We start from the raw sequence: 70,914 nt of genomic DNA on the forward strand, positions 1-70,914 counted from the left end.
AGGTGTGCCTCCAATTATAGAAGTGCTGCAGGTCAGCTCCAGCACCCTGACTGACACTGTTACCATGAGACCTCTTGGAACTTGTGACAGCCTGTGCCATGGGATTTCAGGTCAGGAGCCAGCATACCTCCTCTTATCTGATAGAACACACCATATCTTCAATGGAACTTGACACACCTGGCTGAAAAACCTACCTTGACCTCCCAGACTTCCTTGATTGTTCTGATGGTTTCAGGAAAATGGGAGAGGAAGGTATTCTTTTGGCCTGCTATGTGACTGGTGATGTACACGTCATATGGCTGGAGGAGCACCATACGCTGTGATGGCTTTGGCCTGGGACCACAAAGGTTCCTTGGCTGGAAAATGCAAATTTATGTGTTAGGAAAAGGGGTGATGGGTTCAAACTGAAACAGGGGAACTTCAGGTTAGATACAAGGAAGAAGCTCTTTACTGTGAGAATGGTGAGGCACTGGCACAGGCTGCCCAAAGAAGTGGTAAGAGCTCCATCCCTGGCAATGTTCAAGGCCAGGTTGGACAGAGGCTTGGGGTGACATGGTCTGGCGTGAGGTGTCCCTGCCTATGGCAGGGGGTTGGAACTGGATGAACTTAAGGTCCTTTCCAACCCAAACCATTCTGCGATTCCAAGACTCTATTTTACTGGTGGGTAAGTATGCCTGTGGAAGAAGAGCACATTAAGAGCTCACAGCAACAAGCAGTAAAAGGATGACTTCAAGTGGGCCTCAAGCTGCTCCAGGGGAGGTTTAGATTGGATATTAGGAAAAATTTCTTCATCAAAAGGGTTGTCAAGCACTGGAACAGCCTCCCCAGGGAAGTGGTTGAGGCGTCATCCGTGGGGGGATTTAAAAGACGTGCAGTTTAGGCCATTAGAGACATGGTTTAGTGGTGGACTTGGCAGTGCTGGGTTAACAGTTGGACTTTAAGATCATCAAGGTCTGTTCCAACCTAAACAATTCTGATTCTATGTGTTATATTAAACCACTTTCTGGTGTGACTAAGATGAGTTATGCCCTCTATCCATCTTAAAACACAGAAAGCAGAGAAGAACTTCAGAGCTGCCTGACCCCAGCTCCCTTTCCAGTCAACAGCACATGGACACTTTGTCACTGGTGTCTAAAGGCCTTGCTTTCGCTGGGAGCTGAGCATCACTTCCCTTTCTCTTGCAGTTAAGCTGCAATGTGTGCACTGAAGCATGTTGCAGGTGCGGCAGTGACACCTCAGTAAAGTCTTGTGTCTACTTAGCAAATTACTGTCACAGAGACTATAAAAGTAGATTGTCACTGATAAAGATAAAACATGTCTTTAATTACCTGTGAGCACAGGGGCAGCCACACTTGGGCCAGAACAAGAATCCCCTGTGCTTCTCCAAGTTGCCAGTTCAAATTCTCACCAGGGCAATGGAGAATCACTTTTGGATGAAATGCCAGCCCCATAAATTACTCGGGTTAGCCGAAAAATCCCCTCCTTTTTAAACCCTTAAAGATACTGAAAAATCCTTCCTTTGGGGCTTTTTTCCCAACCTTTTGCAGCCCCTCCGTTCTTATTCATCACATCGCAGGTCATCATGACCATTTTAGGCAGGAAACGAAGCTTCTTACTAAACACCCTTATCTAATCACCATGGTCACCGTTTCAAACTCACATGCCCTAAAGACATTTCCCCTAATGCCCATAAAGCTGGGACAGATCAAAGGGTAGTTATCACATGTTGTGTGTGCTCATCCTGACCGAAAGCTTTCCTCCCAGGTGACACAGCTGCACATTTTACCTGCAACCTCATTCAGTCTGTCAGTGGGTGAAGCACTTTAGTGGTCATAGGGTCAACCAGGAACTTCTCCTTAGTCGTAAAAGGACGTTTCATTCTCCTCTTGGTAGCTGCATGAAGGTGCTCAGAATTGATGTGTGCACCAGATTCATATGGATTTAAATACAACAGGCATATGACTTTGAACGAAATGGTTCTGATGATGTTTACTATGGCTGTATTCATTCGCATTCCCATATAAGAACATACTGGTTTTAAGCACACCTATATCCTGGCATGTTCATAACTAGACAGATGGAGAAAAGATGTGTACGTGTGCATGCAAAGACTTAAATGGTATCATGTGCCACATCTTCACTTCTGCAAACATCAGCCTTATGCATTATTAATGCCAAGGCATCCAGATTATCATTTCCAGCAAATGCATGTGCTACACACACATATTTATGCAAACAGTTGGAAGTGCATGAATATAAATGGATAGATGAATGCGAGGTGATGAAGAGTGTTTAGTTGGAAGACCAAAACTAAATATCCTGGTGGATCTAGACGTCAAATTGCTAGGAATCCTAGTGTATTTATAACATATAAAGCAATCAGAACCAGAATCTCTTTTCTCCCCTGCCTTAGCAGGCAAAAGTGTGCCCAGGTTCACTGGGAAGGAAAGCACCTGACAAGCAGCATGAATATGAGTGTGTGCCTTGTGACAAAGAGAAACAAATATTTGGATGCTGAGTGATGGATAAATACTTGCCAGTGTTTATTCCACACCCCAGGGTGGGGCTGGCACTCAGGCTGATCGAGTGAGCCCTCTTTTGTGTTTGTTTTGTCAGAATCTGGGCCTTTTCCCATCCTTCCCCAGCCCACTGGTGGGGTTTGGCTTGGGAGGAAGGTTCAGACAAAGCTACTTGGTGAACAAGGAAAGCTGCAGAGGTGGGGATGGGCTGATCAGGGAGGTTTAAGGAGCAGTGTGGGGAAAGGGGAAGCATCTCTCTAAATACAGAGTGAGTCAAACTCACCTCTGGGGAAGGGAGAAGAAAACCTGGAGCAGAGAAGAGGCGTTGATGAGGCACCAACTGTATGTGCTCTCAGTCACATCCTCTGCTGTTTACTCAAGCTGGAGGGATGTGAGCAGAAGTAAAACCTGATTTAGGTCACATATGCCTTTCTCTTTGCGCAGTGCTGGAGTCAAAACATCCCTTGGGCAAGAGAAGGAGGAGGCAAGGAGCCAGTGTGTTGTCTGGGAGATCAGACAGGACTTGATGCACAGTCCTGGACTAGCAATCGTGCCCTTTCTCCCAGCCCAGGCGCTCCAAGCAGAGGGTGGGTTTTGCATCTCTCTAAACGCTTGTTTGTTTGTTTGTGGACTTCATGACAGGTTAGTTTGGCTGATCTGAGACTTGATTTTCATAATCAAGCAGCTTTACATAACTAATGAACACCAGCATGCTCTAAAGCAAACACTACCTAACAAGGAGTTTGTTAGATCGATGCCCCTAAACAGTGGGTATGGTTTGGTTCCTCATCTCCTCCCCTTCCACCCACACTGTGTCCCAGAGCACAGCCTCTGGGCTCTGCATAAACCCACCTGGATTGTTAATTCAGCATGGCACAGGTCTATCTGCAGCTCCATATCTACGCAAGGCCATGTGCAGTAATGGTTGTGCCTTGGTCAGCCTCTAGGTATTGCCCTCGTGGTTTAATGGGTCTGTAATTTACTGACTTGCGGACTTGAGTTTCCAAAGGCACTGGTGTCTTTGGGAATGCTAGGAATGACAGCCTGTTTGGCACCTCTGAACATCCATCTGCTGAGCAAAGCCAGAAGAAGCTGTACCAGGAGTCCTGTTGCAGGTAACCCAAAGCATCTCATGCAATTTAGATGTGGGGCACTGCTAGGACCAAATGCAGGCTCCCAGACACACAGGGCCAAGGGAGAAGTTCAGCCAGACCATCAGTTTAAGTGAATTAACTGTGAGAAACCTCTCCAGGAGACCACCCATAGAGACAGGTCATAAGATCAGTGCTTCTGGTTGCTTCTGTTTGGGCAATAGCAAAGAAGTAAAAGGAGACTTCAAGCCCTGTGACCAGGCAACGGGTGAACTATCCAACATCTGTCTGGTGGTAAATTAAGCATGAGCTTTGCCTAAGCCATGCAGCATGCACTGGTCACTAGAAATGTCTGTCTGTGATATGTGGTGACATCCTCCCCTTGCCTCCCCTCTTACCCCATGCTCAGTTTGAGCAGCTGTGCTGCTTCTCGCCTCCAAGCCAGGCAAAGATGCAAATCTCAGTCACTTCTTCCACTCACCACATGTACAAGGACTGCATTTTCTGGCAGAAACTAACTACCCACAGCTGTACTCAAAGCCTCTGTCTGGCCCCAGAGTTTCTCCTGCAAGGGAGGAGCCAAACCTGCATGCTTTCTACAGGCTTTAATAGGAAAAACTAGACAAACGTGCACCTGAAATCCAACAGCCTCACTGCTTAGGGCATCAGGCTTCCAACCTGGTGGAGAATGAGGCAATGCAACAATTAAGCTGCAAACTTTTACCAGCTGCAGCACCAGTCAGGCAAGGCACAGGTTGTAAATCATAGCATCAGCACTAATAAATGCAATGTTAAGAAGCTAAAGACAGAGTAAATATCCAGTTTGGAAACCAGTTACAGGTTCTCCTGTGTTTTGTGACTCCACTGATCCATTGACTGCCTCATTAGACATCACCTCTGCTTCAATTCCCCAACCCCAACCAATCCTAAACTAGAAGGTAGTGACCGAAGTGAGGTTGAGAGCATGAGGTTGATGTGCCCTGTAGGAATGCTGTTTGCTCAGGATTGATTAATGCCAGCTCTCAGGATTGCAGGAAATCCATAACTGGGACCATGGGGGGAAAACAGGGATGTTGGCATCAAGTAGGATGGGTTTCCACCTTGGCTTTCTTTTGGCAGATGTTTGAAAAAAAGAATGGGCTTCATAACCTAAACCCTGAGTTTTGATGTCTTCCCCATACAGATTCATTGGTCACCCTGACTACTGGAGATCCAGGCAGGTATGTGACTCTTGCTAACGGCTATAACAGGAATGCATCCCTCCAGGGGACAGTGAAGGGTGCCTGGGGATTGCAGAGAATGAGAAATGAGGTGATTTACCTCTTCTTTTCCCAGACCCCTCCTGGCCAAAGAAACCAAATGCAGGGTTTGGGCTCCAACAGAGCAATACTGAATCCACTGTGCAGGCTGGATCCTTCTCTGACCCAGTATATACAGATGAGCATGCACCATTCCCAGGCATAACAATATTAATAGTAACAAAGACAACAATAATGGTAGTAATGATTCATATAATAATACAACTTTTCCATCCATGAGGGGCAGACCTGCTTTGGGGTGATTTATGCACATACAGGCTCAGAGACAAACACAGCAGCCAACGTCCAGTGGTACAATGCCCTCAGTCGTGCCTTTTGGGGGGCTGCTTTTGGAGAATGGAGATTGCACAGCCATGATGTGCATCACACTCACATGGCCCCCTCCCTGCTTCTCACCCAGCTGCTCCCAGTCTTACCCATTTCATCCGTCATGGAGGTACATTGGCCTCTTGACAAGAGGCTGCTGCCCTCAGCTGTGGTCACAGACCCCATTATGTATAAGCCACATAATCTTGCAGACTGCATCTGCAGTCAAGGTTTTGCTCAGTGTGCCTCAAATAAGGAGCTAATTTGAGCACTCTGATTTATTGTAGAAGAGTCCCTTGGGACAGGAGAATTCTGCCTCCTCAGCTTATGCACGTACCTAAGCTGGGCAGTGAGTATAGTGTAGCTGCATCCAGAGGAGACCAGGAAGATGCTCCAAGGGCTGGAGCAGCTCTGTTCTGAAGCCAGGCTGAGAGAGCTGGGCTGGGTCAGCCTGGAGAAGAGAAGGCTCCTGAAGGGGAGACCTGAGAGCAGCTCCAGTGCCTAAAGGGGCTGCAGGAAAGCTGGGGAGGGGTTTGGACAAGGGCCTGTAGGGAGGACAAGGGGAAATGGCTTTAACCTGCCAGAGGGGAGACTGAGCTGAGCTCTTAGGCAGAAGCTCTTCCCTGTGAGGGTGCTGAGGCCCTGGCACAGGGTGCCCAGAGAAGCTGTGGCTGCCCCATCCCTGGCAGTGTTCAAGGGCAGGTTGGACACAGGGGCTTGGAGCAAGCTGCTCTAGTGGAAGGTGTCCCTGCCCGTGGCAGGGGTTGGAGCTGGGTGACCTTTAAGGTCCCTTCCAACACAAACCAGGCTGGGATTCTATGATTCTATGATAATATATTAATGGTGTCATGTTTTTCTGTGACCCAGGAGCCATCCCTGAGCCATGCTGTCCCCTGCACCCATCAGCCACAGCCCCAGTTAGCCAAGGCCAGCACCACACCAGGGAATACACTAAAATACCACTGACAGTCACAGCCCTTGCCCTGACCCTGTTGGTTTGCAAATACAAACACAGCCTTGCATGTTGCTGCAGAAAGCTTCAATTTCTGACAAACCAATGCTTTCAGCTAGAGATAAAAGCTCACCCATAAGAATCCTGCCTGACTCTGTGTGTTCCCAGCCCTACTTAAACACTGCTGATTTCTCCCAGTAACCACAAGCCCTGCCATGCTCCATGCCTGGTCAAATAAACTCCACAGAGAGCACAGCTATAAATAATCCCAGCCAGCACAGGAAACTACCTCCTTGACAGTTTTACTCCCTTGCTGGCGTGACCAATCCACAATGATTTAATTTGTTCTTCATGCACGTTTGCTTTGGCCCCTTGGTTAATTATTTGAGCGAAGATGCCACTGGATTTCCACCCTGGAATAGATCTGTTTTGCAACTGGATGCTTCAGCATTGTGCTTTGTCTCATGTGCTGCAAGAGGTGAGGATAACCCAAAGTGCCGACGCTGCAGCTAATGGGATCTGTCTAAAACATATCTGGAGAGCAGGCCTGATTCTGCAATAGCTATTAATCACGTTTTCTTCAGTGGGTTTATTCCTAAGTCGTTGCAGCAAACGTTTGCTCATCCAGAGGTATCTTGATCTCTGGCATGCGTGTACTGAAGCATGCAAGGTGGTTGGGAAGCAGCGTGGATCTCCCACGCAGCCTGGCTTTGAACATCCTCCTATGAAACCGGACTCTTCTAGCAACGGGTCCTGCAGCTGCTTATCTCAAATCACTGCTCCGAAACAATAGAGGGATGTGGCAGCTGCTTAGTATTTCATCTGACCTTTGCACAGGAGCAAATGCCTGCCCTTTTGAAGCAGATGGCCAATTTACTTGTGCTGCTTTGCACTCTAAATGCTGACATCCTGGACAGTATTTATCTATTATTATTATTTTTGCAGTGATGATTTAGCTTTAGGTAGTTCAGAGGGGAGCAGAGAGTTGAACTCCATGATCCTTCTGGGTCCCCTTCCAACTTGAGTTATTCTGTGGTTCTATAATTCTATGACTTTGATCCATAACCTACAAGAGATCATAGAATAATTTGGGTTGGAAAGGACCTTAAGATGCACAGACATAAGAACTGTTATCTCACATGGATAGCCCACGTCCCAGTGGATGGGCTGGACATTATGGTTGTGTGGGGTCCTGACTGTTCTTGGCAAACATCATGCTTTGCAACACCCATGTCTGTGCCAAATACAAGCCATGAAGCCCAATCATCACCAGCACAAAACCCCACCAGTGCAACCAGAACGGGAAATGTGCCATGCATGGCACTGACATGTGTGGGATAAATAAACCCATAAAGAAACTCCCAAAGAAGCTGCAAAATTCACATTACAAGATCAGACACACAACCAAGCTATTGCAACAGCAGCCCATGAGCAGAAGCCTGGCTGCCCAACACCATGGTGCCACCCCATGCTAAACTGCTCAGAGCAGCTTAGCAGATAGCAAGGTGATTAATACCTGCATTAAAACCACCGAGGACAGGCAGATGGGCTTTTTGTTTGAGCCTGGCCCTCCAATCCTGATCCCTATCTGAGGCATTGCTGGCCATGCAGCTCCGAGACCACTTCAAGGGATGGCAGCGAGATGCCAGAGACACCACACTGAGTCCTATCTGCACCCCTGAGCCCATAGCTGCTGTCTGCTGGGTCTTCCAGGAGGTGCCTGAAGGTGACCTGTTTTGTGGATGAGGTGGGCATCCAGCCCTGTGCAAGATTAAGCAGTGAAAACCCCATTTCATGAGTGGTGAAGGGCCATCCCCCGGTCTCTCATCAGTGCTGCTTCTTCCTCCAGCATTACTACACATCAGTCTAGTACAGTGTTCTGTAACAAAGGAATGTTTTGTCAAAAAAAGACAACACTTTGCTTAAAAAGCCTTCAGCAAAACAGGAAAAATGACATGTCTATTCATAGGGTCAAAAGGAGCTTTGTAAATTCGGAAAATACCGGTTTTACATCTCATTTGGACAGAAAGATTATTTCATTTTCATTTACATTTAGAAGAAACCATCTCTGGTGAACCAAAAGCCTTGGTTTTCAGCCAGCTTTAACCATGAGTCTTGCAAACACTGTATTACAACTCTTCTGTCTTAAATTCACTTGCTTCCCTGACCCATCTCTCGTAAGGTTTGCTGACTCTTGGAAGTGATTTTATGTATGGGATGCAGATAGACCACTCTCACCTCCTCAACAGACCCAGACATGCTCAAAACTGTGCCAGAAGAAGTCTTTGTGCAATGGCCACACATAAAAATACTCCCTATAAACCTGCACACTGGTTTAGCAAGCCTGAAAAACTACCTCAGTCATTATTACAAATTTATTATGGTGACTATTAGTGCTTTATTATTTTATTATGCCATGTTTATACAGCGCTCAGTCACCACTGAGTAATTTATAGTCAAATAAGAAAATCATTTCCCTGCCCCATGTAGCTTCTAAAAGTGGGCTTATCCATACCATTGGGGCCTGTAATGGTGCAAAAATGTCATGGAGATTGTTCCCAAATGGATTTTATCCTCTTAGGGAAAGCTTGGAGAAAATAGTAAAAAGATAAAGTGGTGGCTGGAAAGGCTTTGGGATTTTATGGCACTGACTCTGACACTCATCTCAGATAGAAAGGGCAACCTCCTCCTCCAGGAACCTGTCCTGAGGATTATTCTCAGGTCTTTTCTCTCACCTTTCTCCAGTAGGTTAAAGCCACCAGTGCAGCCCCAAAACCCCTGACATCATGTACCCATACAGCAGAAACTGTGCATAGGGAGCTGCTGGTGGTGGCTGAGCAATTAGAGTGGGTTAATGAGCAGGGTGTCTGTAGTCTGTCAAGGGATTAAAGATGGCCTTGGGGTACTGCACAAGGAGGAGATGCCTACACATAGCATGGAATATACTGGGCAAAAAGACCTTGTGCATTCGCAAATCCTAGTGAATGCTGGAGGATGAAGCAATTGGGAAGAGTAAGGTGGATGCATGGCAAGAGAGCACGTCTGCCACTTGTCACAGCTGAGTAAAGCTGGGCAGAAGGAAGAGAGAGTAAGGGTGCTTGGTTGGGAGAGTGTTGTCACCCATCCGAGCAGGTGACATTAATAATTTCTGGAAGGGAAAAGAGCAGCCATGGAACAAGGTCATAGTCCTTGCAGCATCACCAGTGGGAAAGGCAGGAAGGAAATCAGACATTAACACTTGTGCCAGCACCTTGAAATCTAGGTCAATGGTGTGATCTGCCTGGAGACACATCTCTGAGGACAGCATGCTTGCAGTACAGAGTGGATGGGGTGACCAGCTATTCATGTGAGAGCTACAGCTTCCTTCCCCTCCTTTCTTACAAGTGTATCAGTGCCCTGGAGTAATGAGTGGGTAGAGGTGGACCAAGAACCAGAGATGCACGGTGACGTTTTTTGCCCCATGCTGCCATATGGTGGGAATCCTGTTCCCAAGAAAGGACATGCCTCATCCCTGGCAGTGTTCAAGGCCAGGTTCAATGGGGCTTGGAGCAAGCTGCTCTAGTGGAAGGTGTCCCTGCCCATGGTAGGGGGTTGGAGCTGGATGAGCTTTAAGGTCCTTTCCAACCCAAACCGTTCTATGATACTATGATGATCAGTATATTTAGGTACCCCCTACCTCTCCTATATCGCCCACTAGCCAGAAAACATTCTTCTCTCTTCATCATGAAAAGGCAGTTCTGCCCACAGGTTGGCATCCAGCTTTGGTGGAGGCATCCAACGTAGGCTAAAGCAAGCCTGGTTTGGATGACATTTCTCAAAATGTTGGGGTTTCTTTCTGCTGATGCTGTGTCAGTTGTCTTTATCCAGCTGGTGGATAAAGACAGCAAAAGTCAAGAGCCAGCTCTGGAAATACTTCCTCATAATGACCAAAATCACAGCTTAATTGTGGGGTTTGAGCTGCAGCTAGAAACCTCTGGGTTTGGAGCTGTGCTCACCCTTGAGCTGCCCTCCACCATGGTAATTATTCGTTAGGTCTTAATTACTGTTTCTCTTCCTAGCTCCAATTCAGCCGTGCTTTTTGGTCACAACCTCTGCTGCTGCCCACTTCTCTGTGCACCAGGCCACCAACTGGTACAAAGTTTTGCCAACACTGATTTCAGTACAAAAAGCACTCAGATGCCTCTTGTAGGAGTAGAGACCAAATAACATTTGCTGGGTGTCTGACTGGAAGTGGATGCAAGTACCATGAGATCCTGTTAGCTCTGAGTCTTCTTTGATCAGCAAGAACTTATGTTCTCACTTTGTCAGCAAGGTGGGTGGACATATGTGTTGGTTGGCTTTTGTCTGGCTTGTCCTGAAGCTCACCAGCCCCAGTAACCTGGTCATGGTCTTATCACATTGCAAATTAGCTTTTCCTTAGGACTGTGGGAGATAATATTCAAGCAGACTTCTCAAGGTATTTAGCCCATCATTAGTTGGGTTGGAGCTGCTGGGACCTCAAGTGGTGGCTCATGAGGGAAGAGCCTACCAGGAGATCTGAGTCCTGGCAACACTCAGTACACCATTAACCGATTCCTTTGTGTTCTGTTGCTCTGTCTAATGTTGACACAGGTTGAGTGGTCCATCAGACCACAGGGAAAGCACGGAGCAAACCTTACAGTGAAGGTTTCCCAGGGCACAGAGCCCAGCCTGGCCCCAGTGGCAGTAAGGACTGGTTTCTCCTATGACCAGGCACAGGTCCTGGGGGTGGACCACAGAGCAGGACAAGAGCATCAACAGGATGCAGTGGGGCACTTTAAGGGGGAACATGAGACGTGAAGCCAACTTTGTGGATGTAGACAGTACATGATTTTCAGGGGAGTGTTAACCATTCTGGTATTGACTCATCACTGTTCTTCCACCCTCATAATATAATTCCTTCTTGCACTGCTGACTAGATTCAGTTTCAATTCACTTTTTCTAACCAGCTCCTTCCCAGAACCACTCCTGTGTGGTCACAGGTCACAGAAGCCAAGCGAGCAAACCTTTGAGGTCTCTCCCGAGTCCTTCCAAGAGGAGCTCTGCAATCAGAGGCCAGATTGTCCACAGAGAACAGGTCATACTCCAGGAGAAAAGATACTAGAAAGGAAAAGCACATGGCTGGGGAAATGACACGATCTGAGTCATCAAGGGACCTGTTGTGTGAAAGAAAAACCCCCATATACAGCCTGGAAGTTGCAAGGGGCTGTCACAAGGTACAAGCCACTGCCCCAGCTATTTCTAAGCTCAAGGGCAGAAGTGTCTCCTCATTGCTGCACAGGGTGGAAGGATGCTCTGCAACATCAAGAGGGTAGCAGTGGGGCTGCAGATGGAGGTTCCTCCAGCAGGACCAACTCACAGGGCTTAGGAGCAGTTCCAGTGCTTAGACTGGATGGCTGTTGCTGATGGCATGGCTACTGCTGTTACCTTCTGGGTGTTCTTTCCTTCTAGATGAACCCTCTTTTATGTGACCTCTTTTAAATTCAGAGAGGTTTTCAAAAGCCACTCTAGGTCTGCGTGGTTTGTGGAAAGAGCAGGACTGCAGCCTGGTAGGTTTTTCCATCTAAGCCAAGTCATGCACGGCCAGGGCTAGAAGAGGCTCTCAATGCCATTATGGGCAGGTGGGAAGAAGGGGAGCCAGCAGCTAGTGGTGACTCCTTTAAAGACAACTCAATATCTCTGATAGTGAACACAGGGCCCAGAACTGAACACAGGATTCGAGGTATGGCCTTGAAGGACGGGACCAGTGTTGGACCTTTGTCTACCTGAAAAGGGAGGCTGGCAGAGATGAGTGGTGCCAGGGCAAGGGGATCCTTCAACGGTAAGGGGTGAGGTGGGAGAAGAAGGGCTTAGACTCTGCAGCAGGAGGGCTTTATTGAAGGAATGAACTTGCTGGGAGCAAGTTTGCATCCCCAAACCCACACTGAGCCTGACCACTTATGAGAACAGGCTGTTTCACACCCTGGAGAGAAGATATGGATGCACACACAAGCAAGGGTCAAATACTCATGTTTGTGCAGCCTTCCCTTAGCCACAAACAAAGATCTGAGCCTACTGTGGGGATGGTAAAGGGATCAGACGCTTTGCAAAGGTTAGGTGTGGAGCAGCGAGATGCTGATTTACACAGGTCTGTGCATAGCTGCGAAACAGATTTTCCATATTTCAGTAGCCATATATGCCTTCTTGGGACGTACTTGTAGGAAAACTGCACAAATGCATTTAGATACATGGAGCTGTTGCAAATCCCAGGCTGGTTTGGGTTGGAAGGAACCTTAAAGCTCCTCCAGCTCCAAACCCTGCCACGGGCAGGGACCCCCGTGTCCAGCCTGGCCTTGAACACTGCCAGGGATGGGGCAGCCACAGCTTCTCTGGGCACCCTGTGCCAGCACCTCAGCACCCTCACAGGGAAGAAATTTATCCTCACAGCAATTCCCATTAGAGCCACAACCAGCAAGCTGCTTCCCCTTGCAAAGCAGCCCCCAAAATGTCCATTTCTTTGGATTGTTTCTCCTAAGTGGAAAACAAAGAAAAACCAAAGAACCCCCCTGCAATCCCATGGCGTGATGGCAGTCCCTCCCTCCCCAGCCGGAGGCAGGTGAGCTGCTCTTCATCCAACATGTTGCATTGGCAAGGTTTGCCCATGCTTTATTTAATCCCCAGCACTTGCACGTATCAGACACATTCCTGAGCCATCAATCAGAGCTGAGTCAGCCAGCGTGACTGGTCTGTCCTTTGCTGGTTTTTAGCAATCACAAGTTCTCAGGTCTGGTTTGCTAGCAGTGAGGTGGGGGATTATTTATCCTTCTAAAATAAGCCTGGGACTTCACTGGGAGCAGGGAAATGTGTCCATTGTCAAGCATAACCTTTAAAGCCACCCTGTCTAGAGGAACGTGTCTCTGTGATGCTATAAATGTGATGCTACAAATGCGATGCGACAAATGTGGTGCTTCACATGGAAGAAAAGAATGCTGCCTGGGATGGAACTGGTCCATGAATGTTTGTATGGATCTCTTCCTTTGCATGGATCTCCTGCATGAATGGCATGGTACAAGCCCCATCATGTCCATACATGCAGGAAGAATCAACTGGGTTGGAAAAGCCCTTTAAGCTCATCCAGTCCAACCGTTCCCAGCACTGCCAAGGCCACCACTGCCCCATGGCACTGAGGCCTCATCTCCACGCTGTGTGAACACTTGCAGGGACGGTGACTGCAGCCCTGCCCTGGGCAGCCTGTTCCAATGCCTGAGCACCCTCTGGGGAAGGAATTGTTCCTCAGCTCCATCTAAACCTGCCCTGGGGCAGCTTGAGGCCGTTTCCTCTTGTCCCATCCCTTGTTCCTTGGGAGCAGAGCCCAGCCCCTCCTGGCTCCATCCTCCTCTCAGGCACTTGGAGGGAGCCATCAGGTCCCCCCTGAGCCTTCTCTTCTCCACACTGAACCCCCCAGGTCCCTCAGCCCTTCCCCATCACACTTGTGCTCCAGGCCCTGCACCAGCTCCAGTGCCCTTCTCTGGCCCCGCTCCAGCACCTCAATGTCTCTCTTGGAGTGAGGGGCTCAGAGCTGAACACAGGATTCAAAGGGAATAAAGGCTTTTTGAAAGGTCTGTTCTCTCACGGAGCAGCCTTGGAAGTGTTGCCTCTGGGAGCAAAGCCTTCCCCTGTGCTTCCTTGACAAGGACAAGGTTATCACAGCCTCAGAACAGCCCAGGGAAGGCAGAGGAGCAGTGCTGCTGTTATGGCTACATGGAATCTCAGCCCACCGTGCCTGGTGGCACTATCAAAGCCTCAGCACCCTTGTGAGATTCTCTGCAAGGCTGTGCTCCATGCCCTACAATAAGGCTTAGGTCAAGGAGACAGACGGGTTGCTGGAGATTGGAAAGAAGAATAATTGAAAAACAGTAATAATCGTGTGGTTTCTGGGGCACAGGCCCTCCCTGCCCTCAGGGTGCTTGCAGGAACGGGCATTGCCCTGCAGCCTCCCCAGTCTGCACGTACACCTAGGGAGAATTTAATGCAGATGCCTCAAGGTTAAAACCAGAGACGCCTCCCCTCTCCCATGAGGGTCCCTGTTGCAAAGAGCAAGCGGGAGACAGAAGGCAGATGGCACCCAAGCACCCTGGCTGCACCACAGCAAGCCCAAAGCAAGGTTCAACCTGCTCAGAAAGCCCAGGGAAGATGAGAGCAAGGGTTGTACATCAGCCAGCAGTGGCTAAGCACAGAGCCGAGCTGCAATGCACAGCAGTCCACACCTCTTTGCCCCTTTTGCTCCCAACAAGCTTTCAGATGCACAACTGCTTGAGGGGGATGAGCATCCTACTGCATGGGGAGCATAGACCCATGATGTGCTATGGGGCATCCCTACAAAGTCACACCTTTCCCTGTTCTTCCCCATCTTTTCTCTCTGAACCCAGGAAAGAAAAAGGGCAACAACCATCTTTGCAGGGAAGTTTAGTGTTGCTTGAGGGAGGCCTCTGTGCTCCTGCCTTCAGGGCAAAGACAGCCGTGATCTCAGAGGACAGGTCTTGTCCAGCCCTTAGGCTTCATTTAGCAGGTATTTGGGTTTAGGAACTGTACTAGATATCTGAATAAATGGCTGGTCTTACCCAACTTGCTGCCTAGATGAAGATCTAGGCAGGACATCACCTGTATACTCAACAGTGCCGTAGCAGAGCTTGAGTATTTAAGTAGGTGTTAATGATTGGTTGGAGGAATGACAACCTTAACTCAACAGATGAGCTCCTCATTCACCATAACACAAACCTTAAAACTGCTGTAACATGGCCAGAAAGAAAGGATCAAGCAATGGAATCCAAATGGGTCCTCAGAAAACCCACTCTGGGTTATGTGGCACAGGAACATACATGTGAGGCAGGACGGGATGGCACAAGCTACACACAAGACGGGCCCAAGAGTGTAATTCCTAACACAAGGAAGAACCAGGCCATGTCTGTATTTCAACAAGATACTTTATTGGTCCAGCAACTGCAAAATATACAAATTTCTGAAAGGCATACCCTGTTTTTAAGGTGGCACAGCTTTATATCAGGCAATTATTCCAGACATATACAGAACTGTTAACATACCACAAATCAACCCCCCCAAGGAACTACCCGCTTCTCTCCAAGCTTTGCAGTATACATTAAATAAATTAAAGAGTGCTTTGCTATCAAAAACCAAAAGTTAAAAAAATAAATTCAAGTATCACAAAGGAAAATAAAACCAAGAAACAAAACAATTAGGTAGCAGGGAAAAGAAATCCTCTGTGTGGTTTGAAGAGTCCCTTTCTCCCCATCCACCATCATTGCCTGGTCCTTGGCTCCATTAACCAAAAGCAATGGGCAGTGAGTTTGTGGGGGCAGTGCGATGGGATGGGGCTGACACCATCCCACCTCCTTCCTACCAACCCCTCCAGTATGAAGGGACCTTTCTGCTGCTCAAACACTAATTTTCCCCTTGCTGGAAAAAAAACACCCGGTTGAAATTTCATCTTTTTGTAGACCTATGGAGACTTCTATTATTCCCAAAGGGAGAAAGTTTAAGGTCAATTTTTTTTTTTTGCTGTTTGATTTCTTTATATATATATATTTATATATATATAAATATACACACAAATACACACCAAAACATCTGCAGAATTACATGTGTACAGGATTGATCACGGGGCAGCCAGATGTCATGTTTGCATTTGCCGGCTTATCTTTTCATAGCAGGAGGAGAAAGATAAGACTCCCCGAGGAAGGAGGCTGACAAAAAGCAATTTGCCTTCCAAAAACACTCATTTTTCTCTCTCTCTCAAAGGCAGAGAAACCAAAAGGGCAGATGTCAACTGCTCACACAGGGAGATGGCTGCTTTTAATGTGATTATTAAACTAAAAAGGGCAAGGGTGGAGGGGAAGTGTTCTTTGTTTCATCTGTACAGGAATATAATACACATATGCACAAGCTCACACGGGCAGGGCACTGGAGACCATCTCCTCCAGTGGGATATAGACTGAGCGTGGTTCTGGTCTCCTCCTGCTGTTGGTGCTGCTTCAAGCATGAGGCTGAAGCTCTAGGCACTGTGGTTCACCTTTTCCCAAAGGAAGAACAGACCAAACCCCCTGCAAACACATATACATGCCAAAAAAAATTATATAATTTCTCCCCAGACCTCTCTGCTCCTGGCTGTAGGGATGTTGTTTCCTACATAAAGGCCTGAGGAAAGCTCAGCCGTGCAGCCGAAAAAGCATGATGAGGGTGAAGATGGTGTATATAGCAGTGAGGAAAGAAACCAAAACAACCCAAAACCCTAAAAAAAAAAAAGTTAATATTCAAAAATCCACTGATTTTGCACAAAGCAATAGTGGTTAATTGCCATATAACTGCTGTCTCACAGCCTGGGACAGGCTGCCAAGAAGGGATCTTGCATATCAAACCCCTGGGAGTTGGCTGATGGAGTCCAAGTCAAGACCTCTCCCCCAAACACACACACACACACACACCTCGAATGCTGCAACTAGTTTTGTAGTCCCAGCTTTCCAGCATGCAAAATAAAGAAGCTGCCTGTATTCAGGCTTCCCCTGTTAAGGGGCACAATTAGATAAAAACTAAAATAGTTATGCTCCTGCCGCAAATAAAGTGCAAAACCCAAGCGGTTTCTAGGTATACACATGTACACACGTGTGCGCATGTATATATGTAAAATTAAGAGAGAACACAGACAAAACTGTCCCCTTCTTGTGGCTTGCTGCAGCCACAGAGGGCTTTCTGCATCCCAGCCAGACCTCTGGCCACCTCCATAAGACCTGTGTGCCTGCAAAATGCATCCAGCTCAGCCTGTCCACCTGCAGTGACACAGGGATTGACCCCTAAACTGCCCCAAATCTCCGCTTTCCTCTAAGGAAGAGCAAAGAGGAGATGAAGTACCAGCACAGCACCTCAACCAGTGCTCAGTTTCCCCTCCCATATCAACACATGCTTTAACTCGGACCATTCCATGGTGCTGCCCAAGATGAAAGCATCATCCAAACCACCACTGGTGTGGCTTCCCCTATGCTACTGACAGCTCACAACCAGTTTTAGAAGCAGATCTACATTCTCTGCAAACCCCTTTAAGGTGTACCGAGTAAAACAAAAGATGTTTTGGGGTCTTCTTTCCTTGTTAAACCCAAAGTTTTCACTGTGAAGGACTTAACACAACTGCCTTCCTAGTGCTCGCAGGCCTGGGTGAGCCAGGCTTGGTGTGCGACAGGCTGCAGCTTGGCTAAACGACTTCGTGAAAAGGAATTAATCATAATTATAATAATAATCATAAAAAACTGCAAAACCCATTTATTCCCCCCCCTTCCCCCCATCTCTCTGCTAACCCCGCACCATCCACATATATACACACCCCACCCCGAGAAGGATGGGTACCAGTCATCTCTACAAAAGAAGATCAAAACTGCTTGCAGAAGGAAATGAAACTCCTGTGCGCTAGGAAGCACTTTACAGCTTGCTAGGATCTAAACAGGAGGCTGGAGAGGAGAGCAAGTGCTGCAGCCTAAAGATCTGGTGGTGACCCCGGGATGCTCAGCTCCTCTCCTCTGCTCTCTTGCATCTCTCCCCTCCTTCAGCAGAGCGGTTTGCAGATGAACGGGCACGGGTAGAAACAGATGAGGGTCGACCTCGCTGCAGATGGAGGAGACTGGTTTATAAGCAAGCTTTGGAAATGGCGGTAGGATGGGAAGCTGGTGGTGTTGCCACTGGCATTGCCACAGCGCCAACGGAGTCACGACAGCTTCTGCGAGGTGTTCATGTTCTGAAATGAGAAGGGAAGAACAGTGGTTGGGGTGGTGCTTGGGTCAGACCCATCTTCTACATAGATATCAACAAGGGGACAAAGGCTAGTAACAGAAAGCCACAGCACGGGTCACTACAAAAGCATCCATCACAGAGGAGAGGACATTGTCCACCCAAGGAGAGATGGGGGGGATGCACTGACTTGCTACCCACACCCCTCAAGCATCATTTGGGTTTAACTACAGGGTGGGAGATTGACAGAGATATACCTAAAAACTGAGTTAAACCCCAGGCAACCCTCCCACCCTGTCTGGTCTGCACTATTGAAGCTGCTCTTTGGACCATGCAAGGCAAGGTGATGGAGACCACCGGTGTTAAGGAGCCCAATTAAACATCTCTCTTGCTCCCATTGAGGGTGGGCAGTGCCAACCCTCTGCCTGCCAAGGTGGAGGTTGTGGAGGTTGCCATTTATCCATCCTTGCCACTGTCAAGAAGAGGCTGCTCCCACCAGTCTTACTGAGCAGTCAGCATGGGGACCAGACACCACTATGGCAGCAGCACTCAATGACACTCAACGAGCTTTCACAGGCCCTAGAGCTGCTTTGGACACAAGCCTGGTGCCGAGTGGTGACAGTGGGCACCCACCAGCATGCGGTGGGGACCACAAAACCAGAGACAAGCAACTAAACACAAGCAGGACCAGCCCCCAGGGCAGCGGCTGGGGGAAAAACCCAAGGGGAGATGGTCACAACAAGGACACTTCCCAGTTCACACAACTACATGAAACAGGGCAGGAAGAAAAGGACTAGGAAGCAGCTAGGAAGGTTTCTCAACTTCTTTTGCTTTTACTACCTAAACTGCCTCTTACAAGCACCAGGAATATAACCAGGCTATGAGGCAGAGCAGGCTGAGCTGTTATCTAAGGAGACAGGAGGAAGGTTGGGAGAAGCCACATGCACCACAGCCATTTACCTTGGAAATATTAGTAAAGAGAAAACTTTGAGAAAGTGACAAACGGGTCTTCTTTAAGCCATGAAAAGTGAAGGGAAGAAGAAGGGAGGGGATCAGCTCGTTGTCAAAAAGTGCACTTCGGATCACAAACCAAGCAAAAGGAACAGAAGTCATCATGCTGAGTAGTCCCATGGCCCCAGATCAGCTCAATCCCCCAGCCAGGAGGACTGGGGCACACAACCATGTCCCCAGCCTTTCCAGTGTTCCCTGGTCCTCCTCGATGGGGGTCAAGACCCCAACAGTGAGGGCTGATACAACAAAGCACCCACTGCCAACCAAGTCCCATGGTACATCATGAGAAGGAGGTACCTTCCACCTCCCCTCACCCCATACATGTTGTGACGGGACACAGTGAGGGATGGTCATGTGTACAAGACAACAGCCTCCAAGAGGTATCAGCAGCGTGAATGCCACCAAGCCCTTAGCTTAGGGTGTCTTCATGAGTCCCTCAGTGGCAACCTGTGAGTCACACACTAGCACAACCATCCCTGCCTGCTCCAGCAGAGCTCTTGGTCTAGCAGACCCTGATGCGATGCAGCCATCTCCCAGAGTCAGCATTGGAGCGTGTTTTCAGTGTCCCAGCCAGCACTGAGGCATGCACTGTTATTCATTACAATATGAATGGGAAAAGGGTGGGTGGAGGGATGGATAAGGAAACAAAAATGCTTTCAAAACAACCCACAACCAGACACTTCATCACTGGCTTTTGTGCTCATGAGCAGCAAGGGAAGGAGCATAGGAATGCAGGCCATGCTGAGCAACACCACCTCTACATTTGCCCAGGATTATGAGCATGATGACCTCCCCCAACCCATCCATCAAGTGTGAGCTTCCTAACATCCTGCTTCTCAAAACTGTTTATTCCGAAAGAGAAAGAAACATGAGGTTCACCAGTCGTTATGTGTAAGCAGGGCTGAGTTCTGGGCTGGCAGTGTTGCAGCAGATCCCTCTATCTTCAGCCCACAAAATGAACCAGGACAGAGACGCCCATAGGCTGATTTGAATTGGCCTATAGAGCTCAAAAAGATCCCTGGGCACTGCCCCAGCCTCAGCTCAGCCTCAAAGTCTCCCTGGTCTTTGAGAAGACACTTGAGCACAGCTCAGTAACTTCTGCTCTCAGCCTGATCACATAGAATGAAGTCTGAAGGCTTCAAATCTGTCCCTATTACACAAAGACCTAACAGCACTAAGTCAAACTGTCAAAGCCTTAATCATTCATAATTAGCACATTAAAAGCTCAAGCCATCTTGCTTTCTTAAGAGCTAGAACACAACAATATCCCTGCATCTACTCTGTTCCCAAACTCACTGTCCCCAGACTCACTGGTCCCAAAATCCAGGCTTGCAGAACTGCAGATGCCAGGACCCAGGATCAGTTCAGCTCCAGAAAACACACTCCTATGCCAGTGATAAAACCCTGTTGGGGGCTGAGGTCAGAACCTTCTCAGACTATTCATAGGCACAACTTAGACTCAGGAGGCCTGTCCTTCCCAACAATTCCATCACCTACAGTACACCATGCTATCACACAGGAGAGAACTTAGGGAAAACCCAACAGCATCTCCCATCCTGTGACTAACCAAGGAGGTAGGGAATTTAGACATTATCAATAAAGGGCAAATGGTAATTTGCTTTATTTCTCAACAAAATTAAGACATTTAATCAAGCAAGAATACCTCGTGGTTGGACAAAGCAGCACCCATCATCTCCCTCTTTATCCTTCCTAAGATGCATACAAATCCCACACAGAGAAATACTAACTTCAAGAAGCCCATGCCTTGGCCAGGTTTCACAGCAACAACAAGCGGTGGGATGGCAAGAGACATGGAAAAAGGGGTAAAAGGGGGAATAAGATGCAAGAAGGTACTTACAGGCATGCCTTCCCTAGTAAAGGCTGCAGAGAGACAGAGAGAACAGGTGTCAGTAATGCTGCACAAGAGACCAGGCAGATGACACCAGGCGGAGCAAGGGCCATACCAACAGCAAAAGCTTCCAAACCCAAAGCTGGCAAAGGGTTTGGTGCAAGACTCAACCAGCCCAAGCAAAGCCTTAAAACCAAGAGAAAGATGGAGCTGCCCCTCTTGGTGCTTGGGGTGGGAAGGCTTATGCAAAGCGGCCACCAAGTAGAACGGTTGGAGGAACTCAGCAACCTTCCTAACCTGCCCCAGATCTAGCCAAGAGGACACCAGGCAACACAGACAATGCAAAGAGGGGCTGGGTGAGACAGTGAGATCCAACAGGCAGCTGGCAGGAAGGGCAGCATGGCAAAGAGGGTCCTATGTGTATGTGTGTGTGTCTATATATATATATATATATATATATATATATATGCTTTTCTGGTACCAACCCAGCTCCTTAATGAGCACAGGGAGGGGGGGTTGTTCCTGGAGAAGTGTGAAGCAAGCAAAGTATCATCTCTTTCTACACCCCTTCATGGGTGGGTGAAAGAGGAAAGGACACACGAGCATCATAGTAGCTAGCCATGGGGTTTCACCCAAGGCTGCAGAAGGCAACCAAGTTCAATATGCCAAGAGGCTCCTATTCATTTCTGGTCCATTTTGCCCGTCATTCCAGAAAGGAAGAGACCTCTTCAGGCAACGATGACTTTTGTCAGCTCCTTCTTGAGAGAAGCACGAGAAGATCTGCTTTATTGCAATGCCCAGGTCTACAGCAAAGCCAAGTGCATCCAGGGGGAAGGCACGAGCCCCACTCTGGAGATACAGCTCCTCAGGAGGTCGACACCACAAATGTCAGATAACAAAGGCACCAAATTAACACAGCCTGGACCTTTAGAGGTGGTTTATGACACTCTCAAAACTCAAGAGAATCAACAGTGACCGAATGCTCCTGCACCAACACAAGGCAGGGAGGGACAGCAGCCATGGGAGAAAGATGCATCAGCACAGGTTGCGACAAGTGCAAGCCGGTCCCCAGCTTCAGGAGCGACAGGAGGACAACAAACAACAAAACAACGAGAATAGCAACAAAACAAAGCAAACCAAAAGAGTTCAACTAACTTGTCCCGGCAGCTGCGAGGGCACTTCCTGAGGAACACAGCCTGGCAGGGCGGAAGAAACAGCCACATGCTCCTCAAAGCTGTTGATGCGAGGTTTTTTGGTGGGCTCTGGGCTTGCTAGAGGGGTAACGCTATTACGTCTCATGAGCGGGTTAGGTCCCTTCTTTCCTTCCTAAATTAAAGTGAGACAAAGAAAATGAAAGTAAATAAAAATAAAATAAAAAGGTAAGAAGGCGACAGTTATAAAGGAAAAAAAAAATAAAATAAAGCAGGTTGGTTTTTGTGTTTGTTTAAAGCAGCCTCTGCTTTTCCCAACAAATCACTGTCAATGTATACAGGATGCAGCGAAAGGCTGTGGACACAAGGTGTTCAAGAACGCAGCATGATTGCCCAAGAAAGGAGGGAAAAATAAATAAGTGAGAGGCCCTGAACTGAGAAATGAGACAGGCTTTCTCCTCAAAAAAAAGTAAATACAGACTGCCAAAAAAGCATGACTTAGCATGACAGAGAGGTGCCCATCTGTCTCCTCCTCAAAGCTCATCCCTCCTACCCAGGGAGAGGTGTGAAAGCAAGAAGAGGCAGGACAAGCCAGCCTGGGCTGATAAGGAAGATTGGAAAGTGAGGGCAGAGCAGGCAGCAATGGTCAGCACCACGCCAAGCTCCAATTCAACAAGCAAGGTGGAATGGAGGTGCAGCCGAGCAGTGGGGGTCAAGCGCTTCACGTGTGTCTCACTCCATCCTACCCACATCCTTCCTGCCATCCCCAACAAGGGTGGTGGAGTACATCAATGGCCCCCATGGCAGGGGAAGGACTGGCTTCCCCACCTATGGTGCCTGCCAAGGTTGGGAAGCGAAGGAAAGGAGATGTGTGCCAAAAGGGGACGGCTCCAACCGCCCAACATCCAGTTGGGCTCCACCATCACTAAGCGCAAGTTGGAAAGGTCCCAGCAGCTGGGACATGGGCATTACCATGGTCCATGGGGTCCCTTTTGGATTATTGCCCTGTCCTAACACTGAGCTTGCATCCCCCTGCTCTGGCCTTCGAGCTCCTGGTGGAGCACATGGCAGATGGACCTGACCTTATAGGAGTTTTGCTACACATAAAGGGTTTCCTCTCTTTATACCATCACCAGCTCAGCAGCACCACCCTGTACTCTACAGAATCCCATAGAGCTGTGGGCATGCCAGTTAAAAAACCATTGAAGGCAGGAAATACTGGGCAAAGTGTTGAGCCCAAGCTCTGCCAGCCATCTGGGAGACCTGGGAGAAGTCACCTTCTCCATCCATGGTTCCATTCCCTGCTCAGGTGAGTGGATGACTGCACAGGTGAAAGTGAAAGACCAGGGAGGAGCTTTCCCTGGGCCAGCTTTAATCTGAGCAAACACACTGGGAAGCAGACACATGCAATAGTCATTTTCCCTTGGAAAACCCTCAACAGGCCACATCTTTGCAAAACAAGAACGCATCTGATGCTCTGGTCCTAGAGCAGCACTCCCGAGTACCCAGCTGAGCAACCTCCCCATGCCCACCCTGGGCATCTTTGTTGCTCACTGTAGGGGAAAGGAGAGGGACATCAAGGGATGGCTCTGAAGAAAAGCCACACTCACCTCTGGCCGATCCCTGTGGGTGTTGACAGCTTCAATGTTGAGTGAGATGGATTCCACTCGGCAGCCTGCAGAAAGGAGCACAAGGAAACAGAGAGGCCATCAGCAAACCCACCAGGCACAGGATGTCTCCATCCCAGACTCCATCTATTCTCCCAGAGGTAGCTTGAATTCAGGAAGAGGGACAAGTCAAACCCCTTGGCATGTTAATAAATCCCCCCTTACCATAGGCCACTGGGGTCAGCTTCAACACTGTGTGAAGGGGACATTTCAGGTAGGGCATTTCATCTGCAGAGAAAGCAAAGCAGGAAGATTATCCCATCCCCTCTCCAAAAGCAGGTTTAGACTTCATCAATAGCTAAGGCCACCCAAAACCAAGAGATGCATACTTCACGCCCTTAGCAGACCTGAACGCATCTCTTATCTCCTAAGAACCCCATCTATCATCCCTCTTCCAGAAGGACCAATCCTCTTCCCAAGGACAGGAACTTCACCTGCACTCTTATCAAGGAAGTATGCCAGGAGACAGCGCATGACAGCCTGGTGACAGATCACAAGGACGTTCTCTTGTCTCTCCAGCTCCATGATGACCGGCTCTAGACGCTGCACCAGATCTTGGTAGGACTGAGGCAGAAGAAAAGAAGGGAGATATGGCATAGAATCAATGGTCCTTGCCTTGGTACACCTATTGACTTCATGCCTCTGACCAAACCAGCACAATTACTGCTAAAAACAAGCAAAGTGACACAAATCCTCTTCCTCAGGCTGCTCTGGAACATGACTACTGCTTTGGGTCGAAGGAGAAAGCCACTCACATCTTACTAAACTCTCTAGGACTGTAACTGAGGTAAGCACAGGGGCTTTGAGCAGTGTCTATCATCTTGAAAACTTGTTTTCTACAGGATTTTTAAGTTCTGAAGTCCAAAGCAACATTAAAAACAAAAAAAAACAGGGGTTTGAGGGACTTCATGAAGAACCTGAAAGGCAGCCAGAAGGGACCACAGACACCTAAACAGTTTCCTTTTAGACAGGCTGTCATGATATCTCCAAAGATCTTTCCCAAATGCCTCTGGGGGCGACCCTTAATAGGGGGATAAAAAGCCCCATTCACAACCTAGTATCATTCAGCCTGCCAATTCCCACCTCATTGTGTCACACCCTGAAAGCAGATTGCCAGGAAAGAGAGGTATCAGCATCAACCCTTAGGGAATGATACTGAGAGCAGAGGTAGAAATTGCTTCTTTGGAAATGAAAAAGGAAACCGGGGCAGTGCAACACTTTGAGTGGATATAATGGAGGAAGTTGGACTTGGAAACCTCCAGTCTCCTTCCACTACTAAACTCATAGGGGTTACTTGTTAAGTGATACATGTCTCAATGAGATGTTCACATACCATGATTTCACAAGAGTCCAATGCAAAAGGTGCCCTGACCTTTCTTGACTCTACTTTCTTGGAACACTTCTTGCTCCCCTGCTCTGAATGTAGAGGACAGCATGAGGATGAGAAGGCCAGGTTTAAAGTAAGATAAGGAGTCATATCTCTGAAGGCCTCCTTGCAGACCTACCTCCCCAGAAGGATAGCGGTAGTAATATTTATCCTGATCACGTAAAGCGAATTCCTCTGGATGCTGCTCCCTGATTTCTTCATACGTCATTTCTTCACACACCCCCTGCCAGAACAGGACATCCATGAGGTTAAAGGACATGCTCAAGTTAAAAAACATCAGCACACCCAACATGCAAAACCTTCTCCAAAGCAACATCTACAGCCCTCTGAGTAGTCAGGTACAGAGCAGTTCCAAGCAAAAACCATTCTAATCTGCTCATTCAAGCTAATCTTGAAGCATCTACACAAAGTAGATGCCAAGATAAGAAGACATGTTTCAAGTACTGCAGCAGAAGTAACACCCTTTCCAACAGAAAGGAAAAATCTCTCCACAAAAAAAGCAAGATTTAGGCTGTGAAAGTGAAAAGGCTGATGCTACCGCTCTCTGCCAAGCAGCAACCAGCATGATCCTAATGCAAAGATACTTACAGCATCAATTTCATTGAGTGCCTTCCACTGCTCATAGGGCAATTGAAGAGCTTCTGCTGTTTGGATTGTCCTCTTTAGCTGGCTGGTCCAGACTTTGAGGTCCTTCAGGTTCTGCTCCTCAACAAACTTGTTCAGTGCCCGGGCAAACTGTGGGACATAAAACAAGAGGTTGATTCCTGATCCACAGCCTCCCAACAGGGCACCTTAGATGCCTGGCTACCCTTTACTACAGCCCTGCTTATTTGTCATTGAGCTAAATTGGTATCTCCCTATACAGTCACACCTCAAAGGACTCCATTTGGGCTTCAAAATGGTCTGGCAAGCCAAGGTAGCTATTAACTACCCTTGAAGCACTTGACCATGCCATTGAAGAATCAAGTAGTGAGCAATCTGAAAGCATCCTCGGAGCTGGCTATCCCTACCCAAAGGGTGGCAGCAGTCCTTCTGCATCCTGCCCTGACTGGGCAAGGTCTGAAGAAGCTCAATTAAGACACTCATACCCTTTTCTCCTAGGGATTTCTGTAGCCTCTGTTAGCCCCTAACTACATGCAACATTGGTGGCTGGAATGTCTTGTTTTGAGGTTGTGCCTGAACCTGAATATAACCAGCTCTATAGATAGATCACTTAACCCAATGCGCAGCATCAACAGCCAAATCACTCCTAGAAGCCACAGAGCAATATTCCCTTCTCTCTCACCTTCTTGCCCCTGTTGGAGAGGCCTGAGTCACCTCCAATCTTCCCCTTGAGGTTGAACTCGCTTTCACCATGCCGACAGAGATAAATGGTGCGAGGCTGGACATGGATGTTCATCAGGTAGTAAACGATCCTGCTCTGGATGTGATCCTGAACTCTGTTAACCAGGAACCGCCGGCCAACATCGATGACTTTGATGAGAGAAAGCTCCCTAGGGAAAGAAAGCAGTGAGGATGAGCAGATGCCAGTAAGGAAAACAGGAAGAAAGAAGCACCGTCTTGGATGAACAGCCTTTTGAGGTACCTCAGTCAACAATCACTCGGCTAAAAGGATTTCCTGCAGCGTATTTTCAACTGGAAGCCAACAAGCAACAGCCATTCATGGAGAGCTAAGTAACACTGGTATAATCACCATTCCTCCCTTGCAGCAGTAAAGAGGATTAAACACGAACAGCAGGAAGCACGTTCCTCCCCAGAGCAGGGCTCAGCAGAACTGGGGTAATCCACTCAGGGCACACAGATGTATTTGTGAGCAGTGGAAAAGTGCCTGCATGGTCATGCAGGACAGCAAAGGTCCTCCCAGGGCACACAACTAGGCGGAAACCACAGGGCTTGCTCAATCCTGTGGTTTGAGCCTGCCCAAGCAGTCCTTCCTTTAAGGTGGACAGTGACAAAAGCACCTCACAAACGCTCAAACCCAAATGTTTTCCCAAAGCCTTTGTATTTAGACTGGTAGAACAAGATTGAAAACAGCACCTTTGAGCCCAGAAGAGCCACAGAAAGTTTCAGCACCCAACGCCCCAGCACAGGGCTGGGAAAAAACAGCATTTTCAATGAAGAATCTTGAATTCATAGTGATATATTGGCCATATATTATTCTGGTGCAGCCATGTATTTGAAGACAGAGTGAAATACATTGAATACAAAGTGAAATACAGCTCCATAATTCATTAGTCCTCTCCTAGGAGAACAAAGGCATTCAAGCCCTTTCAGAATTCAAAATCTCTTACCGGTCATAGTCATCAGGGTCGAGTGGCTGGTAGCTGGCCTGGTAACAGTTGATCCTCTTCATGAAGTCCTCCATGGCATCAGTTGAATTACAGTCACGATAATCAGGGCTGGACAATTTTACTTCCTGCAGTAAGGGAAAAAACATGCCACAAGGAGAGGTTAGGAAACTTTCCAAGTCAGACCATGCTAATCTCCAATTTCAAAGTCCTGCCAAGATCCAGCTATCAGCTGAGCCACTTTACAGTCACTGCTTATCATAAGAGAGAAAAGAAGCAGACTAGACCCAAAACTCTAAGCACACATTGAGAAAGTCTGGTATAAACCATTGTATGACCAGTAGAGATGCATATCAGTCCATTCATGTTCTCCCCAAGAACTGGGGTAGGACCTCACCATCCAACACAGCGGGAAAACTGAGCTTTCTTATGGCTAAAGGAAAGCATCAGGTTTAAACAGTTGAAGCTGAGAATTAAAAGTGCGTGTGTTTAGACAAGATGCTTATCCTGTGCCTTTTGAGTGAATAAAGCTCCCAGGAGTGAGAGGTTAACCTGGGCGTCCACCACCTGAGGCAGCAACATAACATTCAAGCCTTTCCTGTGCATTATTTGCTAGAAAGAGGCTGGAAACTGACAACGTGAATGAATATTCAGAACTCTCATGGACTAAGTTATGGCTGAAACACTCTTAACAGGTTATTCTTCCTGAAGATTTAGGTTTGAGCAGCAGCATTACACATTAGTAACTTCATAAGCAATTCTGAAGCTAACAGGGTAACGCAACCAAGTGACACACAATGGTGATACCGTATTTTCCACACCAATCTCAGCACTAAGAGCATCATGGGACACCAGCTCCAAGCAAGACCAAAAGCCATCCTCCAGCCCTAACCCAGCACCCTTTGTGGAGCCCATCCCAGGGGCAGGACAATACTCTTCTCACATACTTTCAGTATTTTGCGATGCATTCCCAGACACTACAAAGTTCAGATGTGCAACTGGAGATAAGGCTGGAGCACAGCCCAGTGGAGAAAAGGATGCTTTCATAAAAGTTAATCATGCCTAGGTAGACCAATTAAAGTCTACCTGCCCTAGCCAAGTCTAGCAGGCAAAGGAGGTCTGCTGGTGGGAAATCAAAGATCCAGCAGCTCCTAAAGGAGCCAGGAAGCAATGCTTTACACTGTAGTCTCCAAAATTTTAGGCAAGGTGATCTGATATTCTTCTCAAAGCAGACTCCAACAGATTTTGGGAAGCTGCATATAGGTGAAGACACCAAATCTGACAGCTCTTCAATGGGATTTAAACCCCTAACCACATTAGGGAGGCACCAGCATAGGGTTGGCTTTCCAGGCTGCAAGTGCACACTACTGGGTCATGTTGAGCTTCTCATCAGCCAACACGTCCAAGTCCTTCTCCTCAGGGCTGCTCTAAATCCAGACTATGTCCAGCCCGTGTTTGTGTTTGGGATTGCCTCAACCCAGGGGCAGGACCTTCCACTTGGCATTGTTGAACTTTGCACAGCCTCCCTTACACACAGCTTGTCCAGGTCCCCTGGGATCCCATCCCTTCCCTTTAGCATGTCAACCACACCACACAGCTTGGTGGTGTTAGCAAACTTTCTGAGGGCGCACTCAATCCCAAGGAACAACTTGTTTATCCATGCACACCTCCTGATATTTTTGCCTGACATCCTCTTTGTTGGGATGCATCGCTCCTGAGCTTTGAAGAGGTGATCCTTGAAAGCCTGCTCCTCCTCAGCTCCTGGGTAATGAGTTCTCTGCATTTCCTTTTAACCACTCTAAGGATCTTGTACTCCACCACTTCACAGTCACTGCAGCCAAGGCTGCACATTCCCCACCAGTCAGCTACTCCTTGTTGGTAACAAGGTCCAGCATAGCACATCTCCTTGTTGGCTCCTCTGTCACTTAAGAAAGGAATTTATCCTCAGCACATACCAGGAACCACCTGGAATGCTTGTGTCCTGCTGTGTTGTCCCTCCAACAGATATTGGGTAAATGAAGTCCCCCATGAGGAACAGGGATTGCAAATGTGAGGTTGCTCTTATATATATATAGAGAGAGAGAGAACAAAAGGAAGACACTTCCACACTTACCCTAACATTGCTGGCAACTACAGTGGGATCGTTGCAGACAGATTCAATGAAGAACACCTGCAAAGCAAAGCAAAGCTCAACTGAAAGCCAGCAATAACGTTTGTAACATTCAGCTAGCTCCTTGCTCAACCCAAACTCCCCCGTTTGACCAAAGGGCTCTCCCTCTGCCCCTTTCCCATCCTTTTCTTCGTAGAGCTCAGTAATGGGAATGAAGGAAGAGTTTAATATTTGCAATCAAACCCAGCAATGAAATCTCCCTTATACAGGAGCATTGTGAGCACAATACATTAGCAAAAGAAGATACCCCACCCATACACTAACATGGACCATGCAACACAAGCAGCAGCCTGGTGGTACCAACCTTGAACCCATTTTCTTTGGCAAAGTTTAGGATCATCCCTCTCCTCTCCCGCGTGGTATTGGTGGCATCAAAAACCTTTAAAAGCAAAGATTTGATTAGCACCAAGGGTGCCCCGTTCCCCGTCGAGTCCTCCCTGAGTGCACAGCACCTTCAGGACCAGGACTGCTGTCAAACGCCACGGAGCGCATCTGAGCTTACCGCGATCTGGCCAGCCTCCTCCGTTAGGTACAGCTTGACATCCCTCAAAGCAGCCAGGGCACATTGCCTGCAGAAGAGGAGACACATGATCCTGATGTTCTCGGAGGTGCTTGTGGCAGCCAGTTGCATAGACTTCCACAAAGGAGGGCAGGCTTTGCAGCTCCTCCTCCTCACCTCCCCATCCCCAGGGACATTTAGGAAAGACACACTCTGCTAAAAATCCCTACAAGAGATGTGTGCTGAGCAGTGTGCTGGTCTTCATAGCAGAGGCAATGGTAGATGAAGCAGCAGAGGCCAAACCTCATATCCTACACCACTGAGCCTGAAGGTGGATTTAGGGTACCACTGATGGAGGATGCACTGGTGAGCCTGAAGCTACCAAGCCCACACAGCTTCAGTTTTCAGCTCCTGGCACCCAAGTCAGGCCTCCTTGGGCAGACAGGAAAAACTGAAGCTAAAGCCCAGCCTTTCTCTTTACCTCTCATCCAAACAAGCCAGGTAACCATAGGCTTCACCACCCATTTAGGACCCAAGTACAAGCATGCACGCAGTGCCCACACTTACCTCCTGACTTTCATGGCCTCCTCATTGTCAGGGCGGAAGAAGTCATAGGAGCTGTAATGCTTCACTGCCTCACGGCGATATTCCCCCACATTGAAAACTGTGTGGAAAAGGCAAAAAAACATCAATACCAGGAGCAGTCAATCAGCATAGCTTCACTCAGCTGCGCAGTTCCTGCGGACAACACTTTCTAGTGATGGGCATCCTTAGATCCCGCTTAAGAAGTGGGATCCTTACAGCAAAAAGCTGAGGGACATCCCTTGGTCTTCAAATTGAAGGAGAACCTGACTGGGATGGGAGGACATGGATATTGGGCTCATGGGATCTTAGAAAGAGCTCTTACTACCTCACACTCTTGAAGGCACTGAGCTCCTAGAGCAACTCCTGAGGGCCGGAGCTCATGCTTTCCCCAGGCAGCCAGTGCAAGCCTCACCTTTTGTTGGAACACCAATCCAGTTGAGGTAGCGAGTCAGCTTCTTGGAGATGTAGGTCTTCCCGCGGGCTGGCAAGCCAACCATCACTATCACAGTGGGGGAATTGGCAAGCTGTGGCCCACAGGCTATGAAGAAGAGAGAAAGAGCAACATGAGCATCCATTAATCCTCCAGCTCACCTTATATCAAGCCTACAAGGCACTTGGCTCCTGACCCAGCCTTCCCCCAAGACCTTCAGCAGCTATAGAAAATCCAAAGCCTCTGCTCCCCATGCACATCGTCTCTGCAGTATATCCTGTGCATCCCTCTCACACATCTGGACAATCAAAACCTTGAGGAGGTGAATCCATTGACTCATTTCTGCAACAGGATCTGCTGAATGAGCGTATGTCAGGGCATGGCACACTGCTTCACAGCTGCCCACCAGTGAGACACAACTAAGCCATGCTAACCCAGATTCACCCTGGTGGCATGCAACGAAAGCGACAGGAGTCACATCCTGACAACCACAGCAAGGAGAACATCCTGATAGCTGCAAAGTGGGAAAGGAACCAGCAACAGCCCTAAACTCCCCGCAGAACCTCTGTGCCTCAGTTTCCTCATTTGCAAAACCAAAGCAAACCTCCCATACCCCTGGTTTGGCTAATTCTGTAAAAAGCTAAAGGATGGCCCAAGGACTTTGGCCAAGTCTCTGTAGCAGCACACTTCAGACACAGCTGCCATGCTGAAATGCCAGGTCTGCACCAAGATCTTCACCCAGAAAGCATCTCCCAGAAACTTTTGCTAGCTCTTTAGCTGATACACACACAAATGCAACCAACTGTTGTTTCTGAAGAAGAGCAGGGCATGACTACAAAACCACCAGCACTTAAAAGTATCCCTTTTTCCTTTTATCACCTTTTCCTCATAAGCCCATTTTAAGATAGCGGGGGTTTTGTTCTTATTATAAAGAGAGTCCATGTCAAACAGCTGGAAATAAATCCAGAAGCATCACCTAGTGATGACTTGGCAAGTGAAAAGAAGCTCCTCTCCAATTCACCTGAATGGCATGACCAACACGCAGACAGATCAGCTGCCAGGATGCCCAGGTAAACTGCTTCTCCCTCTCTAAATCCTTTAAGAAATAAGTTCCTGGTTCACTTTAGAGATATTTGCTGAGGTTACAGGACTAGGAACGCAGCTCGGGAATTTATTTTAGCCCCCCACAGCCAGCTCTCAGAGCCATGGGATGTATCAGGACCACACACCCCATGGACCACGGAAACACGTGGCAGCATCTCTGCTCCTCTCCAGGGTTTGCCCTGCAGAACTGCTTCTCACATGGTGCTGCACGCAGGAAAGGCCAAGGCACAAAGCCAAGTACTTTAAATAGGGGGAAAGGAAGATCTCAACGATGCCTAATGGAATTTGGATTAGCCAGCCGCCTTTCATGGCGAGTGACACGCCAAGAGCCCTCCCAGCAAAGGCGGGATAGACGAGACCCTCAGGGGATTTCTCAGCCACCCTTCAATCCACCCGGTGAGCCTGGAGACCTCATGGGAAAGGAATGCAGGGAGTGAGTGGCTGGTGGCAGAGCCATAAAATGCAGCTTAATTACGGTCTGGGTAGAGCGCTCTGCCTGCCTTGTCCCAGCTTCCCGCAGGTGAGACCAGGAGAGTGACAGTGATTTGGGGATGCAAGGGTTTCCCCATGGGTAGAGATGGGGTATGTTATTCTCAGTGTAGACCTGGGAAGGGCAAACAAATTAAGAGGTATCCAGAGTATGCAAAACACGTGGAATTTCCCTCCTCTTCCAAGAAAAAAAATAATCCAAGAGCTAAAGAAACCAAGCTCATAGGTTTGGCACTGGTACTCAGCAGGGCAGAGCAGAGCCACCCATCATTAGGTCACCAAAGCACATACAGAAAGAGATGAGAAAACTATCTAATAAGATATTTTCTTTATTCCCCCCCCCCCCCCAAATATTCCACATTCCTCAGGTTGGCTCTGCCCTCACATCCGCTCCCTCTGTGGGACCTGCCTCCCCACCCAATGCCACACTTCAAAAGCCCAAACCAGCTCCTACTGCTTCCAGCAGCAAGCAGTGATCTCTCTTGGTACTGAGGTATCAAGGGATGGATCTAGATCCCACACCACATGGGCCATGTAGCATGTATCCAAATACATGTGCAGTGTACCCAGAAAAATACTGTTTTCCTCTCTAACAGCCTCACATCTTCAATCAACCTGGGGATACGAGTCCGCATGACAAAACAGCCACTTATTAGATAAAGGGAGGGGGAAGGAATAATACCTGAATAGACACTCCTCCTTTCCCTACCTGCCCACAGACAAAGGATCTCAAGGAACGGAGCCAAGAGGATTTGGGGCCATTAAAATAACAGCATTGCAGGACAATAGGGATATTGGCAGGTACTGTTCGTGTCCCTTTATCTCCAGACAGCTGTGCACACATCCCATCTCCAAAGGGTTAAACACCTGTGTTTGAGGAATCTCCCCTTCAATTCGGTTTGCTAGGACTGTGCAACAGCATCTGTTTACAGACCCGGGAAGCACCTCCCAAAACACCAGGGCATGGAGCAGCTACTTTTTATGGGAATATGAGCCTAAACCCAGTTAAATCACAAAAGCCTCCAGGAAACTTTGCATCAGGGATGAAACAGAAACCAGTGTTTTGCTCTCAGCGCTTCACAAAGACCTAATTCATCATTTCTTTTCACCACTGGTGAAAAGCTATCAGGGATTTCAGTGCGCATTCATTACTCGTTATCGACATCTAGCCAGGTAAGTCAAGGTCAGCGATGGCTTTTGAAAGGCTCAAGGAGGATTTTTAGAAGTAGCTCAGACACTTGTGCCTTTTATCGGCTACAAAATCAGCTCTGATGCGCGTCACGGGGGTGAATGCAAAACAGAAAAGGGAAGGAAATTCTCTTCTACAAAAGGCTGGATAAAACAGCCACCTCCTTACTCCAGATATTTTCACTGTCTCCTTCTAAGAAGAGCTCCCCGCACCTCCCGCTCCCACAAGCGCACACCACATCCTCTTACATCCCCCCCTTTTCCACCTTCTTCCCATTGCAATTCTCGGACCCCTTCGCGGACGCACAGCGAGCCCGTTTCTGCGCTCCCATCACAAACACGCGTGTGTTAATCGGTACCAGACCTTGGAGCTGTGGCTTTGCTGATGTATTTTCTCCCACCCTCATGGAGCTGGAGCGATGGGAAGGAAAAAGGCTCCGGGAGCCCCTTTCCTGCTCGGCATCCCCCATCCTGAGCCCCCTCCCCTCCCCTGGACCTGCCCATCCAGCCGCTTGCGACGACTTGACTTTCCCAGCCCCTACGTGAGAGACGTGCAGCTTGACAGCAATTTAATGGATCGCCGTCAAAAGGCCACATGAAGGCATCGCTTCCCATCCATTCCAACCTCCCGTTGATGAGGAAGCGCACAATCGGACTGATTATTCCCCACTCAGGGAGCAGCCAAGCGGGAGCTAGCTGAGGATGCTCACAGGGATGCTCCCACTCCTTCCTCCTCCACCCCACCCGGCCGACCACGCTGACCTCGCATCTCCGTTATAGCTCCCATTCCCACCCGGCTTTGTAAGGAATTAACAGCACCTCGAGTTTAAAATAGCTACTTCGAGTCCAAAAATAACCACTCTAAAAAAGCCCACAACGCTCCCATTGAACAGTGCCCGGCATGGCTTGCTCCCACCCCGAGAAAGTATAAGGCACATTGTAGCGCTAATAAACCCCTTGATGCCTTAATATATTAAAGCATTAGTTTTCCCCTCCGCCATGAGGGAATTCTCTCGGAGCTCCGAGAAACCAGATGAATAAAGTGGAAAAAAACCCAATAAAGCTCTGCATATAGAAAGGATTCCTTTTAGAGGTGTCACTCCTCGGGAAAAATCAAACCAACCCTCTCCATCTGCAAAGCATTAAGCCAGGAGACATTTCCCCTCGCTAAAACCAAAGCCCCGTTGGCAATCCACATGGTTCAGCCTGTTGCTGAACGCAGCTCCCTCAGCATGTGCGGGCATCGCTGCGTGCCCGACCTACAGCCACGGGGATATTTCGTTTTAATTATTATTACATCTTAAAAAGGGGGAACCGGGAACTTTTGGGCCAAGGGAAATAAACGGCTGGAGCGGCTTTGTTTCAAACGCCTGCCTCAGGAAAAAAAGCATCGGAAAGACTGATTCACCCAACCGCCCGAGCCACTTCCATGCTTCGCCAGGCTGCAAAGTGCCACCTTCTCCGTCCTGGCTCCCGCAGCTCTGAGGATTCCTGTTTGCAGTTGCGTAACTGGCAGGCTGTCAGTTTGGCTGCTGGGCGAGTTAAAAGAGCTGTCTCCTCAGCTTTAGCACTGGATTATGATTCATGACTTGGTTTCTAGTAACACCGGGATGCCGAAGCATTGATTACTATTTACTATTATTTTAAGCGCAAAGGTTGGTTTGAATCACTCCAGGTGCATCCCAAGCTTTGATAAGATGGGAAATCACTGCACAGGTTCCAGCATTTTTAGCCCTCCTCTCCACCTGCCTTCTATCTCATCCTAAACCTCCTATCGCATTCCCTCATTGCCATGGCAGGGAGGGTGGAACTAAATGATGTTTGAGGCTTACAACTCAAACCATTCCACGATTCTATGATTCTAAGTCTCCCCGCCTCATCCCAAACACAGCACAGGGTAAAGTGGTGAAGCGAAGCAACTGCTGGGCTTTTTCTTCCCCTCAATTCATTGACATGATGCTGCTTTCCCCCTTAAATTAATAAATCACATAGCAAGAAGTCAGACACCGGGAATCCCAGCAGAGGTGGTATCCTGGTGGTCCATCCTCCCAGGGATTGAAAGGAGGGGGGGTGGTGGTGGACGTGGGACACGGAGAGGGGATGAAATTGGGACACGCGTGTCTCAACGCCTCCCGCTCCAGGGGAAGCAGCGGCGCGATCCCTGCACCTTCCTCCATCTCCTCGTGCTGGAAGTGAGTCACGGGCTGGCAGCGGGCGGGATGCGGACACGGGGATGATGCTGGAGGAGGTGGAGGGGATATTTTGGGAAAATGAAAAAGGGGGCCTTGCGTCGAGGCCTCCCGGGGGGCTGCTCCCAACATACCCCCCGTATCCCTCCATCCCTCAGTGCCGTACTCACAGCGGCGGGGCAGCGCCGGGCGGTTGTCATTGGGGAGCCAAATCTTCTGGATGCGGCTTTGAGTCAGCTCCATGGGCATGGTTAACACGGAGGCAGCGGGCGCTCCGCGTGGTGCGAGGGCGGGAAGGGTCAAAAACACGCAGGGAAAGCAAAAACGAAAGGGTTTTTGCTGCGGGGAGGGTTGGACCAGCCGCTGCTGCGCTCTCGGATGCTCCTCGGAGTCGCGTTAAGGCTGCACGGCGGAGGAGGAGGAGGGGAAGAAAGAGGAGGAGGAGGAAGAGGAGGGACGGGGCTTCAGCGCACAAAGCCGGCAGGAACGGTGCGCGCACCGCGGGGGGAGCGAGGGCGAGTCCGGCCGGTGCTCGTGGTCTGGATGCGAAAAAAAAAAAATAAATTAAAAATGCTAAAAAAAAAACTAATTCCCCTTTTTATATTTTGTAAAAAAAAAAAAATCAAAATAAATTTAAAAGGGGGAAAAAGAAAAATCTCAGCGTGAGCAGACAGGGGAGGGCTGGGACGCGGCTCCTGCTGCTGCTCCCGCTTCCCGGCTCCACTCACGATGGAGCGGCGGCAGCGGCGGCTGCTATTTGTATCCCGGCAGGCCGGGCAGCCGCTCCCGCCCTTCGGGGCGGAGGGAGGAGGAGGAGGAGGAGGAGGAGGAAGGGAAAGGGGGGGGCCTCGGCCGGGCTGGTTCCGTCCCGCGCTGCCGCCTGCCGCCGGCCCCCCGCACTGCAGCGGGGACAAAGGAGGCGCCGGGAGGCTTTGTGATTACGGGGAGGGCAGGATACAGGGACAGGGGGAGCGGTGCTGGAAGGGATGGAGATGGGTGAAGGATGGTGGAAATAAAGGGGGGAGGTTAAAATCGGTGTGATGGAGTGATGGGAGGGAACTGAAATGGGAAGGATGGAACTGAATGGGGAAGGAAAAGCAATGGAAATTAGAAAAAATAAGGGAAAAGGAAAAGGAAAAAAGTATAGGAAAAATGCAATAAAAACAAAAGGCACAATAAAATCAATAATAAAACAAAAATATGATAAAAATAAAGCAAAAGGTAAAATTAAATAACATAGAATGAAACAAAAATTAAAATAAAGGTTAAAATTAAATAGATAAAAACAATGAAAATTAAATAAGGAAAAAATAAAAAGCTAAAATCAAATAAGTAATATATAATAAAAAATAAAAGAAAAAATAAAGGTAAAATTAAATAATAACGAAACACAAAATAAAAATAAAGGTAAAAGTAACAATAAATTAAGAAAAAAAAATAAGCGATTAAAATAGAAACAAGAAGAACGCAAACCCAGGGGTTAAATCACATCAACTCAACGGAGGGACCGCAAACCGAAACCACCCCGAGCGGCACCATCGCCCCGGTGGATGCTGCGGTCCCCCCCGCCCCGCAGCCGCCTGCTGTCCGCACGTCGCTCACGTCGCGGGGGCCGGGAACGTTCCACAGGCTCCGCCCCCTGCTCGCCTGGCCCCGCCCCCCGGGCGGGTCAATGAGCGGGGTCTCCTTAACCGTGTTGCTATTGGGTTTATTGCCTTATTAATTACGTTGTGTTATTCTAGTATGATATTTATTATTATCGTTATTATATTTAAATACATCTTGTTACCGTGACAATTGTTATTTTAATTATTTTTTATTTCTATTACATTATCTGCTATTATTTCAATATTTATGACTCTCATAATTTTATTACTTGTCTCATTTTTATTATTTTATTGGCTACTACCCATAGGATTTCACTACATTTAATTATTTTGCTATTTAATGCTTTTATTACTTTATTACTTGTCTTTTAACAGTGTTATTATTTTACTATTTACTATTTCTAGTATTTAATCACTTGTATTTTATTAAATTAATTGTTCTCATTACTTATATTTTATTATTACCTTATTTGTTATTTTTATTATTTATTATTCTTTTACTATGTTTTCCTATTATATTATTTATTGCTTTTATCACTTTATTACTTCTAAAATTATGCATAACAATAAAATACACGTTATTCTGATATTTACTATTTATTTTTTATTTTAATCTTATGTATATATTAGTAATTATAATTTTTATTAAGTTCTTACCCATATTTTATTATTTTGTTACTTATTCCTTTTACTATTCCCTTCTTTATTACTTTTATTCTTCTTTCGATTATTTTAATGATTTTCATCACTTTATTAGCCTAATTATTATTGTTCCCATGGCCACGTTGCCCCCAGTCATGTTCCCCACTTAAACCAGGCTGCCTCTGTCAGCCCGGCAGTAACACCACCTGAAGCAGCAGTGTTAATAAAGCAAAGCCTGCCTGTGAGTTTAAATCTTGATGAGTAACATCTCAGCTACTTGAAGTCTCCTGTTGTTGCCTTTTTTCATTATATAGGGCTTATATTTTTATACCAGATGTAGAAAGAACATATTTTTGGCCTTCTCCTTACATGGAGCCAAGAGGGATGGAGTAAAACAAATGCACAATCCTTCCCTCTCCTACGCAGGGAAAGAGTATTCACAGGCAGAAAGAGAATAATGAATTAACTGCTATGAGGGAGACAGAGATTTGGGATGGAGGCAGGAAGATGGGGATCAGCAGCGATGCTCTGGCTGGCACAGGTGGGGATGAGGGGTCACAAAGAGGTGCTTCCTGGACAAAATCCATCCTTGGGAATCATAGACTGGTTTGGGTTGGAAGGGACCTTAAAGCTCATCTATTTCCAGCCCGCTTCCATGGGCAGGGACACCTTCCACTAGACCAGGTTGCTCCAAGGCCTGTCCAACCTGGCCTGGGAAAGGACAGGGTTTGTTATTGCAAAATCCCATACATTTTATCCATGGAGGGCAACAAAAAACCAGTCCCAGCTAAAACATGAGCAGAAGGAATAAACCCAATGCGATGCTGTAGAGGTTGGGCATCCTCCTTCCTCCTGCAGGATTTCACTGTGGAAACCACAACCCCCAAAACATGGAAAGGAGCCCGAAAGCAAAACCCTGCCTGAATGAAGATCACCATCACTTCAGATTAGATCCACCTCGTAATTCTTGGCTTAAAAACTCCCAGATAACTGGAGCGGAAAGCTTTGACTCCAAAATACATGGCCTGGTTTTCAAAGGCATGAACACCCAGCTGCTCCAAGCGAGGTCAGCTGGAAGGAGCATCCTTACTATTTATAAGTGATGATGAAAGGGGTGGTGAGCACGGCAGCACTAGGTAAGACATGGAGTGAGGGTTACCTACCCCATCACAGGAACATGCAGGGATTTAATACATGCAAAGGGATGAAGGTAGAAATGTAATCATAGAACCCCAGACTGGTTTGTGTTGGAAGGGACCTTAAAGCTCCTCCGGCTCCAACCTCTGCCACGGGCAGGGACCCCTTCCACTAGAGCAGCTTGCTCCAAGCCCCTGTGTCCAACCTGGCCTTGAACACTGCCAGGGATGGGGCAGCCACAGCTTCTCTGGGCACCCTGTGCCAGCGCCTCAGCACCATCATAGGGAAAAACTTCTGCCTTATATTTGAGCCAAATCTGCGTTTTTTCATCTTAAAGCCACCCCTCTCTTGTCCCATCACTACAGACCCCTGTAAAATACCCCTCTCTAAATGCCAGGGCTTGAAAACTGAGGGTCTTGGTGGTAGACAGGGAAAAAAATGACCTTGAGCATCCCAAGGACACAGAGATGCAGTGAGGTGAAGAGGTAAAGGCAGCACAAAGGAGTGCGGTCTGTGAGAAAAGGGTGAAAAACCCTGTTTCTGTCAGAATGGGACATGAGTTTCTTATGGGCTTTGCAGGTTGTGAACTTTTCCAAAGCACCAAAGCCCAAACCCCTCAATTCTCTTCTTTTTCCCCTGTTGCTCAACCACGAAACAGCAATGCATCCTGAATGGCGGAACTGGACTCCAGATGCATCCCAAAATCACAATCCCAGACTAAATTCCCCATCCCCTTTGGAGAACCTACCAAAACCAAGGGGCCAGCTTCCCCCAGCACCCTTCCCTTGGCATCAAAATCCAGGCAACAGCAGTGATTCTCTGGCAGCCCCAACTCTGACTAAGCCGTGATTCATCCTCCTTTTTCTTTCTTTGATTTTTTTTTCCCCTTCTAAAGCAAACTTGGAAGCAAAGGAGAAGTCACGTTCATGTCTACGTTCAGTGCAACACGAACCATCTGCTTAGGATGTGTCATGTTGGGGACGCGGTGTGTGATTCCCGGTGGGATCAGAGTTGCGCGGTCCACCCCTGCACCTAGTGCAGTTTGGAGGCATTGGCTGGGAGCCATGCATACATCACCATAGAGCATCATAGAACCATTTGGGTTAGAAAAGCCCTTTAAGCTCATCCAGTCCAACAATTCCCAGCACTGCCAAGGCCACCACTGCCCCATGGCACTGAGGCCTCGTCTCCACGCTGTGTGAACACTTGCAGGGACGGTGACTGCAGCCCTGCCCTGGGCAGCCTGTTCCAATGCCTGAGCACCCTCTGGGGCAGGAATTGTTCCTCAGCTCCATCTAAACCTGCCCTGGGGCAGCTTGAGGCCGGTTCCTCTTGTCCCATCCCTTGTTCCTTGGGAGCAGAGCCCAGCCCCTCCTGGCTCCATCCTCCTCTCAGGCTCTTGTAGGGAGCCATCAGGTCCCCCTGAGCCTTCTCTTCTCCATGGAACCCCCCAGGTCCCTCAGCCCTTCCCCATCACACTTGTGCTCCAGGCCCTGCACCAGCTCCACTGCCCTTCTCTGGCCCTGCTCCAGCACCTCAATGTCTCTCTTGGAGTGAGGGGCCCGGAGCTGAACACAGGATTCGAGATAGGGCCTTAACTCTCATATAGATGCAGCCATACATGCGCTCCATTGCAGGGCAGCAGTTTCCAGCACAGCCTCAGTTTACACGGATGTAAACAGTTCTCCCTACCCTGGGAGGAAGGCTGCAAAAGTCAGGCAGCAGGTGCCCGAATTCTTGTTGGTGCATCAGCAACACCTTCTTGCAACAGACAAAATCATTCCCCTGGGCTGACCAAGGGGTATCTATACACTTATTTGGAAAAAGAAAAAGAAACCAACTGGTCAACGTCCAAAAAACCCATCAGTGGGATCCTGGTGGAGCCAAGAAAATTGGCTGTAATGTATGAGGAGAACCAGGGGCTTTCAGAAAGGTCAAGGAGGAAACCAAATGGTTGGTCCTCCTCTCAGCCACTGGATGCTGAGCTGGTTTTGCTGCTAATGGCACTTCTTTGCATGGACTTGCAGTTTGCGAAGCTTCTGAGGGTCAGGCTCCTGGTGGGGAGGGTTTTGCAAAGGCTGGTACAAGCGGGCTTGGAGAGGAAGATGGAGATCTTGGTCCTTTGTGTCCGCAGCTCCCCCCTGCCCATCACAGTATTTCAATTTCAGGAATACATAAACAAGGAGTGAAGCGCAACTTGTACCTACATCAGTGAGGTACCACCGCTCCCACTCCGCATCTCACCCCCTCCCTCTGCCTGCCCCGGCCCTGCTGCTGGTGGGACCATGATGAGCTCCTGCGCCAGCCCCTGTAACACACTGAGGGGGTTCTGCCATGGAAAAGAGGTTTTGCTGTGAGGGTGCTGAGGCGCTGGCACAGGGTGCCCAGAGAAGCTGTGGCTGCCCCATCCCTGGCAGTGTTCAAGGCCAGGTTGGACACAGGGGCTTGGAGCAAGCTGCTCTAGTGGAAGGTGTCCCTGCCTGTGGCAGGGGTTGGAGCTGGAGGAGCTTTAAGGTCCCTTCCAGCCCAGAGCAGTCTGGGGTTCTCTCAATCTGACAGTTTTCCTTCCTCATTTCTTGCCCTTTTCCCCACTACCTTTGCAATCTCACACTCCTTTTCCTCCTCAACAGCGTCAAACCTGCAGCATGGACACCACTGCTGGCTGAAGAGCAACAATGATCAGGCAAAATAATTTATTCGCAGTATTATTTCAATTCAGGGTTTCCCCGTTGTGATTATGGGGTGCCCTACACTTGCAGTCCCCTACCCTAAAATCAGAGAAGAGCTCTGGTTTGACACCTCTCATGTTTGAAACTGGGAGCACAGCAAGGCACATTGTGTGCTCAGGCTTCCCCGGAGCCAGCCCTCCCTTCACCCATTGATGCAAACACCCATTCCCCTGTACGGGGACAAGCCGTGCAGTTTGCAGCTATTGCACTCTAACTGTACTTTATGTGCTCATCAAACGCCTTCCTTCCCCAACTGTAAGGGACTTCTAACAGCCGAGCACTGAAATGCCACCAGAGCACGCACTTGGGGCTGCCACTCACATGCCTTTACTTACAAATAGCTCCAAGCAGAGAAGGGGAAAATTCCCAGGGGTTCAGTCTCAGACATTGAGAAACTGGGCACGAGAGAGGGAAATCCCCACAGAGGCTCAACCCTGCTGTATCAGCACCAGGCAAACAGCACACCAGGAGCTGATCCTGCCTTCGTGGCAAGAGAGGCAGGAAAAAACACGGGGAGGCTGCAGAAATGCATGGGGCTGCAGTTCCCAAAGCTTCAGCAAGGATCAGCTCTTGCGCACATGACCTGGCGTACAATGATGGGCAAGGAAAAAACCCCATCGTTTCACTGCCCACTGGCAATAAAGGGGCTCCCTATATTCCTCAAAGTGCTTTTTCAACCAATACAAGCCTCAGGACCTGTTTGCCACTGCTCTGAGCTCCCCTGTGTGCTGACACTGTTGCCCTCGTGTTGCCCACGTTGGTGGTGGCTCACACAGCACTGCACCAGCTACCACAAAGGAAAAACATGACTGCTACTGCTGAACCCAGGACACAGGGACAGTAAATTCTGCCTGAAGTCAACCCTCTGTCATACTCTGCCACCAGAGCTGCTAAAACCAATTTATTTCTTAGAAATCCCTTTTCATTTAGGAGCCCTTCAAGCAGGAGGATGAGGGCTCAAACCTTGTTTCTTTCGAGCTCTCGATCTGTGCACTAACGAGACGCATTTGGTTATAACTGGGTGGGTTAAAGGTAGATGGGAAAGGAAATGGGGCAGTTGCAAATGCATTGCTAGCCATGATGAATATGGGGAAGAAGGAAGGATGAGAGCCTGGATTTAATCTCAATTCATCAAATTAGAAGCAAAATCGCTCAAGAATCCCTCCATTATCCCCAGAGGGAGGTGGGTGTCCCCAGCTGTGCTCAGGTATTGAAAGGTCCCTGGGAATCATGGAGTCAAAGAATGATAGAATTACAGAATGGGTTGGGTTGGAAAGGACCTTAAGATCATCCAGTTCCAACCCCCTGCAGTGGGCAGGGAAAAGACCCAGGGAAGCTGAAAGCTAGAGATGGGGAGGTGTAAAATGGGTGTTGAGTAGCCAGGATTGACAGTCCCAAAGGAGCCTCCAAAATCAGTGTTATTTAAAATCACAGGGAAGAGATATCATCTATAATTTCTGAGAAATACATTCTATAAAAGAATAAACTTGGAAATAACGTTCTGAACCCACAACATCCACTGGGGCAGGGACATTTCCCAGCGCTGGCAGGTCTGCTCAGAAACAGGTCCAGGAGGATTGAGCAACCTCCTGTGAAAGTTCCTGACCTTTCAAGAGCAGTGCAAAACAAAACTCACCCCATAAACAGGGTTTATAAACAGGGCTAAATCATAAACATAATTGACTCCATGGGTTGTGGAGATGGGAGATTGAGATGAGATATAAAGAAGTTCTTCTTCCCTGTGAGGGTGCTGAGGCACTGGCACAGGGTGCCCAGAGAAGCTGTGGCTGCCCCATCCCTGGCAGTGCTCAAGGCCAGGTTGAACACAGGGGCTTGGAGCAAGCTGCTCCAGTGGAAGGTGTCCCTGCCCGTGGCAGGGGTTGGAGCTGGGTGAGCTTTGAGGTCCCTTTCAATTCAAACCAGCCTGGGATTCCATGAAATATGAGGGTTTAAAAAGTTGTTAGAGGGTAATTAAATGGCAAGAGGTTGGGATATTCCAGTCTCGGGAATCTGATACTGGTTCTCCCTGAAATAAAACCTGACTGCCCGATTTCAGGCTTGATCCTAAAAAGAAAGGGTGAGGATCACTCAGAGAGCCACAGTTCAGGTTTTAGCACTGTCAGTGGCTCTGAGTGACCAGTATTCACGTTAGCCTGACACTGGCTTGTACCTCCTGTTCCCAGGTACATTTAGTTATGTGCAAGGAACTCCCCATTTGCCCTGTGATGTTAAGGGTGTGAAGTTCCCCACTGAACGTCCTGGGTGTAAATCTACTTGACTTTAGATCACCTCGTCCCGAAGCAAGATGCCACAACAACCTTCGACAAGGCACTGATCCAGCACAGAAATCCAATGAGTGTGTTTACAGGGTTACTCTACCCCAGCTGCCAGATCAGATATTACCTGTCCTGCTGCTGCCGGCATAAGCCTGGCATATGTTCCCGTAGAGCCTTTTCCAGATAAATCAGCACAAACACCCAGCACGCATCCAAAACACAGCCCCATACCGGCTGCTATGAAAAACATTAACTCTAGCCCAACCCAAACTAGCACCGTGCTGCAAAGTGATGCAGCAAGCTGGAGATCCAGCAGAAAGGAGCTAAAATCACAGCCCTCCTCTAAGCACAGACTGTTATAGGAACCAATGCTATGGAGTTGCCCAATGGCTGAAGTTCATGAAGAGCTGAATTCCCAGTCCAGTGATACATTTGTGATGAGAAGAAGCCTGAGCAGCAGATAAAGGGAGGGGAGTCTCCCCCTGTGCTGCGCTTTGGGGGACCCCCCCCCACAGTCCTGATCCAGCTCTGGGGCAGCAGCACAAGAGGGACGTGGAGCTGTTGGAGCGAGTGCAGAGGAGGCCATGGAGATGCTGCAAGGGCTGGAGCAGCTCTGCCCTGGAGCCAGGCTGAGAGAGCTGGGCTGGGTCAGCCTGGAGAAGAGAAGGCTCCTGAAGGGGAGACCTGAGAGCAGCTCCAGTGCCTGAAGGGGCTGCAGGAAACCTGGAGAGGGGCTTTGGACAAGGGCCTGTAGGGACAGGACAAAGGGAATGGCTTTAACCTGCCAGAGGGGAGACTGAGATGAGCTCTTAGGCAGAAGCTCTTCCCCATCCCTGGCAGTGTTCAAGGCCAGGTTGGATGGGGCTTGGAGCAAGCTGCTCTAGTGGAAGGTGTCCCTGCCCGAGGCAGGGGTTGGAGCTGGTCCTTTTCAACCAAAACCTTTCAGTGATTCTATGGTTCGGGATGCATCTCTCCTGCCTGAAGGGCCTCAATGACAGATATGAACCCCCCCATGGCTGAGACTATTCAGCTCATTTAGAGCTGAAAATGGTCACCATCTGGAAATCACATCCTGTCATTATCCCATGGACTTTGCTATTGAACTATTTCCTAAGGTCTTATTAACACCCACCTTTCATTAACAGCCTGGATCGTTATCTCATCGTTGCAGGTTATTAAATCAAACAATGGCAAAGGCTGTGGCCTTTCATTCTGAGGCTGACTCACCTCCTGATGCAACAAGCCCAGGCCAGTGGCAACCTCAGCATCACCATGGTAACCAAGAGGCTTCTAAAGAGATGTAGGCAATGATGGCATGAAGCCAGATACCCAGGAGATGCTGGGGAATCTCTTCTAAGTAATGCAGAAAGCTACAACACGAAAGCTTTCGGGAAGAAAAGTGGTGGTTTGTATTCCTGTTGGCTGAGGAGAAGGTGCTTGTAGGAGCAGCATGCACTGGATTAATCACAGCCTAGGAAAAAGGGTATTTTTTTACCCCTGCTGTCATTCCCTACTAATATTGGCTTCTGATACAGGGACTTTTGATCAAGGGGTGATGAAATACCATCCCAGTAAGCAGCATCCCAGGAGGAAGGCTCAAATGGACATGTTCCTCGAGGGATGCTGAGCAGCAAGGAGATGTTCCAGGCCCAAAGGGCTCCTGCTGTGTCTGCCTCCATCCTGATTCTTGTCATTTTGGGTGTCTACAAAGAACTGGTCACCTTTAACTCCTACCATCTGCAGAGAAATCAGCACTCCCAGAGCAACACATTTGCCCTGCTGTGGCTGTTGATTGTAAACCAGGATGAGATGTGTCCTGGAGATGTTTTTAACACAAAGGGAGACCTCAGCGTTCTCTGCATCCAAAGCCACCCAACACACATCTCTGTGTGCTCCAGCACGAGGTGACACAAAGCACAAGTCCTTGTTCACCCCAGGCTCCCATGTAGGAAGGAAGTCCTACACACCTCAACTCTGGCCAAGAAGAGCCACTCTTGAGACCAGCACCACTCCTCAGGCTGAGCTGTTCCTTGAAGCAGACTCCCCAGGGCTTCACCTCTCCATTCAATGGATGGAAAACCACAAGGCATTAAGAGGTGAGGTCTAAATGACTGTTATCATGCGCTTTTAAACCGGAGACCTGCAGGAACTGCTTCAAGACAGCTAAGAGAGAAAGTGCATGGTCAATAGGTTGAAATTGAGAATACTCTGATTCTCCATCTCTTTTGCAGGAACTCTCTGCAGTCAAAGCTTCCCCCAGGGAACCTTTCAGCTATCTGGTTTCCTAACAACCCTCCTAACCAATTTTTTGGAGCCAAATCACTGGAATCAGATCACACAGGTTGCTGGAATGCAGAAGTTAAATAACCACATTCCCTTATCAGGGTTTTCCTATTTCTTTTCCTGCTTATAGGGCAAAGATTTTCACTTATCTAATTCCTAGCAGATGTTTTAAATTCATTCATTTCATTTACTCTTTGCCATGCCATGGAGACCTGGCTGTGGAAAAATAAAAATAAAAAAAAGCTAAAATTATCCCAAAACATCTCCAGAATTCCTTCTTTCCCTGATATTTTCCATCAGACATGAGAAAATATCAGCGGGAAATCTCTCTGCAATTTTGGGACAAGCTGCAACAATATGGGGAGCTTCCTGCCAATGTATTTTCTCCAGTGCATTTAGAATTTCCAACCCACAGTGACAAGTTGCTAACAAGTCCTTGGAAAAAAAAAAAAAAAAAAAAAGGAAATGAAAAAATTCACCTGAAAGTTTAGATTTCTGCCCCGGAGTTTAACATGCAGTTGCAAACCAGCACTGGATGCAAACTGCATCCCCCTGGCAGTTTGATAGGAACCACAGGGGAAGATGCTGTGCTTCACAGAGCTAGGAAGTGACCCATTTTCCCCCCAAAACAGCTGCTGTTGCTTGAGCTAAGAAGGGGGCCTACAAAGATGCTGGGAAGGGACTCTTCATTAGGGACTGTAGTGATAGGACAAGGGGTAACAGGTTAAAACTTAAACAGGGGAAGTTTAGATTGGATATAAGGAGGAAATTCTTTCCTGTGAGGGTGGTGAGGCACTGGAATGGGTTGCCCAGGGAGGTTGTGAATGCTCCATCCCTGGCAGTGTTCAAGGCCAGGTTGGACGAGGCCTTTGGTGCCATGGTTTAGTGTGAGGTGTCCCTGCCCATGGCAGGGGGGTAGAACTGGGTGATCTTAAGGTCCTTTCCAACCCAAACCATTCTGTGATTCTCTGTGGTGGTGGCACTGGTGAAAGCACATGTTTCCATTCACCATGAGCTGTCTCCACCAAATAGGATGGAGAAGGGGGAAAACCACTTTCATTGCCTCTGTCTCAGCATTTCTGCCACCAAGGAATCCCAGCCCAAACTCAGTGCCCCAGATAGAGTTCAAATTTTGCTTCTCACTCCTTGAAAACCAAACAAATGACTCCAGGAGAAACGGGCTCACTCCATGTGTTCATCCCCCCCATGCCCATGTGCAACTCTGCACTGCACCAGTGGGTCTGCGCTTCTCTACTTGCACCTCCTGTGTTGACGCCTGTGGCAACGGTAAGGTCAGAGGGAAGGTTCACATTTCCCAGCCTTGCTGTTTACCCAGTGCTCAGGCTGAATGAAAACAACTGCTAGAGATAGGCCTGAGTAAACATGAGATTTGACAGGCACCCGACTCCCGGGCAGGCTCTCCTGCCAACTTCCCAATAAAGAAAGAGAGCCGGGCTCGGGCTGAAGGCACGACCTTCCTTTGCTTCATGCTGGGCTTTCATCATCCAGGTTTGAATAGTTTCAGGCACATAAATGATGGGCACCTCATTGCCACTGTTGGGTGAAGGTGCTTGGGGTGCTTTGTAGGATGGTTGTGTCTCCCAGCCGGTGCATTAAGCCACCAGGAGCTACAGTCTGCGCCCATGAAGGTGCCGAGACCCATGGAAGTTTTGCATGGGCAGAGCCCAGAGCACTTCCCAAACCTGCCAGCTGTGCAAAAGCAAGGTCTTTCTGCTGTTGTGGCTAATGGGGATGCCACCAGCATGGGTTTGGGGTGAAGGCAAGGGTGGCCAGAGGGTCAGTAACTGCAGTCTTCCATATCTGCAGGACACGGATGTGTTATGTGTCACCTCCTTGTGCTACTTTAGACACAGATGCTCATTTCAGAGCTAAATAACACTGAAAACCCAACTTGGAGAGGGTCCAATCCAGCCCCCCATGCCTGGACATGCACAGCTCTCTTGTACACGTGCAAGAGCACACACACCACCACCTCGATCCCTGGCAGCCCATGCCGCTGCTGCCTTCAGATGCTCCTCAAACATCTGGTCCTTTTGCATTCAGATGGAGTCAGTCATCAATGAAACAGGGTGACTAAGACTCAGTGCTGGCACACGCCAGCCTCATCCCACATTGCCTTGTCTTGTCTTGTTTGCAGCTGTTACCCGTCAAGGCCACCCAACCCCATTGCTGTAAGCTACAAGCACCACGTCCAAAGCCAAGCCAGAAAAGGCAAGCTCAGGTTTTCCAACATTTGGGCTGGTAAAGCCATACCCAGAAAAAGACTTCCTCCCACCTTAATGTTCTCTGCCAAGAAGCTGCCCAAATCGCTGCTGTTGCAACAGCCACAGAACAGTTAATGGTTTATTAAATTGCGCTCCTGTCTATGGTGCCAATGTGTTTGACTTGTGCCTGAGCAGCTCAGCTGCAGCCAACAAGCATGAAAAGAAAGAAAGGGGGAAAACACTGCAGCAACCAGAGGTGACTTCATGTTTAGGAGGACCAAAGGCTTTGCTGGCTGCATTCCCCTATGTGCATGTTCTCCGTGGCTGGAAGGAGGCAGAAATACATTTGCCTTTGGCAAATCAACCTTGGAGAAACAAGCAGACACAGAAATCACTGCTTGGCAGGTGCCTCTTCTGTCTCAGCTCTTCCTGCTCAGGGCAGTTTAACAACATAGAGATTTTGGCAGCAAAGCCACTTCTGAGTCCCTCTTCCCACCGCAAAGCCTCATCCTCATCTATGAACAGGATCTAGCTGGGAAAAGGACCTATGTTGGAAAACAAGCCAATAGTTTCTTTTTTTTTTTTTTTCTTAATTATTATATTTAGGGTTTTTTTTTTGCAAAGGAAAAGTTGTTTTCAGAGCATGGATCCATCCCTGGAGCACTGGTGTTGGCACAAAGCGGGGCAGCATCCCACGGTGCTGGAAGTGGAGGGGCTTCATCAGTCTGCCCAAGCCCAAATCACAGCCTCAGCAGTGTCCTGCTGTCCCTGCGAGAAATCCCTTATGGGATTCATAAGAAAATCAGTGAGGGGGAGGAACAAGCGAGTCAAACCCTCCAATTTGTGCACCAGGCACGCCAAAGTCTCCTATTGGCATCAAGGGTGGGATGTTTCCCTGGCAAGTGCTCAAGGCCAGGTTGGACACAGGGGCTTGAAGCAAGCTGCTCTAGTGGAAGGTGTCCCTGCCCGTGGCAGGGGTTGGAGCTGGATGAGCTTTAAGGTCCCTTCAACCCAAACCAGTCTGTAAGCCTATGAAGGGAGAATTTTCCTCCAAATAAACTTCTGTTGGTGACTGAGGACCCTTCACTTCCCACTTGCGCAGGGGAACCTGGTGGTGCCCGTTTATATTTTTAGGGACAGACTAATCCAGTCTCCAAGGCGCAGAATTCACCTCTGCCAATCACTCGGTGGCCTTCAAGCCACGAGCGAGACACGCGCAGCACAACCCATCCTCCTGCCGATGCTGATGCCACCGGAATATCCTGCCCTAAACAGGGAACTCGCATCCACGTGGGGGCTTGTAGCCAGATCTGCGTGCAGGAGGCAAACCGCCCTATTCCTCTCACAGCACATCTAGGACACAACCACCTCCTGCCCCAGCCTGTTTACCCACCTCAGCTGTTCTCCATGTTTCCTGGAAATACCCGGGAAGCCCAGCAGCCCCTCTGGCACCCTTCATGCCCCTTTCGCATGTCTCTGGAGGAGGCTGCAGCTGCTCGGGATGGTTCTGGGTCAGGCACGCAGAGCCTGGCAGCGTTTCCTCCCTCTGCATGCATGCGAAGGGAGCATGCACAGCCCGTGCCGCTTCCCGGGGCTGGCATGTGCTCCGGCATCCCCGGTGTCCCTGCGTGCCAGCGAGCTGCTGCTGGCCAACAAGTCATAAACACATCAGGAAGCAGGCCCAGCTCGCTGAGGCTGAGCAAACAGGCTCCGGAGCTGAGCAACCGGCCTCAAGGAAAGGGATAAATCACGTTGTCCGAAGGGTCGTGGCTATTTAATACCGACCCTGCCGTGTCCTTGCTTCAATGCTGGCTGCCGGGCCCATGAGGAGAGCACAAAGTCAGGCTGGGGCTGTGCAAGAACATGGAAGCATCTCCTTCTCCCGGTGGATTTATCATCACCCCGACCCCAAAGTAGCATCATTTCTCCCTAATCTATTTCACAGGGAGACGTTTGCCTCTCCACCTCAAATAACCTATTCCAGGGCTGAGCAAAGCCTTCCCTGATTTCCAACCCAAATATCCCCAGCTGGGTTTAACACCCTGCTCCTACCCACATGGGGTGATACTGAAGCTCCACATTGCACTGTGGTAGGGTACGGACCAGTGATGCGCACCAAAATGTACCAACCCGGTGCAGACACGCTGCAGGATGCACTGGCACAGCCAGGATCGATGCAAAGTGACCTGGATCTGTGGATAAGAGCAGCTAAAGCCACAATCACCGTGGCCTCCAGCCTGTAGCTGCACCCTGACGTGCCTCAGTTTCCCCTGAGTCAACTGATAAAGCTGGAAGCCATGCAACGAGGGTTGAATAAGCAGGAGAATAAATGTCTCAGCAGCCAACTGTGAACAAGCACCATGATGAACCTGGAGAAAATAATAATGAAAATCCAATGGGAAGGTCCAATTCTGGCCTGTTTTACCGGGAAGGTGGCATAGAAAGTGCAGGAGGTTGGGTTTTTCTGGCCCAGATGGTGCTGGCTCCTCAGCACTAGGGAAGGGCATGTGCCACTCCACGCTCCATGCTTTAGGGAAGAGGTTTAACCTAGGATGGGCAGCACCAAGGAGATGTTTCCAGAATGGAATATATGGGAGAGCACAGGAGTGATTTTGTGCTCCAGGAATGAGAAAACTGGAGTGGAAAATATGGAAAGAGCTTTCAGGATGAAAAAGCATGCTATGAAGACAGCAATAGATGTTCTTTATAGCAAGGAATATTTAAGGTAGATAACAGGAAAACTTGCCCAGGTATTAGGGGGTGTCTAAAGTGAGATCTCCCTGCCCATGGATGGCAGGAGGCTGGAACTAGATGGTCTTAAGGTCCTTTCCAACACAAACACAGGGGAAAACCACAATGGAAATCTAAACCTGTGTGTGTGGGTTTGATCTTGATTCCCATCCAGGGCTCGTCCCTCCTCCTGTGTTTGTGCTCAGCCACACAACGGGGTTATGCAGGGCATCAGGAGCAGGGTGCCCTGCAGAGATGCGTGTGGCTGCGTGTGTGCACGCACGCACTGGGCAAACTGGGATCCCGCCTCCCAGCTGCTGGTTTGGAAATCCTCCCACGTGCCTCAACCCCTGCTCATCTGATCTGCAGCCTTTGGAGTTGTCCTGATGCCGAGGTGAGTTTCTCCATCGCCGAGGGTGTGTTAGGCATGCCAGCCGGCACAGCTCCTGCTGCCAAAGAGGATGTCGGAGGTGGTGGGATGCCGCGTTGAGAGTGGCAGTGGGGGGGGATCTCAGCATGGGGGTAAAGCCCAAGCCCCTGCTGAGCTTCCTATGGAGGGGTTGGACCTTTCTTCATGGGCTAAGTGCAGCCAGATGGGCTTTTCCTACAGAGACAGGCTGAGAGAGTTGGGGCTGTTCAGCCTGGAGAAGAGAAGCTGCGTGGAGACCTCAGAGCAGCTTCCAGTGTCTGAAGGGGGCTACAAGGATGCTGGAGAGGGACTCTTCATCAGGGACTGGGGTGATAGGACAAGGAGTGATGGGTTCAAACTGAAACAGGGGAAGTTCAGGTTGGAGGTAAGGCAGAAGCTCTTCCCTGTGAGGGTGCTGAGGAGCTGGCCCAGGGTGCCCAGAGAAGCTGTGGCTGCCCCATCCCTGGCAGTGTTCAGGGCCAGGTTGGACACAGGGGCTTGGAGCAAGCTGCTCTAGTGGAAGGTGTCCCTGCCCGTGGCAGGGGTTGGGACTGGATGAGCTTTAAGGTCCCTTCCAACCCAAACCAGTCTGGGATTCTGTGACTCTATAACATGGCTACTGGGACTGGTCCTCAGCTGGTGGCATGGATAGAAAGTACCAGCATCATGCTCACAGTGTAAATACACCAAAGTCCTTCCCCCTCCATGCAGGAGGGAGGCAGCACACCAAAATGAGGGTTTCTTCCAGCATCCTGAGTTACTTGGTGGGTTGCTGGCCCTGGGAAGGCAGGTTCCAGCCACGTCTGCCCGCTCCCAGGGTAGGAGATGAGGATGTGCTATCAGCAACTGCATCTTCATGTGGTTTCAGCTCCCAGGCTAAGGAAGTCTGAGGGGTGGGAAGAGCCCATCTCTCCTCACCAGAGGGTTTCTGGGGAGCAATCAGGGTGCCCAAACCCCCCACTGGGCCTTACAGATCCTACCTTTACATCAGTTTGAAGTCGGGTGATGGTTTCACCTCCAGCAAAGGGTGTCCCCTTCCCACCACAGCTCTTGGCATGCCCTCCATCATGAAATGAGGTGGGCTTTGCTGCTTGGTGCACAGCACCAAGAGCATCAACCACTGATCACAGTGGCTCCTTAAACCCCTTAGAAGCTCTCCATGAGTAAATGCTAAATGTAATGTCAAAGAGGCAGCGGAGGGATCATGCTCACCAAGAGCTTCCTTGGAGCTGCAGGGACGTGCTGTGTAGGGTGAGATGGGGGGACAGGCGCCTGCTCCTTTGGGTCATTTGTTCCTGTTGCACTCAAGAAGCCGCTGAGGTGCAAGGGGATGCAATGAAACCAAAAGCCAGAGGGAAAACACCCTGGCAAGAAACAGCACCCAGAGGTTAAAGCAGGACAACGAGGGGGTTTCCAGCCGTCCAGGAGAGGTGCTAACTGAAAACAAGGTGGTGGATGGATGCAGGCATGAGCTGGTGAGTCAGGAGAGATGGGGCCACACGTTTCCTCCTGCCCTTTGAGCAGATGGCTACGTGCAGACATCTGTTTACATCAGTGAGCAGACACCTGTTTACATCAGTGAGCAGACACCTATTTACATCAGTGAGCAGACACCTACACCAGTGAGCAGGTACCTATGTCAGTGAGCAGGCACCTACAACTGCAAGCAGACACCTACACCAGTGAGGAGACACCTGGATCAGTGAGCAGACACCTACACCTGCGAGCAGACACCTACCTACACGAGTGAGCAGGCACCCACAACTGCAAGCAGGCACCTACAACTTCAAGCACGCACATAAAACTGCGAGCAGGCACCTACACCAGTGAGCAGGCACCTACACCAGTGAGCAGGCACCTACACCTGCAAGCATGCACATAAAACTGCGAGCAGGCACCTACACCAGTGAGCAGGCACCTACACCAGTGAGCAGGCACCTACACCAGTGAGCAGGCACCTACAACTGCAAGCATGCACATAAAACTGCGAGCAGGCACCTACACCAGTGAGCAGGCACCTACACCTGCAAGCAGGCACATACAACTGCGAGCAAGCACCTACACCAGTGAGCAGGCACCTACACCTGCAAGCAGGCACATACAACTGCGAGCAAGCACCTACACCAGTGAGCAGACACCTACACCAGTGAGCAGGCACCTGCATCAGTGAGCAGGCACCTACACCAGTGAGCAGGCACCTACACCACTGAGCAGGCACCTACACCAGTGAGCAGGCACCTACACCACTGAGCAGGCACCTACACCTGCAAGCAGATACCTGCATCAGTGAGCAGGCACCTGCACCAGTGAGCAGGCACCTACACCAGTGAGCAGACACCTACACCAGTGAGCAGGCACCTACACCTGCAAGCAGACACCTGCATCAGTGAGCAGGCACCTACACCAATGAGCAGGCACCTACACCAGTGAGCAGACACCTACACCTGCAAGCAGATACCTGCATCAGTGAGCAGGCACCTACACCAATGAGCAGACACCTACACCAGTGAGCAGGCACCTACAACTGCAAGCAGACACCTGCACCAGTGAGCAGGCACCTACACCTGCAAGCAGACACCTGCATCAGTGAGCAGGCACCTACACCAATGAGCAGGCACCTACACCAGTGAGCAGACACCTACACCAGTGAGCAGGCACCTACACCAGTGAGCAGGCACCTACAACTGCAAGCAGACACCTGCATCAGTGAGCAGGCACCCATCACTGGGACAACCCCAATAGGAACCTGAAGTAGGCAAGACCTCCCCCCAAGCATCTCCTAACCCCTACCTCCCCTCGCTTCTCTGCATCATCAGTGCCCATAACCCCCTCCCAATGCCTTTGATGGGAAGCTCTGGATGAGAAGTTTCCCATGCTGCCAGGAAAGTACATGGAGGAGCGATGGCGGATACAACCAGCAAGCACTGCAGCACTGCCGGCAAGCCAGAAAGCATCCCAAAGGGGCAAAACTCTCCTTTTTAATACCAAAAAGCTGAAGAAAGGCAAAGCTCTGCCTTAGCTGTAATCACTGTGTAAAAGCAGATAGCTTCCCATCAGAGGGTGCTACAGTCTGACTACCTGAAGTTGTGGTATCAGGAAGGGCTTGATAGAGAAGGGGGATAGTAGCGTGTGGATGTGGTGCTGTCCTGCCCTTTCCCTTCGCACTCATGTGCAAAAGGCACCTTTGCTCCTCTGCCAACCAGAGCCTCCTTGATCTCGGCAAGCAGAGACAAGACCAGAAGCTGTCCTAAGTTCTGTTAACAGAAAGCAAAGAGGCCTAATAAAGAGTAGTATTGTTGAGAGTGACAGGGGGTTGGAACTGGATAAGGTCCTTTCCAACCCAAACAGTTCCATGAGTCTGTGACTCTATGATAATACATTCATAGTGCCAGGCTCTTTCCAGCTGGGAAGCACGTTGCACCATCGGTCATGCCCTTGCCAGCTTGCTACTGGGAACCCATCGCTCCCAGCATCACACATTCAATCTCTCCTCACTGGCTTTCAGCCTTATCTCCAGCTCCTTCCCAGCCAGCAACAGCCCCAGGACCTCATTTGTCCTTCAGCAAATGACAGATATCCCGCTCTCTGGCACTATCCTGCTGCTTATCACCTGCTGCCCTGTGTCAGCACAGGAATTAAAGCACATTATCCAGACAGGGTGAAGGGCATTTTAGGTGCGAGCTCCCAACACGTCCTGCCAGCAGAGCTGCAGCCAGGGATGGGGCTTTGCCAGGGTAACAGCATCACTGGGGGATCAGCGCTCCTGGATGATGCAGCGATGCTGTAAGATATTAATTCCTGCCCTAAGCTCATTCCTTATATCTGTCCTTGACTATCACTGCTAGAAACACCTTCCCTTAGCATCTGAAACTGCCAAATGCCTTGTGGTTGGCTGTACCGAAACTGTTGTATAGACACAAAGTGCAGATCCTGGGGCAATGCCACTGGTGACGATGCCCCAGGAGAAAGGAGGCAGAACAGAGCCAAATAATGAGGATTTAGCACAGACTTGTCACAGAGAGCCAGGAAAGTGATGCCAAAGCTGCAAGGGGTGAGGAACTGACAGAGCTAGTGGTGGGGTTTGCATTTTACTCCATGGGATAGTCCAGCCCCTCCTCTGTGCAACCTGGATCTGGGGGGCAGTGAGTGAGCCCTGGGGTGAGATGCTGTTCCCAAAAGGCTCCCAAAGGAAAGGAATGGGGTGCCCAGAGAAGCTGTGGCTGCCCCATCCCTGGCAGTGTTCAAGGCCAGGTTGGACACAGGGGCTTGGAGCAAGCTGCTCTAGTGGAAGGTGTCCCTGCCCGTGGCAGGGGTTGGAGCTGGAGGAGCTTTAAGGTCCCTTCCAACCCAAACCAGTCTGGGATTCTATGACAAAACCCATTCACTTTGGCCTCTCCCCCTCTCCCCAAGGCAGAGCTGCAAGTGGATGCAAGGAGCAGCTGGCAGCTCCTCTGGCATTTCAAGGTTGACCTCTAGAGGAAGTTTGTAGATGAGCCATGTCTGCAAGCATGGCAAAAGGGCTGCAGTACAGAACTGCCCATATCAAGGTATCCAGTGGTGACAGCAAGGTGCCCAACAAATGCATTCTCCCCATTCACGTGTGCTGGGCAGGACAGCATGGAAATACATCGAAATACAGCATAGAAATACATCCTCATTACTGCAAACCCATCGTGTGTCCCCAAGTGCTGGAGACCCTCCTGTCATTTCTACCACCAGCTCCCTGCTGAGGCTGCAACAGAGCCACGTGAGCTCTTCTCCAGCATAAAGCTCCCCATGCTCACCTCCAAGGGCTCAGTGCCTTTAAATCCTGACACACTGCTTTCTTCCCCCATCCTCAGCATCTCTCCTGCTCTGTACGAACCCATCTGCCACCTGAACTTAAACCAAGACCTGAAGCGTGTTGCACTGTCACGATGTGAGGGTGTGAACACATCGCGCTTCATTGAGCCTTAACAGCCCACGTAAACCTCATGTGAGCATCACCGTGGGCAAATCCCCACACACCCAGGGCATCCTTCCCAGAGCAGGGTGAGGTGAGGACCAAACCCAGCCCTCCCTCCCTCCCCACTTCTCGTTCCCTTCCTGCTGCCCTTCCATGCCATGCAGCCTCGGTGGGCAACATCCCTGCAGTGGTACCCTCTGCCCCAGTGCAGACACTGATGCACTTCTGCAAAGCATCTGGGTTTGATGCTGAGCAGCGTCTTCGCCCTGTGTCCTTGCACATCCCTGCTTAACCCTGCTTCCCTGGCTTTTGTGTCTCGTGGGAAAGACTTTTCCCCTCTGTTTCTCCTCCCAGTATTGCTGCTAGGAGAAGGGGCTGTCATGAGCTGTTTGCCACCATGCCTGCACTGTGATACCCCTCTGGGATAAGGAGGAGGTGACGTTAAGGGCCTCTGCTTCACAGCAGTCTGGAGAGGATGGAAAACTCATCCATGCCCACTGCAGGGCAGTACAGAAGGAGCATCAGGGGTTTAGGTCGCATAGCTGGGTCCTTCCTGCCCCATGCTGCCAAGCCAAGGGATGGCAAAGGGGAATTGCTGCCAGCTGATGGGATGGAGTTTGGGGCGAAAGAAATGGTTTGTGGTGCAGATCTGAGAGCCCCATGATGTGAAAGAGAGTTGGCCAGGTGAGATACCCTTCTCGAAACCCATTTACCTCCCTGGCCTCTCCCCCCAGGCTCCCAACAGCAGCTCGTCCAGCTGAGCATCCCCCAAAGACCACCACGAACACCTGCAGGTTGCCAGTTCTCACCCTGCATGGCCAAAATAACCCCCAGCAGCATCCCCCTGCTTGGGAACATCATTGCTTCTCAGCACTAGCATCACTCAGAGCAGCTTATACCCTGCAGCAAGGAGATGAAAACACTACAACCAAGGAAAGGCAGAGGGGAAACCACTGCCCTTTACAGGCTGCATTTCTACCCCATCCCCACTAGCATCACAGGGTGTCCCACATCCTCTTCCGAAAGCCAATGCTGCAGCAAAGCACCCGGTGCTCCCATCTCCCACCAAGGAGACACCACACAGATCCCAACCCCAGAGCCCTGGACCCCAGATCCCCCCTCCAAGTTCAGCAGAGCCCTCTGTGACGCTGAGCACCCCGATCTTCTTCTTACCTTTGCGGAACGGCATGGGGCAGTGGGATGCAGGCTTCCGTGGCGGCGATGACTTGCGCTTCTCTATAGATCTGTTTCTTCTTGATTTCTATCTTCTTTCTTCCTTCTTTTAGGAGGAAACGGACATATTTGGGCAAAGCCCGGCAGAAACCAGCGTCATTGGGAGGCAGGCACTGCAGAGAGGAGGAAGTGTGCTTGCTGGTTCGGAGCTTTTAACCCCTTGCTTCCCGGAGGCAGCGGGGCTGGGAGAGGGGCGATAGGGACGGCATAAGGAGCTGATGCTGTTAGGACGAGGTGGAAGGCACTGAGAAGTGGTGTTTGGGTTTGTCTGTGGTGGTGTTTTTTATCTTTCTTGGTAGGACCAAGAGAGAACTGAATGTAATGGATGTGTGTGGGATAATGGGGTTTTGGCCTCCCACATCCCCTCTGCCAGTCTTCTGAGCTCAGCAGAGCACCGATCCTGTCTTCTCTATGGTAGTACTGGGCCAAGCTGGGAAAACTCAACTGCTTCTAATAGGAAGGCAGAAACTCAGAGCCTCAAGCTTAGTATCTCCTGTCTGCCCCTGCACGGGCTGGAGCATCCAAGGTAAAAGCAATTGGATGCAGCAATAGGACGTGGAGCTGTTGGAGCGAGTGCAGAGGAGGCCACGGAGATGCTGCAAGGGCTGGAGCAGCTCTTCTCTGGAGCCAGGCTGAGAGAGCTGGGCTGGGGCAGCCTGGAGAAGAGAAGGCTCCTGAAGGGGAGACCTGAGAGCAGCTCCAGTGCCTAAAGGGGCTGCAGGAAAGCTGGAGAGGGGCTTTGGACAAGGGCCTGTAGGGACAGGCCAAGGGGAATGGCTTTAACCTGCCCGAGGGGAGACTGAGATGAGCTCTTAGGCAGAAGCTCTTCCCTGTGAGGGTGCTGAGGCGCTGGCACAGGGTGCCCAGAGAAGCTGTGGCTGCCCCATCCCTGGCAGTGTTCAAGGCCAGGCTGGACACAGGGGCTTGGAGCAAGCTGCTCTAGTGGAAGGTGTCCCTGCCCATGGCAGGGGTTGGAGCTGGAGGAGCTTTAAGGTCCCTTCCAGCCCAGAGCAGTCTGGGATTCCAAGACTCTATGAATTGGAGGTTCAGATCCTGCTGTGCTAGCCCCCATGCTGAGGATGTGCAAACCCAGCTTCTGCGATTACATCAGGACTGAGAGCTGAGATAAGCTGTGAGCTGAGCCTAGGTATTTGGAACAGAGTCAGGTCTGTGTGTCCTGATCTCTACTATCCAACCTGCAGCTCAGGGTGCAGCAGGATGTGAAGGTGGAGCATTATCACCTGAGAAAGTGGCTTATTTTCACTGTGGTTCCTTTGCCCTCCCTGGATGTAGAAAAAGGCATTGGCTTGGAGCTAGCTCAAGAGAAACTCCAGCTACGCAGGTCTGGACCCCATCTAGGTGGTTAACAGCCACACCATGAGCTCTCTGCTGTGTCTTTGCTCCCTGCAGGTTTCTCCTGCCAAGACCTTCCTCAAAGCATCCCTGTGTCAGTGGCCATGGTGGTTTAAAACCTCCCTGCCCAGCTAGTGCAGGCTCCAGCCCCATTGACCTTAGTGGTGCTCAAGGTGAGCACTCTCCATTTGCTCCAGTGGACAGATTTGACTCCATCTCCCCTTGGAGAAGCCTGTTTGAGCCAGTGGGTTGAGAGCACTCCGAAAATACCCCTCAGGCTCTGTTAGGAGAGCTGGAACTCCAGCAGGGACATCAATGTCTTACATGGCATTGGTGCCTTTCCCCTGCTCTGGGACTGATCGCTGCAGCATCCTCCCACGCTGCTGCATCCTCAGCACCATGAGGGACAAAAGCACACCAGACCTGGTGGCATGGGCTGCTGGGCTTCCTTCCAGCCACTGCAACCAGTTAGAGCTGCTGGTTCTTCCCTGTCCCTGGAGAACATGGCAGCACAGGCTGCAGGTGGGACTCTGCCCAGGCACATTGAACAGGAACCATTTTCTTGGCGAAAAATCATGCAGAAGTGGAATTTTGCAGGATATTTGAATCCTGATTGGTTTGTATTGACCTTTCCCAGCTGTGTCTTGTAGGAAGCTGTCTCTAAAACAAAAGCATGATAATAATACTTTCGGCAAATCATATTTTAGAGGAGTTGTTCAGTTACAACTGACCCAGCAAAAAGTCCTTTTACCTTTCCCCCAGGTTTAAAACCCCTATTTTATGGCTGAGATGCTGTAACTGCAGCCCTTGGCCTCATCCTTAACCCCATAAAACCCCTCGTTGGCCAGGATAAAGATGGAGATTTAACTTGCCTGGCACCCCATCTATAGGTGTGCACAACCAGGCTTTGTATCAAGGGGTGCAGGAGAGACCTACATGGCTCAGCACTTCTGCATGTACCTAAGGGAAGCAGAGACATCTCTGTCTACACAGAGAGGAATGGATTTTTGTGTCAGTGATTGCCCAGCCAGGAAATCAGTATTGAGCTGACCTCCCTTTCCAGTTAGTGGTGCAATGATGGGTGGGAGCAGGCTGCGAGACAAGGATGCTTTGCTTGGGCTGGAGCCACTCAGTGCTTTCAGCCTGAGCATCACTCACGGGATCTCCTTCGCTACGGGCAAATCATAACGCAAACAGCTCATTTCAAATATTGATAACCTTCTGAATGGCTTATGTGTCCCAAGAAGGACGCGGGTGCTGGTAACTGCTCGTGCTGGGATGTCGTGGGACATGCTCACACCATCGAGCCGGCTTGCATAATCCTATCTTGTCCTTTATAAGGTGTGTGAGTGCTCGGGCAGGCTCTGAGCCTCACCCCCTCGGTCACACGTTGCAGGGAGGTGCTGCTCCCCCTGCCAGCATCATGCCCTTATCCCACTGCTCAGCTCTCGCTGAGATGATGCATTTACACCTAAGCAGTCCCTCAAGGCTGCACCTCGGTGACCATCAGTGAGTTGTATATAGCCCTGAGGCTGCTGTTTTCAGCTCAAGGCCTTTGCTGTCTCTCCCACGGCCCCAGACACCCGGTACCCAGCTCCACATCTTGATCACCAGCTTGATGCTTCAGCCCTGCAAATGTAGAAGGGAAAGTTGGTTTGGGGCCTCTTGTTTGCAATGGCAATGCTGTTTCTGCTGGGAGAGCAGGCAGCACAACCAGGTCATCAGGGTTTAAGATGCAGCAAGGACTGGGAATGATAAGCTTTTGGAAGCTATAACCAACCTCCATATACCCTACAGCCTGACCTAGACAGATTACTTTTCACTAACCTCTGGTATTAGAGCTGGCGTCTTCATATCACAGAGATTAAGTGCTCCATAAAGGTGTCAAGACAAAATTGGATTAGAGAGATGGAGGTTAAAGACTTAGGAAGAGGTGCTCTTGGTCTCTTGCAGAGCTCTGGACCCTGCTCTCCTGTTTTGAATAGTTATCAGGGTTTTGGAGAGAAGGAAGGAATGGGACAGCATTCCCTGGGAATGACCTGCATGCAGGGAATACTGCAGCAGCACCATCCACTGTCATGTACCTCAGTGGCTTTCCTACAGCAGGCTTCTAACTGTGGTGTTGCTCTTCCCATGCAAAAAACTCAGTCTTCCCTCTCCATTGATTTCCATCCTTGAGCTTTTGAACACATCCATTTGGCACTGAAGAGAAAGCATCACATCTGGAGAAACATCTCCATCTTTGCGATGCATCCAAAGTGACAATCAATCAGTGCTCTTTCACACAGCCAAATCCTTGCCATGTAGTTAATCCCTTTTCTTTTAAATCAGAAAAAAAAACCAACAATGTATGTATTGATTTTGTTATGCCATAAATTCATTTTTAGGGTGTCGCTCCTCTGGATGTGCTTGAAGTGGGAAGATGCTTAAAAACTGCTTTGGAAAAATCCCCACATTCTTCCTACAGGAGGAATAAGAATCAGGAGAGAAGCAAGGAAAGCTTTAGTCATCCTCCTGGAAAAGATCCTGTTTTCCATAGAGCTGCGGTTGTTTTGGCCTTTAAGCATGTGCTGCTGGAAGCATCCTTGCAAAATCTCTGGTACCTGCTTTAGGCATCCCCAGCATCAGCTGGGTTATGTTATAATGAACAAGCAGGGCTGGAGAGATGGGCAGGCAGGCACCAGAGCAGGGCAATGAGGTATCCTGCACAGGAGATATGGTCCAGGGGAGCAGAGCTCCAGTTCCTTGTCCCCTTCTGCCCACATCTATAGGGCTAAAAGCTTAGGGTGTGTTAATCTGCTTGGACATAAGACATAAGGCTGAGCTCTTACATTTCCGTATTAACAAGAATGAAACGCAGCTTGAATCCCTGGGCTTTGGGATTTCTCTGTTTCCTGATGCTAAAAAAGAAAAGGAAAAGAAAGGAAAACCCATAAAGCCGCAATCATGAGCTCAGCAGGGATCAGAAAACAGAGATGAGAGGAAAAATGTGCAGAAGTAACACGCTATCCCTTCTCCCACTAAGTGCAATGCCCTCTTTGGCTCTCGGTTCTCTGCTCTTCCCCTGCAGCTTTTCCACCTCAATGTCCATTTTCCCCCCTATTCAAGTAGGACTTTGCTCCCTGCTATGGAAAGCTGTGAGTTTGCTCCTGTGTACAGAAAGCCATGAGCAATGCTCAGTCCCATCACACGCAGAGATCACTCCAGGAGCACAGCTCACTACAGGGCCACATCTGTATTTATTGTCAGCCACTGCATAGCTCTGGGTAAGCTCTCAAGCACATACGGACTTTGGCATCCACTTCTCTTATAAGAGTGGAAGATCTTAGCTTTGCCCACCTTTGTTCTCCAGCAGTTAAGTCCTGCACTTCCCTGCATTTTCTCCTCCTTGCACTAAGTTGCTGAGTTGCATCTTGGGCGACACAAAAGGTTTTGTCCCAGTAAATAGGTAAAATCACACGGCACATCCAACCCTGTGACCTGCAGGAACAGAAAGGGGATCTCAGTGCTCAATTAGAGAAAGGCTCAGAGTTCAGAGATCCTTTCTTGAGGAGGAGAAAGGAGCAGCTCCCCATTTGGACACAAGACATGAATATCAGTAACAACATCCAGGGGTTAAGGCCCATAGGCTGTGGAGCTGGCTGATTCTAGGAGCACCTCCTAGAATTGCCAGGTTTTGCATCCTCTCTGAGGCATGGAATGCCACCAGTCTGCTGAGGAAAAGGTCCATTTTCCATCTCACTCTGCAGTGTGTTGATAAGAGCGTTCGCATGAGGTCTGTTCCTCTCACGTACAGACCGGTTATTGAGTTAATACCTTCAAATACCCACAGTCATCTCTCATGCATTACACTGAGCACCATCACCCCTCCACCTCCTTAGCTCATGCAGTTGTTTCTCCAGGACACTGCAGTGAACCACTATTCAGGGAAAGGAATAGCAAATGCATCCATCCACTAAACTACATCACAGGTGAAACCACCTGCCTGAAATACAGTTTTGGGCCAAAGGAGGATGGAAATGAGCTTCACATACAGTACACAATCAAATCTCATGTGTCCTGTCGGGAGCTGCCTCACCTTCTCCAGCTGGACCCCATGAAGTCCATTCTACAGCCATAACTAAAAGTCAGTGGTGGTGTGTAGGAATTGCTTTGTTCCTCTATGGTCACCCAGCACCAGGGTTGCCCATGCTTTTTCCCACTGTATGAATAAGCACAGAACATTCATGTTTTATGATAAACTCCCCAAACCATCTGGATCTGGTGTATAGGATTCAGCAGAAACTTTATTCATAGAGCAGATGCAAGGACCAATCTGTGCTGCCTCGTAGTTGCCATCATCCTCTGGACTATGATGCTGCCCATCAGTGCCTCCCTGCCAATGGGTTTAGTCTAGCACTAACCTCAAAAGCCTTCACAGTTCTGAAAGTCCATGGGGGGATTTCAAAGGAGAGCAAAGGCCCTGAGGACACGTGGGAAATACTGAAGTTCCACATAAACTAAACTGATCGGATGATGAAGGCCCTGGGATGCTCTTTAAGTGCTATGCAGATAGAATAGCATCTTCAGCATCACAGGGCAAGAGGGAAGTCCTGTATTCCCAAGGCCAGGTGCTACTCACGAACCCCACTTCCCACAGCACAGCAGCCAGCCACATCTCCTGGCTGACACATCCAGAGCTCCCCAGAACCTCCATTCTTCCTTCTGGCACAGGGTGAAGCCTAAACTCAGGCGCTGCTTGCCAAGGAGCAGCAGCTGGAGCCTGGCCAGGGGGTGCTCCTGAGTGTGACAGCCCACCGGATGCTCGTCGCTCTTGAAGGGTCTCCTTCCTTACAGAAATGCTAATGGAGGTTTAGAAATCCAGACAGCACCAGAGAAACCACAAGGAGTTTTCAAAGCAGCAAAGCAAGCCTCCAGCTGCAGACAGGCTGTACCCTTTCATCACTCAGCTGACAGCAAATTAGCAGGCAGAGCACTGCTAATACAATCAGTCCTTGTTCCTCTCTTAAGGACAACTGCCTCAGCACCTAAAGGCATGGATTCTCTGAAGGAGTCAACCATTACCACATAGTACTGCAGTTACTGGTACAGAAAGTGCTTGTAAGCAATATAAGAAGTTCTTCTTGATTACAAGCTCTTGCATTATTGGGAAATGGAAGAGGGTTGCAGTTGCACTTGGTCAGGAACACATCAGTGCTAGATGCAGCTGTAAGCTGCCTCAGCTGGATGGATGCTGTCTACTCCAGGCTTTAGAGAACTGATTCTGGCGCAGCTCATCCTGGAAACTCTTTTTATGAAGGACAAGGATATCATCAGTAGTAATCAGCATGGATTCACCAAGGGGAAGTCATGCTTGACCAACTTGATAACCTTCTACAACAGGATGACTGGCTTGGTAGACAATGACAGAGCAGCACATAACATCTACCTGGACTTCCATATGGCTTTCAATCATTGTCTCCCATAAGATACTCCTCATAAAGAAGGTGTTGAAGTACAGGCTGGATGAGCAGACACCGAGGTGGACTGAACACTGGCTGGTCCCAGAGAGGGGTGGTCAGTGGCACAAAGTCTACCTGAAGGCCAGTAACTAGTGGTGTGCTTCAGGGTTTTACACTGGGTCCAGTCCTGTTTAACACCTTCATTAAGGATGTGGGTGATGGAGCAGTAATCCCCAGCAGGTCTGCAGCTAACACCAACCTGGGAGGAGTGGCTGATACCCCAGAGGGATCCTGACAGCCTGGAGAAATGGGCTGTCAGGAATGTCGTGAAGCTCAAGAAGTGCCAAGTCCTGCAACTGGGGAGGACCAACCTCAGGCCTGGGATTTGATTTAACAGGGGATGAATCCATGTCTTGCTCAGGGCCTCTTGCACCAAGTGCTGTAAGGACAGGAAGTACTCCCTCAATAGACTTGTGCTTGAGGAGCAAAACAGATTTAAGAGGTTTTAGAACCTCTTTGAAGCCTTAAACATTTTTCCTTCTGTCTTTATTAAAGCTACATGAGCTTACAATGCACATTTCATCCTGTAAAGGGTAAAACACCCCAACACACTCAGACACACCTACCACAGGAGCCCGTTTTCAGGTAAGCACCTCAAAAGCCAAGCACTTACAGACTGCAGCACACAAATTACATCTCCTTCCTCTCAGCTGAATCTGCTTCAGAATTCAAAATTCAAGGCTGAGAGCACATTGTTTATGGTTAAAAATAAAAGCAGCTCCTCGAGGAACGTGGGTTTTGGCTGCATAGTTGCAAGTATGGGGCAATAGGGTGCAATCCCAACTCTTCAATCAACCTTCTGCATGACCTTGGGCAAGACACTTACTGTACCTGCCTCCCTCCCTCTTGGTACAGGCATTCAGCAGCACATTCTCTGGGGCAGCAACTCTCACTTTGCATATGGCATTGGCCAAGCAAGCTCAGATTTTAACAGTAGTGATGTTAACTTGCCTGGAGAAGCTGTGGCTGCCTCATCCCTGGCAGTGTTCGAGGCCAGGCTGGATGGGGCTTGGAGCAAGCTGCTCTAGTGGAAGGGGTCCCTGCCTGTGGCAGGGGTTGGAACTGGAGGAGCTTTAAGGTCCCTTCCAACCCAAACCAGGCTGGGATTCAATGATTAAAAATGTTCCCTGTGAGCTCCATCTCATCAGATTTCTTTAGTCTGACACCAAGCAGGCAAGTGAGAAACTGATTCAACATGGGTTATGTGTAGAACACTGCATATAAGAAAATGCTATTATAACCTATGTACATAATGATGGGCTCTGAAATAGCTGCTACCACTCAGTAATGAAACCCTGGGGTTATAACAGTAACGAAAGCAAAGTCATTACTTCCCTACTGTTAAAATAGCAGCCAGTGTTATGAACTAGGAAGAAAATAAGGCAGCAAATGGTTATGTTGCTATGCAAATCCCTGTTCTGGAGACTTCAGGGTTAGTAACACACTAGGGACACCTCATTCAGCTCAGGCTGACACGTCCTACACATCCCTCTCGGCTTGCTGTTTCAGGACACTGTCAAATCTCTCCTAAGTAGGCACCTAATCGAGATTCCCAGAAGTAATGAGCAGTTCACACTGAGCTCAACAGGAGACTCAGGTGTTCAGAGAATCAGAGTATTTATGTGGGTACTTAAAACATGATTAAAGCTTAACGTTAGGAAATCAGGCCTGAAAAATACCAAGAGCCTCATCTGAAGCAGCATAACCAATCCTATGCTGCCAATGAGGCAAATTTATCTGAATAGGCCATCATCCTCTTTATTTTCTTTACCTTTTAGGGCACCACACAAAAAGAGAAACTAAAATACTGCTTCAGGCCATAGTTAAAAGTACAAACCTCACAGAAAAAGGTGGCTGCACAGTATCAAATATGCAAAGACAAAGAAACAAGTAAAACTTTGTAGCTGCAGTGAAGGACTCCAAATTAAGTGCTGCTGAGCCTTTTGAGAGGGCACCGATGAATCATGGAGGGGGAAAGAAAAGGATATGTAAGCAGGAAGCACTGGAGGTGTTAATTTGAGCAGCTGCTAGAAATAGATAAAAGTCAGTGACAAGATTCCAGAGGGAGGAAGTAGGGAAGTTAATTCAGAACTCAGTTTTTCAAGGCATGCAAAATACAGCCATACCCAAGAAAGATGGAGCCAACACATCAACACAGGCCAAGTGGAAGAATGTGCGTCTGCAAAACATGCTTCCCAACTACGTTATCCATGGTACATAAAGTCTGATTAAGGACCCCAGCCTTTCCAGCTTTCCACACCCTTTTTTAGGTGTGGAAACACCTAAGGACAACTGTTCAACTGTATTTGTACAGCATCCAAAGAATGATTAAAGTACAGCAGTGTAGGTCTGCTCACACTTCTGTCTTAGTGAGCCCATGGTACAGAGAAATACTTCATTTATAGCATGTATCTCCTATACAAACCACTAAATGAACCAGTCCTCTCTCCTACATTTCCAGGGGTAAGCTTTACTTGGGAGTCTTCAACCACAATAACGAGCTTTAGAACTAAATGGTTCAAAACTTGCTAGTACAGTAATTCTCAGCAACTAGAAGAGCTGCATCTCATCAAACTGGAAGCTCAGAAGCTGGATTATAGAGAAAGCAGCAGAACAGCTGGTAAGAAGACAAAAATTAGCCTGTATACATCAGAGAAAGCTTACACTCAGTAACTCAGAACAGAGATATTTGCTGAAATAGGAGCCATAAATAAATCATGGTGCTTAAAGCCGAGTTATATTTCAAGCTAAGTTAAGATCACACTAAATATGTTATCAGTGCTTAACTTTCTACAGCATGCCTCCTAAGTTATTTGACTCTTTTAAGTACATCTATGCTAATTTATACTAGGTAATTTCTTCGTTTTACTACACAGAAGTTCTTTACTGTGGGGGTGGTGAGACACTGGCACAGGTTGCTCAAAGGAGTGGTGAATGCTCCATCCCTGGCAGTGTTCAAGGCCAGGCTGAACAGAGCCTTGGGCAACAAGGTCTAGTGTGAGGCGTCCCTGCCCACGGCAGGGGTTTGGAACTGGATGTTCTTAAGGTCCTTTCCAACCCAAACCATTCTGTGATTCTATGATAGTAGCAAAGACCTCAAAATGTTGCTCAAAGTCAAACAGAAAACTAAGAGCAGAGCCAACAACAGAATTCAGATTCTGTTACTGCCCCAAGTCCTGTGCTTTTACTATTAGTCAGGCTGGCTCTTCACCTCTGCTGCAGTGAGGTTGTCTAATGGTGGATCACAGCAGTCACTGACTGTGGAGCAGGCCCTGTGCAACACAAGAGGGTAGTAAGGAAGCCAACACGCAGTAAGTAAAATACAAGGGTTTTTTAAAAACTGATTTCTGTTTTACAAGCAAATGTTTGTACAGAGGTTGGTGGAACACAGACAAAGTAAGTGAAACACAAGACCAAGGGTTTCTCATATAGGTCTGCAGCCCAAACTTAATAAAAGGCCAATAAGTGGAGATATTCACAGCGTTGATCAACTATATGTCTATACCCCCTCCCCCCAATACATGTGTATAACAGGAAGAAGACATCCAGCATCAGCTTTCAAACACCTTAAATGCCCTCAGAGCTCACTTCCATGTTGGTATCTGCATAATCCTAGGTGCAATGGAGCACAGAGACAACTGCCATCACTGCATAGCCACCCCTTGCCAACTCTTTGTCACATACTGTTCCCAAACAAAAAGCAAACATCAATCAGGAGCAGAGTGCTAGCTATGATTTTACATTAGATTATCAAAAATTAGTGTGTAATCGTTTAGTTTGTACTCTTCACATTACATATGAGAATTCTCCTCCATCACCTCCTACTCTGAACTGTTCCACTGGCACTCCTCAGAAGAAAAAAAACTAACCCTGGTGTTATTAACCTCCAATATAGAAATATAGAGATATAACAATAGCCAGGTTAGAATCAATGAAACAAGAAGTTAGTTATGTGTGATATTAGAGGAATTGGGATTCTGAGACACAAGAATGAGTTTCCCCTCAGTTCTACCCGTAGCATTTGAGTAATGACCTGTCATCAGTTAACCCTGGATATTTCTGCAAAGACTGACTGACAGCACAAAGCTCCTGCTAACAGTCCACTCATTCAGATTCAAATGGCTAAGCAGTTTAAATTCCTTCCTCCTTCTATTTCCCTGGGTTAAACATGTGTATTCTTTGGATTTGGGAAGAAAGACAGACTCGTTCCTTGTTACTTTAGTCTCCATAGAAAGCATGGTCCTGGAGTCAGGTAAGAACAAACTAGCTGCCAGCTGTCCAACAACCCCAAATCACTCTGGTGTGCAAGGCTGTAATGTAACTCTGAGAGATACCATCAGGGAAGAGAAGCATGACAGCACATAGTCCCTTTCCAGAGCTTCCCACTTATTATGGAGGCAGCACAGGGACTCCATGATGAAGCACCAGAACAAGGAAAGCAGGAATACAGACAAAGCATCTCCTCAGCAGTGGGTTTTCAAGAGAACCATGTCGTCTGAAAGCTCCGAAACAATCCAGATCCCCAGAGCAGTAAGCGGAATTGTGCAATTCAAAACCACACAGACGTGAATCTGACTTTCAAAGGGCTTTATATTACAAAAAGAAAAATGTAAGTCACAACGAATGTGAAAAATCCATTCAATGAGGCTTGTTTCCAGTTTGCTAGGAAAGCTACTTTGCTCTTCCTTATTCCCAGCCTACTGCTGAAAACATGATTGCCAAAACAGTGCCACCTTGAGCAGGGGTTTTAAAATCAAACTTGCTCAGCCAGATCCAGTACTCGGAACTTGTCCAGGTTGTAGAAACAAGCCTTCACGACTCTGCCTCCGAAGTATCTTCCATTTAGATCCACAACAGCTAAAAGTGAAACCAGTGACAGGTCAGCAAGCACCAGTTCAGTTCACTAATCAATCAGGGAGAGCATTCAATGTCTCTACAGGACTTAACTCTGAGGTTCACAGGACACTATTTACTATCCTACCTTTGATGGCAGATTCAACCCGTTCAAACTCTAGGAATATTCTTACAGCTTCATCATCAGGGGCACCAGGAATCTGAAACAAAACAGAAAACAAACAAAATATCCCAAATCAGAACAAGGAGTAAAAATACTGGTTTAAATTGCTGTTCTTCACAGAAGTAGTGAAGAGAACAGACTAAGAAGATTCCAAAAGCACAATACCCAGAGATTTTTGGATTTGGTGAAGACAGACTCATTCCTTGTTACTTTAGTCTTCACAGAAAGCATTGCCCTGGAGTCAGGTGAGAATAAACTAGCAGCCAACTGTCCAATGACCCCAAATCCCTCTGGTGTGCAGAGGATTTACAAAAGCAAGGCTGTCATGTAACTTAGTTTCTGACACTAAGTTTGTGTTTTACAGATATAGAAAATCCAGGTTCACAACACAGCAAAGGAACATGTGACATCTCCTAATCTACACCACTTCTCCTAGGCAGTAACAAGCCAGTTGTGAGGGACAAGTGTTCAGTTTGGTTTCAGAGCTGCCTAAAAGGAACAGATTATCTCTTACCTCAAAGATGACACATTTCCCAACCTTGCCATACTTCTCGCATTCCTCCTTAGTTTCAACTTCTAGATCTTCATCCACCTCCCCAGCACCAACCATGTTCTGAAAGTCAAAAGAACAAACCCAACTCACCGGGATGCACAGACCATTATGTAGACAAACCACAGATGTATTCAACTGTGACCATAAATACTTTAAGCTTCTGTTCAACAGTAACAGCCACAGAAGGAGAGAGTTCCCTACTAATAAGACAAGGTAACTGTATAATCCAAAACACTACTGATTTACAGTCACAACTTGTACCTCAGACATGTTTTTACCATGTAGATGCTGCT

The 70,914-nt window shown here is 48.9% G+C and overlaps 2 protein-coding genes across 10 annotated transcripts in view; both read right to left on the reverse strand.

The window, feature by feature from the left end:
- Positions 1–16,494: 16,494 nt before the first annotated feature.
- Positions 16,495–58,294, reverse strand: PFKFB3 (6-phosphofructo-2-kinase/fructose-2,6-biphosphatase 3). 6 transcript variants are annotated; one of them, XM_062624755.1, is made up of 18 exons: positions 58,138–58,266; positions 36,152–36,520; positions 30,994–31,119; positions 30,564–30,660; positions 30,000–30,066; positions 29,802–29,876; positions 29,441–29,497; positions 27,331–27,455; positions 26,325–26,532; positions 25,628–25,774; positions 25,158–25,262; positions 24,087–24,216; positions 23,818–23,880; positions 23,596–23,660; positions 21,990–22,160; positions 20,844–20,866; positions 18,935–18,982; positions 16,495–17,981 (listed from the first exon to the last, which is right to left on the reverse strand). In XM_062624755.1, the coding sequence occupies exons 2-18, from the start codon at positions 36,228–36,230 to the stop codon at positions 17,975–17,977; spliced, it is 1,593 nt and encodes a 530-aa protein (XP_062480739.1). In that variant the 5' UTR covers positions 36,231–36,520; positions 58,138–58,266; the 3' UTR covers positions 16,495–17,974. The 6 variants fall into 6 exon arrangements, with proteins under 6 accessions (XP_062480739.1, XP_062480737.1, XP_062480742.1 ...); XM_062624753.1 differs by having other exon boundaries at positions 18,935–18,985; XM_062624758.1 differs by lacking the exon at positions 36,152–36,520 and having other exon boundaries at positions 18,935–18,985; positions 58,138–58,294.
- Positions 58,295–69,623: 11,329 nt separating this feature from the next.
- RBM17 (RNA binding motif protein 17) overlaps positions 69,624–70,914 on the reverse strand; it is a 15,506-nt gene continuing 14,215 nt past the window's right edge. For all 4 annotated transcript variants that reach the window (XM_062624763.1, XM_062624760.1, XM_062624761.1 and 1 more), the window contains exons 10-12: positions 70,583–70,681; positions 70,033–70,105; positions 69,624–69,908 (exon numbers count right to left, since the gene is read on the reverse strand). In XM_062624763.1, the coding sequence (XP_062480747.1) occupies positions 69,805–69,908; positions 70,033–70,105; positions 70,583–70,681 (276 nt within the window). In that variant the 3' untranslated portion in view covers positions 69,624–69,804. The remainder of the gene's footprint in view (positions 69,909–70,032; positions 70,106–70,582; positions 70,682–70,914) is intronic.

Source organism: Pezoporus occidentalis, unplaced genomic scaffold (assembly GCF_034315485.1).
Source record: "Pezoporus occidentalis ecotype Australia unplaced genomic scaffold, CSIRO_AGI_Poc_V1 ctg270, whole genome shotgun sequence".
Taxonomy (NCBI): Eukaryota; Metazoa; Chordata; class Aves; order Psittaciformes; family Psittacidae; genus Pezoporus; species Pezoporus occidentalis.

Excerpts from the sequence above, each read along its gene's own strand:
- PFKFB3 (XM_062624753.1), bottom strand. The coding sequence starts at position 36,230 with ATGCCCATGGAGCTGACTCAAAGCCGCATCCAGAAGATTTGGCTCCCC. Across the intron at positions 22,161-23,595 it reads CCCACAGGGATCGGCCAGAG|GAAGGAAAGAAGGGACCTAA; the intron begins GTGAGTGTGGCT and ends ACTTTAATTTAG. Across the intron at positions 20,867-21,989 it reads CCTCGCAGCTGCCGGGACAA|CCTTTACTAGGGAAGGCATG; the intron begins GTTAGTTGAACT and ends GTCTCTCTGCAG.